Raw genomic sequence first — 72089 nt, 5'->3', positions numbered from 1 at the left:
CACCAATTTTTCCAAAAGGGTAGATAGCTCTGGGGAACCTTGATTTAAGCTACGCCTACCATTGTTCTCTTCATCCATTTATTTCACACAATATATATATATATATATATATATATATATATATATATATATATATATATATATATATATATATATTATATTATCATTGTGGACCTAACCCATTTTGAAAGCATGATTAAAAAGTGATTATTTGCCACTTTTATTCACGTTTTCATGTGAATTTTGAATTTTTGTGTATCATAAGAACAATTTTGAGGTTTTGAGAGACAAAAAACAGTAAAATTCATGAAAAGTGGACCTAACCCCTTTTGAAAACAAAACAGTATTTTTTCTTTGCAACTTTAGTTCACTGTTTAATGGGAGTTTCACCTTTGGTATCATCTTATATAGCTACTAAAAATCTATACATTGTGACCAAAAATAAATCAAATTCGATGAAATATGGTCATAACCCCCTTTGCAAGTTAGCTCTTCATATATATGTAATAATCTCATTAGCCCTATTTAAACAGTGCGAGTGCGAAGCGCAAGCTAATTCTTTTCTTCTAATGTTAAGCATTTTATCCAGAAAATTGAACATTCTGGGCAATGTTTGAGATCCTGAGCAAGATGGGAATGTTACTTGATAATTACTGCGAACGCAAAGCGCGAGCAGAAATTGTGAGAAGAAATACGACACGATATAGGCCTACCAAATATTGCAATTTTCTCAACTTTTAATTTCCGTTCAGGAATTGTTACCCAAATATTTCACATACTTGTGTATCACGGTAATATTAACCATTAATTATTACACCAATGCTTCACAAACATGTGTATCGCAGTAATATCAATAAATTTCAATGCCCGCAGAGGAAGGAGAGAGTAAGGCTAAGAATTAACCACATAGGAGGAAACCGGGTCACGAGTCATGTGACCAACTGGGAGGATGGTGGCTCCACCCAGTGTCCCAGTTTCCTGGGACGGGGATCCCCCTACCAAATATCCGATAAGCTTGGCCTTTCCCCGCCATTGGCTCACAGAGCTCTTGGTCATTCCTTCCCCTGCATGCTTCGAGAAATGATAATGAAATTGCCAAGTACTAAAAAAAACACCAAAACAACACCCATAATTGTTGCAACACTCATACCATGAAAAGAAACATTAGATAAGCACTGTTTCTGTATATATTGCCATTGAGCAGAAATAAGGCAGGAGGTTATCTGTTCATTAGCTAACCTCAAAGTTTACGTTCGTCATTAGCCATGTCCAATCAGGTGCGAGTGTCCGTCCATGCCAATATGACAGATGTGATTGCATTGTAAGGTATAACAAAACTGAATTCAAACTGGAACTTCCTAATATCAGTATGGCTTAATGCCAGTTGCTGACCCTCGAGCACTTCTTGCTATTTATTTAATTATGGAATTGATTTGTCAGTGATATTCATTCGTTCATTAAATGTTAATGTTTTTAACTTGTATTTTTCTTCCTTTATGAGGCGAAGGCACCGTCTGGTTAACCGGATAATGAACCAATATAATGAACCATGAGAAACCATTATAACAGTATGAAGAGTGCCAAATATCATGGGTTGTGCAATTAAACAACTTACTCTTCCTAGCCTGTCCTGTCTTTCGCTGTTCCCATATCAATTAAAGGAGTTGCACTCACCAAGCCTCGGGCTCTTAGAGCTCTCTTATTCATTTAAGACTTATCCAGTGAGGGCGAATTGACATGCCCTCTTGAAATCGCTAATCAGGATGTCACTTCCTTCGTCTGACAGGTTAATGCCATCTCTGTTGTAGTGTTCATGACAGTTGAAGATGTGGTTGATAAATGACGAATTGTGCAAGCGCCGAATCCTTCTCTTGGCATACTTGTTCACAGATTTCCTGATATTGTCAATAGTTGCCTGTGAGGTGATAGTTCGTTCTTGTGCATAATAGTAAAGGCGTGGCAAGATGCTCGAGAAGCATATGTGGCACCAAGGCAATAGAGCTCTGGTTGAGTTCAGTGCGTCGTCTACAGCTTGTCTACATTCTTTGGCACTACAGTGCGTCCCCAAAAAACTATACACTTTTGAAATGGCTGCCAAATAAGAAATGGTAGCACTTTGGGGAAAAAGACTTATAGATATGGAAAGCCAATAAAGTCAACTTTCAAATGACACCAAAAAGTCGGAAAACTATTCATGCTTGAGCGAGCACTGCGCACTGAAACAAAGGGTATGAAAATTAGGGTGGGTTGGAATTAGCCTTCCAATTTTATGCAGTTTTTGAGATAGTCAGGCAGCATATGTCATGATTTACCGGCTACTTCGACAAATTGGCTAAGTCTGATTTTTCACTTTTATGTGATTGGTGACATCACAAGGAACAACTTTCAACTTGGTGACAAATTTCTAATGGTCATATTGACCATGTTAGGGGTCAAAATAAGGTCAATAGGGGTCAATTTTTTTAATTGCCCCAATTCTGTCGAGTGACACATCAAATTGTTTGTCTTGTTATACTCAACAAAAAATGTGGAACAACTGCAGAATACCCGGACACTGCGTTACCTTATCGTTGGAGAGCCAACGCACAACGATGTACTAAAGCTATCAAATCAGAAAATCAGCTATAATAAATAATTGAATGATTTACAACTTACAAGTATTTTTTGAATAGATTCTAAGTGTTCAGACTGCACTGTAACGCTAACGATGCGAGCGCGCGCGATTAGTATGTAGACCAACAGTGTCCGCGATGCCAACGATGTGTATATTTTCGTAGTACGTGTAGGCCAACACAGTCCGCGATGCTAGCGGTGTGTTGGTGTCTGTAGTCGGTACAGGCCAACACTGCCCTCGATGCCAACGATCTATATCTGTGTTCTGTAGTATGTAGACCAACAGTGTCCGCGATGCCAACGATGTGTATATTTCCGTAGTATGTGTAGACCAACATTGCCCGCGATGCCAACGATGTGTTGGTGTCTGTAGTACAGGCCAACATTGCCCTCGATGCCAACGATGCGATCATATCTGTAGTTGCCTATGTAAACCAACATTGCCCGCCATGGCAACGATGTGTTGGTGTCTGTAGTACATGCCAACAGTGCCCGCGATGCCAACGATGCGATCATATCTGTAGTTTCCTATGTAGACCAACATTGCCCGCGATGCCAACGATGTGTTGGTGTCTGTACTGTAGAGTACAGGCTAACATTGCCCTCGATGCCAACGATGTGAATGTATCTTTAGTAGGTATAGGCCAACAGCGCCCGCGATGCCAACGATGTGTTGGTGCCTGTAGTAGATGCCAACAGTGCCAACGATGCCAACAATGTAAATGTATCTTTAGTACGTATAGGCCAACAGCGCCGGCCAGGATGCCAACGATGTGTTGGTGTCTGTAGTATAGGCCAACCTTGCCCGCGATGCCAACGATGTGAATGTATCTTTTGTATGTATAGGCCAACAGCGCCCGCGATGCCAACGATGTGTTGGTGCCTGTAGTAGATGCCAACAGTGCCAACGATGCCAACAATGTAAATGTATCTTTAGTACGTATAGGCCAACAGCGCCGGCCAGGATGCCAACGATGTGTTGGTGTCTGTAGTACAGGCCAACCTTGCCATCGATGCCAACGATGTAAATGTATCTTTAGTAAGTATAGGCCAACTTTGCCGGCGATGCCAACGATGTGAACGTATGTTTAGTATGTATATACCAACAGCGCCCGCGATGCCAACGATGTGTTGGTGCCTGTAGTAGATGCCAACAGTGCCAACGATGTGAATGTATCTTACATAGGCCAACATTGCCGGCGATGCCAACGATGTGAATATGCCTGTAGTAGAGGCCAACATTGCCGGCGATGCCAACGATGTGAATATGCCTGTAGTAGAGGCCAACATTGCCGGCGATGCCAACGATGTGAATGTATCTTTAGTAAGTATAGGCCAACTTTGCCGGCGATGACAACGATGTGAATGTATGTTTAGTATGTATATACCAACAGCGCCCGCGATGCCAACGATGTGTTGGTGCCTGTAGTAGATGCCAACAGTGCCAACGATGTGAATGTATCTTACATAGGCCAACATTGCCGGCGATGCCAACGATGTGAATATGCCTGTTGTAGAGGCCAACATTGCCGGCGATGCCAACGATGTGAATATAACCCTAACCCTAACCCTAACCCTAACCCTAACCCTAAACCCTAACCCTAACCCTAAACCCTAACCCTAACCCTAACCCTAACCCTAACCCTAACCCTAAACCCTAACCCTAACCCTAACCCTAACCCTAAACCCTAACCCTAACCCTAAACCCTAACCCTAACCCTAACCCTAACCCTAACCCTAACCCTAACCCTAATTGAATTCAATTCCCATTGAATTCAATTCCCATTGAATTCCTTCAATGGGAATTAAAACTTTATTTCATATTTTAATGAAGAAAAAATGAAAATATTTCATGTATAAAAAATACAAAAGAAATAGAGAGTGAATGACATCGATCACCTCACTAACCAGGATATGCATATATTAAACTGTTTTGTGAAACCATACTTTGAAACGCTTGCCAACGATGTTTTGAATGTTGCATTGCACGGTCACATCGTTGGTCGTTGGCTAGCGGCGCACCCAACGATGTATAGCAATACCTAGTAGTAGTAGGTAATTTAAAAGAGTGTATTAATCTTGTACTATTGCACCTTCACATCGTGGGTCGTTGGTTAGCCAACGATGTTTTAAATGTTACATGGCACCGTCACATCGTTGGTCGTTGGCTAGCGATGTTTTGAATATTATATTGCACCGTCCGTACCGTCACAACGTGGGTCGTTGGCTAGCAGCGCACCCAACGATGTTTAATTATAGCTCTAGTAGTAGTCAAAGGGCAAAGGTCATTACGTATGGCCTGGATGCATTGCTCGTACGTACCGTCATACGTACGTACGTACGTAGTATAGTAGTAGTAGTAGTACCAGTAATGCATGTACGTATATAATAGTATGGATATATCTAGGCTATATACCATTGAATTAGTATATAGCTATAGGTCTTGACATCGTTGTGTTGGCTGACCAACGATTGGGTAGTGAGCAGTGTCGGGGTATTCTGCAGTTAAGCCAAAAATGTGTACACAATTATATACCCTTGACCTTCCGTTAAAAATTTATGACCGGAAATGTCAAAGGTGAACGAACTTTCGTTATATGGGAAATTACACTGTAGGTGTTAAGGAAGCTCGTTTTTCCGTATTTTTATGCATATGTGTACTTCTTTATTTTCGATTTTGATATTAGTCCATCGTCAAAACTCCTTATCCAGAAGATATAAAGGGTCAAGACAAGGTCAGGGAAAGGTCAAAAGGTCAACAAACTTTCATTGAAAGCCAAAATACACGTCTAAAAGCGGTTAGAAGTTTAGAAGTCTGATTTTTCGTGGGTTCTTTATTTTGAAAAGTCTATATCTAAGAAAACATTATATATAAAAGGGTCAAATGTGCTTATTTAGGAACAAGATAGATAAACAGAGATAGACGTCGAATAAATAATAATAATAATAATTATAATAATAATAATAACAATAATAAATAATAATATCGATAATATATAACTACATTAACTACCACATTGTACTATTACTACGACTACCACCACGACGACTACTAATAATACTAATTGAATAATACTACTAAACAGTGGCGTACCTAGGATTTTCCACAGGGGGGGGGGGGCAAAACCGTCCGCCCAAAAATTTGACAAGCAAAAAAAAAAAAGAAAAAAAAAAAAGGTCTTCAAGCTCGTCAGGGGGGGGGGGGGGGCAGGTAAACATCCTTTACATGGGTTGTGGCTCGTCAGGGGAGGGGGGGGGAGCAGAAGGCCCCCCTGCCCCTCCCCCGTAGGTACGCTAGTGCTACTAAAATAATCACCACTACAACTAATTATAATTATAATATGAAAACAAAGTAAAAACTACCTGTAGCAATTTATAACCAACAAAATCATAAAAAGTGTTGTCCAGTTAGTTTCCCTGTAAGGACGTTCCACAGTTAAAGTGAAATCCATGTCATTTTCACCAAACTTTGCACATAGATACTTTAGAACCTTAATATTCGAAATATGCAAAAATTAACATACAGTGCCGGTCGCGGGAAACGTCACAGTGCCCCCTAGGGCGATCGCGGTAGCCCGTAGCGGACATTTGAGGGGAGCGGACGAGGTAAGACGCCCGTGTCCGCTCCCCTAGGACATTAGTGCCCTAGGGGAGCGCCCGCGTCTATCCTAGGGTGTTTCCCTAGGATCGTCGGCCGTGCATTCTTGGTCGAAAGAGGAGGTCTGATTTGACACATTCGTTCAAGACTGCATGTGATTTTTATCTCATATCAAGCATAAGTTTTCGATCATTTATCGTGGATAAAATCTGTTATGAAAATTACAAAGTTTCGGGTTGATAACTGGGATATTAGGCTTTTTCACCGGATGACTTATTGTGTTCGATTACACACTGGCACCAGCGTAAAGGGTCCTTTTACTATGAATATTCTTCCCGTGGTGTCCGTTATTTCATTCACTGACATGGTTATTCGTGATCGTAAATGAGTTTCTGACAAAGGAGCAGGTATTTGTCGATGTTGACCCTACATCCGGAGGTCGTCCTAGAACTATTTACTCTTCTTTCCCTGCATGGCCTCCTTTTTTTATATACCCTGACATGCCTTTCAGGCCCGGATCTACGAGATGCAGATACAAGGGAGACGAAGAAAGCAAAAAATGAAAGAAAATTCGAAAAGGAAGGGATGGATTGAAGACGAGAAGGAAAGAGATAAGAGAAACATAAAAAGTGAGAGAAGGGGAAAGGGGAGAAAGAGAAAATAGAGGGGAGGCGAAGAGAAGAAAAAGGGAGAGGGGGTAAAGAAAAGAAATAAGGAAAAGGTGAAATGGAGAAGAAAACAGAGAGGATGAAAAAGGGGAAGGTGAGACAGAAAGAAAAGAGAAAAAAGGAGAAAAGGAACAAATATTGAAAATCGAAGGGGAGAAGAAGAGACAAAGGAAGAAAAGGATGAAGGACAGAATGAGAAAGAGAGAAGGATAGGAGGGGAAAATTAAATAAAATGAAGAAGGGAGACATAATAAAATGGAGTAAAAAAGCGGAGGAGGGAAGAGAAGGAAGGGTGCAGGAAAAGGTAAGAAGTACAGGGGACAAAAGAAGTGGGACTTAAGAAAAAGTAGAGGAAAAGAGAGAAAGCGGGAAGAAAAATTTGGGAAATTGTAAAGTTTTTCATGTCAGAAAATACTTTAGTAACTCGCATCTGCCCATTTTTACGCTGATGACAAGTATTGAACATTCTTGCGCTCAATCTTGTAATTATTTTCTCTCACCATGCTCACAATTTCCTGCTCTCGTTGCATCAATTAAAAAACTTATCCCGAATTAACATCCGCTCAAGAAAGAAGAAAGAAAAATGAAAGAAAAAGGCAAAAAGGAAGGGAGGAAGGAAAATGAGAAGGAAAATAGAAAAAGTGAGAGAAGGAGAAGGGAGCGAAGAAAAGAAGGGGAAAGGGGAGAAAGAGAAAATAGAGGGGGCTTATTGTTTCATGGTAATATGGATACCCTATAGTTCTGCAGTACTTAGTTATGAAACTTGTTTTACTCAGTAATGCTCACGCGTGATGATTAAAAGGATTTTCGACTATTAGACAGGTCAATATATGGTTTGACCCGGAACAAATTGCAACAAATGACTTTTCAACGGTATTTTGTACTATTTGACCTCAGGAATAACATACTAAAATCTACCAAAATCCGCATCCGGGAAAGTGGTTATTTTCAAGATGGCGTCCAAGATGGCCGCCATTCACTAAAAATGGATATAACTCACTCATTATCCACCCTAGAATCCTATTTGGGTTCATATTCCATGGTCCAATGGGTAAAAGAATTTATTTATACAAGTTAGAGTGATTATAAGCACTCCAGGGTACCAGGAAAATCCAAGATGGCGCCCAAAATGACTACCGTAGTCTAACAATCCACATATTATCTATTACTTACTTAAGGGCTTTAATTTGGTTTCCATCCGATTGTTTAAATGGTGAAGTAGTACATCGGGACAAGTTACAAGGACAGCCAGTGGTCTGGTGTGTCCAAAAATTCAAGATGGCTTCCAGGAATTGAGTTTAAAATGGCTGTTAATCCTTAAAATGGACATAGCTCATATCACATCCACCTGAGAGATATGATTTTGGTGTCTAGACCATGGTTTCAATGGTCATATAATACATTGGGACAAGTTACAAGGACAATCAGTGGCCCGGTATGTTCAAAAATCCAAGATGGCTTCCAAAAATGGAGTAAAATTGCTGTTGCTACTTAAAAAAAAACCAACATAGTTTGTTCAATATCCGGGAATATGATTTTTTGTACCTATACCATGGTTAAATGGGTCAAATAATAAATTGGGATAAGTTACAAGGACGATTGGTGGTCAAGTATGTCCAAAAGTCCACGGTGGCTTAAAAATAGTTTCAATTAGCCGCGATGGTATTTAAAAATGGACATAGTTAATGTTTTATTCGTCAAGGGCATATGATTTTGTTGCCTATATCATGGTTTCAACAGGCAGAAAATTAGTTACAAGGACAGTCAGTGGTCCAGTATGTCGAAAATCTAAGAAAGCTTCCAGAAAATCGGAGTCTAAAATGACTGCTGTTACTTTAAAAATGGACATAGTTCATTTAAAATCCACCTCGGAGATATGATTTCGGTGTCCACACCATGGTTTCATGGTTAAAATAATACGTTTGGACTGGTTACATTGATATGCAGTTGTCCGGTTCGCCTAAAACACAAGAGGGTTTTTTAAAAAGGAATCTAAAACGACTCATATCATTCAATAGTGGTCAGAGTTCTACAATATTCATCTGCAAGAAATAATGTTGGTGTTCATATTGTGGTATGAAGGGTCAAATAAAACATTCGGACAAGTAACAAGAATGGTTAGTACTCCATTTTGTCATATAATCCATGATGGATTCTAAAATTTCATCAAAATGGGTGCTGTTACCAACTCATGAAACAATATAATTATTTGTCCCCATGCATTTAAGTGTAGGCACCAAGATTATTTCTAACAGGTAGATATTTTATGTAACAGTAGTCACTTTAGAACCCATTTTTTAAGCCAACTTGGATTTTAAGGCAAAATGGATAGCTGCATATCATGGTAACCAGTCCCAAAGTATTGTTTGGCCCTTGAAACCCTAGTGTAGACACCAAAATTATATTCCCAAGGTGTATTTATAATGTTCTCTATCCACTTTTAAGTAACAACAGTCATTTAAGACCCCCATTTTTTAAGCCATCTTTGATTTTTTGACATACCTGACACCTGACTGTCCTTTCAACTTAACCCAATGTAGTGCTTAACCCTGTAAACTCTAGTATAGACAGAAAAATCATACCTCCGAGTTGTATTTATAATAAACTATGCATACTTTTAAGTAGCAACAGTCAATTTACACCCCATTTTTTTGAAGGAATCTTGGATTTTTTAACATACAGACAACTGACTGGTCTTGTAATTTACCATAGTGTATTACTTGACCCTTTTAAACCATGCTTTTAACACCAAACTCATATTCCCCAGACAGATATTAAACAAACTATGTCCTTTTATAAGTAACATCAGACATATTTTTACTCCATTTTTGGAAGCCATCTTGTAATTTTGGACATACTAGACCACTGACTGCCATTGTCTTGTCCTAATTTATAATTTGACCCTTGAAACCATAGTTTAGACACCGAAATCATATCTCACAGCGGATTTGAAATATGCTATGCCACTTTTAAGTATCAACAGCCATTTTAGAATCAAGTTTTGGAAGCCATATTGGATTTTTGGTCATACCAGACCACTGACTGGCCTTAAAACCTGTCCTAATGTATTTTTTTGGCCCTTAAGCCAGTGGTTTAGACACCAAAATCGCATCCCCCATTCCGATATGAAATAAGCTATGTCCGCTTTAAGTAGCAGCAGTCAATTTAGAATCAATTTTTGGAAGCCAACTTAGATTTTTTGACCGACCAGGCCACTGACTGTCCTTGTAACTTGCCCTAATGTATTAATTGATCCTTGAAACTAGTGGTTTAGACACCAAAATCACATTTCCAGGCCGATATGAAAGGAACTTTGTCCGCTTTAAGTATCAGCAGCAAATTTTTAAGACCAATTTTTGGACGCCATCTTCGATTTTTGGACATACCAGACCATTGACTGTCCTTGTAACTTATCCTTATATATTATTTGACCCTTGAAACCAGTGGTTTAGACATCAAAATCACATATCCCAGGCCAAAATGAAATGGGCTTTGTCCGCTTTAAGTATTAGCAGCCATTTCAGAATCAATTTTTAGAATCCATCGAGGATTTTTGCACATACCAGACCACTGATTTTTCTTGTAACTTATCCCAGTGTCTTATTTGACCATTGAAATCATGGTCTAGACACCAAAATCATTATGTCCCAGGCGGATATGAAATGAACTATGTCCATTTTACTTATCAACAGCCATTTTAAACTCCATTTTTGGAAGCCATCTTGGATTTTTGGACACACAGACCACTGGCTGTCCTTGTAAATTGTTTCAATGTACTATTTCACCCTTAAAACCACTGAATAAAAAACAAATTTAGATGAATTGTGGATTTTCAGCATACGGCAGCCATTTTGGGCGCCATCTTGGATTTGTCTGGTACACTGGAGGGCTTATAATGCATTCTAGCCTAAATCAATTTTTGTACCCCCAGACCATGGAATATGAACCGAAATAGTATTCTAGGGTGGATAATGTGTCAGTTGTATCCATTTTCAGTGAATGGCGGCCATCTTGGACGCCATCTTGAATATAACCACTTTCCCGGATGCGGATTTTGGTAGATTTTTAGTATGTTATCCCTGAGGTCAAATAGTACAAAATACCGTTGAAAAATCATTTGTTGCAATTTGTTCCGGGTAAGGCTATTTTTGGTCGTATATTGACCCGTCTATATATAGAGGTGAACCGGGACGGGACTTTCATTCTTTAAAGGAAACCAAAACCCAAGAAGAGATGTAATCTTATTGGAAAGAGTAAAATAAGAGGAACAATTTTTTAAAAAAGTTTCATTAAAATAGGTTATGAAATAAGCAAGTTATGGGAGTTTGAAAACTCTTGTTGTACTTTCTATGAGCATCCTCAAATTGGCAAACATGCTTCAAAATGGCTGATTTTGTGGAAAACTCTCCATTTGTTTTGTACACAAATTTTCAGATTTTCCTCATTATCTTTCAAATTGCATCTTGCCTCCTTCTGAGCACAACATATGTCATGGGAAAATATAATCCACACCATATATGTCAAGGTCAGGAGGAGATAATGTGAAATATGTAAAATAAAGGGGAAAATCTGAAAATATGTGTACAAAACAAATGGAGAGTTGTCCACAAAATCAGTCATTTTGAAGCATGTTTGCCAATCTGAGGATCCACATAGTAAGTACAACAAGACTTTTTAATCGTCCATAACTTGCTTATTTCATAACCGATTTTGACGAAACTTTTTTATAAATTTTTCCTCTCATTTTACTCTTTCCAATAAGATTGCTTCTCTTTTGGGGTTTTGGTTTCCTTTAACTTGGCTTGACTAACTCCTTTGTTCCCCGAAAAGAATTCTAAGGTTTGATACTTAGCGTTTGCGTGAGCACCCACCAAAACTCTTAACAAAAGAAAATAATGGTTTGTATAGCTCCATTCTTGCTTTGTCGGCAAGTGATAATTAATTCGTTAAGTACCCATTCCACACACTGCGTCATAGTAGCTTTCGAAAACATACTTTTACTTGGGTATGTGTTTAAACATTGAAGCTAAATATGCAAAAAAAAAATTTAAATAGTTACATTATGTAAATAGCTTTTGTTGCTTTGCTCTGAAGCGCATTGAGCATCAAATCAAGATGGAAAGTGCGCTTTACAAATATCATGTATTATTATTTTTAGCTGCCATATAACACTGAATTCTGTATTATGCTAAATTGTGACTTGGTTTTATCATTTCCAATTCATATAACAAAATATATTTCGAAGGAAAATCTTGCTTTACTGAAAAAAAAATGTTTATAACTTTAATTGATGTCCGACTAATCTATCAATATAAAACCGCAGTTTGTAAATATGATAGTTTGATATTTACTTCGACGTCAATTATTCGTGTTATTATCATCATGTAGGTGTATGAGGGATATTAATATTCGTTTTAATCCCATCTATAATTTTGTATAAATTTCCACCACTTTCATCTCTTCCCAATTCGAATATCTACCAATGTAACTTAAAAACCGCAATAGAGAGCAGGTAATGTGATCAGATGTTTTATCAAAAAAATAGATCTGTTCCATCTGTTACATTGAGGTAAATTTATACTTTTATAGGGTGAGGGTTTTAGAGACCCGATTTGAACCGAAATGAAAAGAACATCCTCATTTATTGTTGCTAACGCATCAACAAATTACCCCCCCCCCCATTTCTATGAACATCCTGTCATAAATTGGGAAGCGGATGTGATCAAAGGATATCAAAGGTGTGGGTTGGGAGCAAGACTCTACCAGACTGTTGACAATAACAAAAGAACCAAATAACAAATCGATGAGCACAACCAGTTTTGCTGGTGTTCGCTTTTTGCACGTCTACTTTGTATGATCTTGGTTATACTAGTATTCGTTTTCAACGTACCTTTCATTCCCTTTATTAGGGTTTTATCAACCATGTCAACGAATTGACGATCCCAATATTGACCGCACGTTTGTTTTAACATAATGAGAATTCGGAAATGCCCTTGATATTCATAATTCTTTTTGTCATTAATGTTTGTTAACATTCACTCTGTTAATAACTTGCCAATTTTGATTTACCAAAACAAATCAAGTCTGCTTATTAATGTTTTTTTAATCTATTTTAATACTTTTTTTGTTGTTGTTGTTGATATGCCTTTCTTTCTTCTTTCCTACTTCCACCCTGTGCACTCCGTTAAAACTCAAAGAAGAATGTTTCAAATGTTTTCTAGTTCTTACACTGTTCATAAGGAGATGGGATTATGTGTATAGTTCACGCTGAAGGGAGAGGAATGGGTACGTATGGAAAAAAAAACTTATCCCAAAAGATAGGGAATTGATCTCCATGACATTAAATCACAATTGTGTCCTATTTTTTTTAAAAACAAGTTTGTATGATACATGTATGTTTCCCACGTAAGGCGTAAGGAAAAATTTTACCTAATGCATCAGATTAATTGATTAGATTCATTGCGGTAAATGAAAAATAATAAATTCGATGTTTCAGCCAGGGTAACCAGATTTCACAAAATTAAATACGGGACAATCGACAAAGCACTATGTACCATCGGATCGACCGAGCCAGGCCAAAAAAAAAAAAAAAAAAAGGCTACACAATGTTAGACTTGTTAACGTAATATATTAAGAAAAGGGAAGGGAAGGTGAGCGGAAGAAAGAAAAGAGAAAAAAATGAGGAAACAAGAAATGAATTGAGAGGAAAGAAAAAATAAGGAAAAATGAAAAGGAAAAAAGTTTGAATAAAAGGATGAAAGAAAGAAAGAATAAAATACAAATAACGGTTTCCGTCATTACTTGAAATGAATAAAGAAAGAAAGAATTAAAATAAAGGAAGGGAAGATGAATAAATGTGTGAAAGAAAAAAACATAAGGAGAGAAAAGAGAAAAGTAAGAAAAATGGAGGAAAAGAGAAAGAAAGAAAATATAATTCCTTCATTATTTGAAAGAAACAAAGACAGAAGAAAACAGGAAGGAAGCAAAGAAGTAAGAAGGGGAAAGAAGGAATAAGGGAAAAGAATTAAAAAGGGAAAACGTAACTTGAAAGAAAATGAAAACAAATAACATCTAAAATAAAAAAAATAATAATCTACAATAGATTCCGATCACGCTAGTTTAAAAACGTAATGGTCTATCACAAGATAACCAAAGTACATGCACATGTAAACATAATGCATGGTACGTATCCTAGGGTTCCCTAGGATAAGTACGGGCACGGCCAATATTATAGAGCACGCAGGAAACTGCGGGCGCGGCTAAACGCCCTAGTCTGCTCCCCTTGAATACCCTCGGTTATACGCGAAAGCACCCTAGGGCGTTTGCGTGCTCGGGCATGACGTTTCCTGCGGCCGGCACTGTAGGTCCATGTGCTTGATTTTTTGCTATAGAGCTTTAAAGTTCACCCAAATTGATGTTCTTAATAATTGCGCAATCAAAAGAATTTGGCATTTTTAGACCACCCAAGATTACTTCATTGAGTTTAAACATCTATTACTCAGTCAAAATACATGAAAAAGTCATCAAATTTTGCAAGAGAGTTAAAAATTGTATCATTAGAATGGAGAATCTATGTATAGAGCTATTTGTTTGCAATTTTAAATTTAACAGCACTGTCAGTTCTTAAAAATGGCGTAAAAGATAACAAAATCCCAATCTAAAAAATGTGAAATTTCAGTAACAAACTACAAAGTACAATAAATGCTGCACTTTATTAAAAATCCATGTCATTTTCACCAAATGCAGAGTTTTAGAGGAAGGTATACCTAAGAGGTACAAACATTAAAAAATAGAGGTTCATGTGCTTGTTTTTAAACTATCAGCATTTTTATTAGAGCAAATGTGCTTTTTAAAACACCAAAAATGCGCCGAATGCTTTGTATCTGTGTGAAGAAAAAATCAAACCCACTTTACCATTTATTCAAACTCGGGGTAATATTAGTGATTCTTGACAACACTGCAGAGTAAAGTATTTTGAAATTGTAGGGATTTTTATTGAATGGTCCATGGAATAATTTCATTTTTAGCTTCATGAAATAACGCATCGGATCTGCAGTCAAAAGTGCAGAAGATGAGAAAAATCAGCTCATACCCGCAGCTAATTAATCACCTGTTCATCCATTGTGACGTCAGAGCGCAGAGTGTAAACTACACTCTAAAAAAAGTTTGCCCAATATGGGTAAATTGGGAACATGCATGTTGGTTGGGTAAAGAGATACCAAATATTTAGCAAATTTTATGCAATGTTGCGTTGAAAGATACCCTTAAAACATGCATTTAGCCCAATATGGGGTAAAAGAATATCCAGCAACCATGCATGTTCCCTTTCTACCCAATTTAGGGTAAATTTTTACTCAGGATTTCTAGAGTGTATGCGCAGATCATAATGCGCACAAACATAACTGTGGAACGTCCTTAAAGGGATCGTCCAGGCTGAAAATATTTCTATTTTAATAAATAGAGTAAAATTCATAGAGCAAAATGCTGAAAATTTTATCAAAATCGGATAACAAATAATGAAGTTCCAGTTTCATCAATATCTGATAGCTGTTCTATGTTGTCGCGATAATGAGAACTGGTAACATATGGACAGACAAACGGTGCACAAACAAATGGAAAAAATGATGCTTCCAGCAACTTCACTGTGGTAAAAAAAAATCCAATCACTGTTATTGCAGTAACATTTACGGTAAGACAGACAGACATTATTATGGAACACCTGATACCATGGTTATCAGGTGTTCCTGATAAAAAGCACTGCTGGGTCATTCTCAAAAAAACGTTACAATTCACAAAAAACGTGTCCCGACTATCTTATGTCCGCTAGCTTCACACCCCTGAACATTTTCTACAAAAATATTATCAAGACAATGACATTAATAGATAAGCTCCACAAAGCATTTGCGACCAGTGGCTAGTAAAGCACTAATTTTGTTACAAAAGCCTTTTATTTTTGCATTTAGTCAGAATCGACACTGTCTCCGGTCAGTTTTAGATTTTACTATCATTCCCCTTTCTAAGTAGTCTGTATTTCTTAATTCCATTAATGTCTGGTGAGGACAGCTTGGTGTAACTGTCTGACATATTGCGCTAATCCCATTATTTGATGATCACTTTGTGATTATTTTCACTTTTAACTTTGTCCCGAATTCATTTTAACCTCCGTAACGAATACTGCCACAAGTTTTTTCTCCCTTTCAAACTGACCGATTTTATATGATGATGTGTCTGCACGTAGAGTGATATTCATTAATGAATAATTGATAGGGAATTATCATATGTGTTTCCTGTATTATATGGAAATGAAGGACTATTCTAAAAAAATGAAATGTATGACAAAACAGCTTTAACATCCGTAACACACCTTTAAAAAAATATGCACTTTGTCAGTTCTGTTAACGATTCAGTATTATATAGGATAAGAGACACATTTCATAATAAATACAGTTTTCAAAGGTAAGGCTTCTAAATAAGGACTGCGTTGGGCCATAAAGCATAAAGACATTAACTTCCGTAACGCATTAACTTCCGTAACATTTTTTCTTGAATATGCTACAAATTTGTGCTTTACTGAATCACTCCGGATCATACAGATATAAATCATATAAGATACCCTCCACCTAGGTACCCATGAAAATCATAGCTTTTCATCCATGTCAAATTATTATTACACAACTTATTTTCAACATCACTTTGAACAGAGGGAAAATTACCAACGAAAACAATTTCCCGAGAATTATATACGATATTAAATGCTTTTAGAGTTTTAAATAATTCATACTACAAATGTTACTTATAGGCATCTTATTTTGAACTTAAAATTGATAATTTCCTTTGCTATATAAGTTCTTTCAGTAATTGTTACGGAAGTTAATACACTTCTCTGCTGTAATTTGCTGAGATTGATAGTACGAATCTAGTTTCAGAACAGGTGTCATGGCTTTTTCTAATGCTTAATTCGGCAGAAACGATGGAGAGAAAGGGGAAGGGGGAGAAACAAGAAAGCTTTCATGGCCAAAGAAAGAGAAATAAAACGCCGCTCACATAACACTGGTCTGCATGCTTTCAAAGAAAGAACTAAAATTCAAGAGAAGGGATAAGTGCCGTTTTGAAGAGAGAAAAGAATTGGCATTAAAAGCATAAAAAGGAATAGATCGAAACTAAACCCATCACAACAAAATGAAGAAGATAAATGAATTTTGACAAAGCCCTTGTAGTCGCCACTACAACCTGATCATTTAAACATGGAGTAGTGTGTGTGTACAGCGCTTTGTAACCTAAAGTAATAGGTGCTATATCAAAATAATGTCTAATGGATTGAATAGGAAAATTAAATGACTGTGACATAACGGAATTAAATGCGAGCTGAAACTCGTAATATACTTACCTGAAAACATTAAAAAGTACCTCTTTTCGGACTATTTGCGCAATGACTCATGAGGAGGATTAATATCTCAGCAATCAAAAATGCGAGCGCGAAGCGCGAGCTAAAACTTTTGTATACTGTAACCTGAAAACTTGACATTCTCAGCATTTTTGTTGTTGTCTGAATAAACTATTATTGCGAGTGCAAAGTGCGAGCTGATTTTTTTTGTATTTTGACTGAAAGCTTAATGTTCAAAACACTCTTTTTACCAATTATAGGCCTTAAGGATGGTTATCTTAATTGATAAAACTGATTTTTTTATATTTGATCTGAAAAAATAATTTATGGACGTTTTAATTTGAGAACAAGATATATATCCAATAAACAATTATTGCAAATGTGAACGCGCGCTTATGAAGGTTTATACCCCAAAACGGTTCATTCTATTAACTTTTTGTAATCATAAAAAAGGATGGATGTCTTGCTAGGGAAATGATCCGAGCGCGAAGCGCGAGCTGAAAATATGTTTAATTCCAATATGAAAACCAAACATTTTAAAGAGGGTGGATAGTTTTGGTAATTCCTCGAAATTGGCCTGTCACCATTCTAATTAATTTGTATATTATATGAATGTGTATGTCCTAAAACAGTCGTGATGTGGATGATATGAAATGAAAAGGTGTTTTTCATGATAAATTATGCTCTTATATGTGTGAATTTTACCTTCTCGGATATCCCGACAAAGTAATTTCAAAACTGTAACATACCCCCTCTATCACCCAAATCCAGTTATCCACCCCTCTGCAGACACACCACCACCGCTGCCGTGAGTGTGCTACGCAAGAACGATAATGTAGTCCGCTACATTGCCTTGTCACTCGGTGAACGGCAGAGCAGAAAAAGCCTTGATCGCGTATCGACATTAGGATCATCGATCAGTACGTTCCTCACATGCACAACACACAACACCATTCTGTTTTCCTACCTTCCTTGCTCTTGCCTTGGCTGGCGGGGGCTGGGGCTTGCGAGTCCCTGCGAGTACATCCCCTATTGTCTAAGTCTAACTTCCAATATAACACGGGAACAATTTAGAAAAGTGATTTCAGAATGAACACTACGTACAGCACAGAGTTGGGAAAAAAAAACATTCTTTTTCGGTCATATTCTCCGACTTCCCGCGTTTTAGTCTCGGCTCATATGTTGTTTCAGATTGATGAAAAAAGTTTTATTATGATTCTAATGAATCAAGAGAAAAAAAGGGCAGTGAAACCAACAGAAAGAAACCCTTACATACAAAGGAAATTCCAAGATCATACATCCTGTTTATGTTTTGGAAATGCACTGTACTCTCACTAAAATGTTATGTAAACCGTCATTGGGTAAATTGTGTCTGAATTCATAGACTAGTACAGTACATTATCCACGTTGGTTGCACTGTCCTTTCTATGTATGCAGTAGGCCTGGCGGAATTGTATTTACTTGTGTGTGTGTGTGAGGCCGGAGTGTGTGTAAGCATAGAGCTATATGGTGTAAGGTCAACAGCATTGTATGACACCATGAACTGTATAGGCCTACTATATCGATATACTCGTGTGTGTAGCCAGTGTAGGCATACTAGTAAAAGGCCATGAAGAGTTCAGTCCACTGGTCATGTACAGGGAGATGTAATTACAACCCATTGCTCCTGACCAGTGGTTCATAATACATTGGTCACATTTGTCATACGGCGGCCGTACGACGAGTCGATCGAAAACAGTCGTTTTATTCATTTTTATTCAAACCATCTATATACATGTATATGTAGCTGGTACAAAAAAAATGTTAAAACTCGCCGTACGGCCGCCGTAGAACAAATGTGACCAAGGTATAAATGAGTACGTGTCCTGAGATAATTAAATCGAGCTCTAACTAAACCATGCATGGACCTATAACTAGCATGTCAGTGTCAAGTTGCGGAAAACTGGCAATCCTATGGAATTAGTAATGAACTTCATTTTTTTGTAATTAATTATTGGATAAAGTTCTGTACATAGTTCAGTTCGATCGTATACTTTTCGATAATTGGATGAAGACCATTTCGGGGTAATAACCACTATATCACTAATAAATAGACCTACCAAAAAATAACAATGTGCAATATATAGAAGTCATGTCAGATGTAACGTCGATACCAAGGCCGCGATCATCATTTTCGCCCATATTTCAAATACCTTTCTCTTTCGAAAACTGGCAATGGGGAAACACTGACGCCATAATTTGTTTTGTGGGACGCCAAAGTGTTACTGTCATGCAGAGCTGTCTCACTAAGTCTCAGGTCTCTATTATTTAGTGATCGATGTGCAGGATTTTTCCTTCTCTATTTTAGACTGAAATAAATTTATGATTTTTATAAAGTTTTTTTTTTTTTTTTTTTTTTTTTTTTTGGGGGGGGGGAGGGGGGCAGGGGAGTAGGGGGTCATTTTCACGTGAAAAATATGGCGAAAGCTGAGTCATTTGATCTGCTACTATATAACTTCTAGTTTTGTATCTAAATGAAACATGAATTAGGAAGCACAGCGATGAAACGATCAGTCCATATCCCAACAAAAAGTTTATTTGATTAAAAAGGAAAATCCAACAAGCACTGGAAATTTCATCAAAATCGGATGTAAAAAAAGAAAGTTGGACATTTTTTATGATCAAATTTCACAGACCAGTTATATGCACATCCTGGTCTGTATGACTGCATGATGACGTCACACACTTAATTGTATTCTTTGTCAAATATAAATAAATATTCTAATTTTCTCCTAATTGTATGTGACATTTTCATTAATATATTATCGCTGTGGATTATATTTCAATGGTTCAGTCAAGTAATTGGTCCTTATTATTTTGAAATCTCTAAAAATTGAAATATAATTCAAACAATAAAAAAAATTAAAGAAAAAGTGATCGATCGGACATCATCAACTCTCATTTTCATATGATTGAGTTGTGCATAACTATTCTGTGAAAAATGTGCGCTATGCGAAATTTTGAAATGTCATAATTTTCTCATATTTTACATCCGATTTTGTTGAAATCTTCAAAATTATGCTTGTTGGATATTTCTATTGATTCAAATTAACATTCTTTTCTGGGGTGGACTTGACCTTTAAACATTGAACTATGGTCGAGGTGCAGCGGCGTACCCAGGATTTTCCAAAAGAGGAGCAAATTTTTTGGAGGATATTTCGTGCGCGAAAAGAATTGACAAGCAAAAAAAGGAAAGGTCTTCAACCACAAATAAAGGATTTCGTACCACAAAAAATTGACAAGCCAAAAAAAAAGAAAAATAAGGTCTTTAAGTTCAAAAGAGGGTCCACACGTCTGTTTTCATTGCATTTTTACATTCCAAATTATTAATTTTGCTTCTCAAAAGGGGGGCATGTCCCCTGGATCAGTTATGACTCGTCAGGGGGGGGGGGCACCTGTCCCCTGGATCAGTTGTGACTCGTCAGGGGGGGGGCATATCCCCTGGATCAGTTGTGACTCGTCAGGGGGACAGGGGCATGTCCCCTGGATCAGTTGTGACTCATCAGGGGGCAGTCTGCCCCCTTAGGTATACGCTAGTGGCGAGGTGCAAAAAAAAAACAGGGACAATGATTTACAAGTCATTATATAAGCACTGATTTTCAAGTCATAAGCACAAGGAGGTGAAATTGAGAACGGTGCGAAGAGAAAAAATGCAATGAAAGAAAGAAATTAGTATAAAGAAAGAAAAAAAATGGAGAAGGGATGGGGGCTGCATGGGATTGCGTCGTTGGGAATTTCTTTAGTCTGACAAACTTTATTGCATTTTTTTTTCGTTTCTAACTTGACAAACAAGCCATGTACACGCCCCTCATTATAAAAGGGAGAAATATCCGGATATTGTCAATCGGACTGTTATGAGAGAAAAGCAAAAAAAAAAAAATGTTGTGATATCGGCATCATAATTGATAGTGCATTGAAATAATGTTATTTCTTCATTAAAAAAATAACACACTTTCTTGTGAATAGGAACATGGCTTACCGCTCCCCCAACCTCACCTTCGCAGAGGGTGGACAAAATTATACTGAGCAAGTAGTTGACCTTCCTGTAAAATATCCTATATCCTATATTAAACGTGTAATTTTTGTTTGTCAACGAAACATAGCACGAATCTCTTGTAATGAAAAAATCTCTGAGCTGACTTTATAATTTTATAAATTACAACATATTTTATTAATTGAGAAAGAGCAGAGGTCAAAAATACAGTATATAATTGAGGGATCCAGGCTGGGGGCACCCCAGGAATATTTTGAAATTTGCTCATGGACTTCCATTTTTTATTTATTTACTTTAATGCATTTTTTAATCTATTAATTAATTCATTCATTTATCATGTATTCTGTTTCATTTACCCAAGGTAAGAGAGTCTTGCACAAGAGAGCTAAATGTTCGAAAATGGCCATTATGGGCCCGTCTGTTTGCTATTTCCACCACTTTTTATTTCTTTCTTCACAACGTTAATTTTGTATAAGAATCTTCTACTATAATTGGCGTGCTTGCCTGACACACTTTCATTCCAATTTGATATTGACCGAACATTGCCATAAACATTACCGATAAATCGTTCTTGTACCATGATTGTTAAGAAAAAAAAAGAAGATGTTCACCTATACCCTGGCAAAATGGCATTTAATGCATGCTTAGTTTCAGGTTTCCAATTTGCACCTTTCTAATGAGTCTAAGTAGAAACACAAGTAAAGAACTATATAGATCTTGAGGCCTGTTCAGAAATAATATGTTGGATACAGGGGCAGCCTTCGCTGATGGGGGGGGGGGGGGGGGGGCGAATTTTGTCAGCCCAAAATTTTCCCTGATCGGCCTCTCGAAGTTGATTTGTTTATGTTTATTTGAAGGGGTAGTCCTAACAGTGCATCTCTTAGCTTTATTTTAATAAATCATCATAAACATAATCTCATAAGCCTTAGTTCGTGCGCAAAGTGCGAACTATTTTTTTTTTTTAATGTATTTTGTCCTAAAACTTGAACATTCTGGGCAATGTTTGTGAGCCTGAACGTCATGTAACTGATTAATATTACTGCGTATAGCGTGAACAGAAATTATAATACGTTTTGATCTGATCGAAAAGGGACCACCTGTCAAAAACTATACTTGCAGTTGGCCATGAATGCGTTGCATATTTCAACAATCAAATAGTGCATGCAAGCGCGAGCTGATTTTTTTTTACATTTCTACCTAAAGAAGGGAAAATCTAAGCTCTTTTTGTCAATTTGTGAACATGATAGGTATATCACTGAACAATTGATGCGTGAGCGTAAAAAATCGAGATTTAGCCTAAAACGGGACACATTTTTCATGTTTTGTAAATCATGAAAAGGATGAATAATTGGGAATCTTTCTACATGAATAATGCGAGCGCGCCAAACGCGAGCAGAAAACTTTTGGAAATCTGAAATGAAAATAAGGGTCCATCTAAGCTCTGTGTTTCAAGTATTTTGGTGGAAAATTGCTAGGTGGATATTGATCGCACTTAATAAAAAGCTGATTTATTTTCAAAGTCGTCCACTCATCTTATTTTATTCTTTCGCCTCCTTTTATTTCTTTTTCTTCTCTCCTTTCCCCCTTATTTTTCAACTTTCTTTCTTTCAACCTTTTTCTTCAGTTTTTTTTTGCTCCGCCAAGGGGGGCAAGCACCTCGCCCCCCCTTCCTGGATCCGCCTATGTAAATATTCAAAGTAAAAATGTTCTGTAATGAAGACAGGATCATTCAGAATTGTGCTAAAAGATGTACATGCATAGGCAAGGCATGCAGATCCATGGGGTCGAAGCGGCCGCGGGCAACCCCCTACCTCTGTTGGCGGCGGAAAAGGAGGTAAAGGGGTAAAAGAGAAAAGAACGAGGAATGAAAAAAGGAGTAAGGGAAGAAAATGATAAAAGAAGGAAGAAAGTGTAATAAAACTGGGGAGGGGATGATAAGAAAATAAAGAAGGAAATCAGGCCATAATGTAAAAAAAAAAAAACGTTTAAAGACGTTGCTTACATGCACTTCGCGCTCGCATTGACTTGAGCGGGATAATAATATGTTCAACATGTTTAAGAGGATATCAACTGCCCTAAAATATTAATTTTCAAGTCTAGTCAATATGCACAAATTATTCTCGCCGCTCGAATATTAATTATCTTCTTTTTATTCAGCGATACACATTCTCTTCATGATTACAAGAAAAGTTCTAAATTCATATTGCAAAAATATTAGCTCGCGCTTTGCGTTCACAAATTTAGTAAGTAAGTGCGATCAATATCCGCTTCACATTATTTTTCTAAAGTGGTTGAAGGTAGCTGAAGGTTGAAAGGTAATCTGAAAAATAAAAATATTGCACTAACTTTTTTTGTGAGAATGAAATTAAGCAAGCGAAGCGAGAATGCCGATGGTACTGAATAAAAATATAGCACCGCAGAATAGAAAAAAGGAGCTCGAGTTAGAATCTGTTATAACAATGGCAATATATACAAAACATACACAACACAATATATTTAAATTTCATTTTTCATAATAACATATTTTATGAATTTCCATATACATCTGTTCACACTAAAATTACACTACTGTACGAAAAAAAAAACACCTAGAACGAACTATGAATAACCCATTTTCCCCCCTTTCAAATAAATTGAGATCCATTTACGCACATGCACACGCCTTACTCCCCCTTTCCCCATTTTCTTTCTCCTGCTCCTTCAATACCCTCCAGGAATTGCTCAGGGTACGGGGAGGGGGGGGGGTGTCGATCTCCCTTTGATCATCATACTTTTTAATGAATCATAATGGCAATCTAATGGTAGCATCTAAACTCGCTCGTCGCGCTTGCATAAACTTATGCAGTCCTTGTGAGCATAGCTCACCCCCCCCCTCCTGGTGACTTGGAACCCCCTCCCCATTGAAGAGAAAAGAATGATAAAGAGATATGTATCACGTCAAAATCTATTACAACGTTAGATTTTTGTATTGAAGGGTGATAAAAAATTGCTCGCCTGCAGCTTTTCTAGTAATAATTTTATCCTTTATGCAATTCTGCCCCCCTTTGAAATTTTAGACTGGTAGTGCTACTGACCACCCCCTCAAAAAAAGTAATGATAATAATAATAATAAATTACAAGTAAAAATAGGCCTAAATGTAACAAAATAAAACTTTCAGGGACCAAACTTAATTGTGTCAGTTATCCAATCTACTCCAACCCCGTAAAGACCGACCCTGGACACCCATGTTATTTTACATACACCGCGATGAAAGCGAAAATGGGGGGGGGGGGGGGGAGGCGTGCCCCCAAATTCTTTGGCTAGGATTTAACATTATCTAGGATATGTTAATGCTTGTATGGTATCTCCGCGAAACCTCTTCGAAATTCAGCAGGGTTTTACGATCGTTATTACATTAAAAATTAGCAAGCTGATTTAGACTTCGTGGCACATACATGTACGGCATCACATTTTTCCCTCCCGTTCGTTTTTTTTTGTAATCCTCGATCGTCAACCTGGACGTGTTCTTATATGCCTAATTCCACTTTTCCTTAATCCCTTCTCTTCCTTTTTTTAAATTCAGCTTTATCGCTATCTCATAGGCGGATCCAGGGGGCGAAGTTCCCGGGTCCCCGTAGTGGCGGAGCAAAAAAAAAAGGAAAGTAAAAAAAAAAAGGAAAAGGGAAAAGAGAGGAGAAAATGGGGAAGAAGACAAGTGAATAAAACAAGGCGAGCTGTCATTATTGTTTGATTTATAAATTGATTTTTATTATGTGCAGCCATAGTCCGTTTTATGGTCCAAGTATCAATGCAGCTCCCGCTACGCGCTCGCATTATTTGTCAAGTACCCTAGTCTTCGTATATTCAATGAATTCTCAAAAATATTCATATTCAGGTCTGATTGTCAAAACCTATCACATGATTGTCAAAAGACAATTAAAATAAAATCGGTTCGTGATTTGCGCTCGCATTAATTGTTAAAGATTATATCAACCAATGTCTTCTATTCATAAATACAATGCTTACAATATCCAGTTGTCAGAACTTGATATTAACAAATTTCTCGCTTTCATCGGGCTTATTAGTTATTAGAGTAACAAATAAGGTAAGAACATTTTCATGAATTGCTAATTACTATATTGTATTTTTTTCAGAATAGAATGTCGACAAGTTTCATCTCGCGCTTTAATAGGTAGATAATTACCATTTTCATTATGATGACAAAATGTCCTTAGAATATCCCCGTGCTAGGTCAAAATAATTTTACAAAAATATCAGCTCGCGCTCACAGGCTCGAATCATTTTATTAAATGCAATCCACATCCAATTTTCATTTTTAGTGATTGAAATAGTGCTTATAGTAATGCCTAGCTTAGCCGGGTAATGTAGGAGCGCCTTGAGCACCTAACAAGGTGGATATGTGCGCAATATAAATACCCTATATTATTATTATATTAATTGAGATTATAATATAAACAATATTCTGCTCGCACTTCGCGCACGAATTACAAAACATGAATAGTGTCCAGTCCCGTTTTTAGCTCTAAATCTCAAAATTTTCCCCATCTCGCTTCGCGCTCGTATTTTTTTAGTGTTTAGTAGTTCAGGATTACAAAAATTGCTTAGAATATCAATTTTCTTGGTTGGAATTTCAAAAGCTCAGCTCGCACTTCGTGCTCACATTATTCGATTGTTGAAATAGGCCAACAAGAATGTATCGTCGTCATGAAAACTACAAGCAGGTCCCTTGTTTATCAGGCCAGGGGCCCGTTGCAGAAAGAGTTGCAATCAATCGCAAAGCAAGGTTTCCACTTTGGCGAGTTAACATCGCGAGTTATGGCGAGTTATAGCGAGTTGCCAAAATGAGGCACTCGCGATAACTCGCATAAAGCTCACCATGAAACTCGGGATAACTCGCGACAACTCGGCATGGCTCGGCGGAGCTCGTTCAAGCTCGGGACAACTCTCCTTGAAGTCGTGAGCAGTTTCAAAATTTTTGAACATGTTCAAAAATTTTGCTAACTCGCTGTAACTCGTGCTGAACTCACCTAAACTCGTTATATACTCGCAGTACTCGCAATAACTCGTAAGAAGCTCGAGATAAACTCACAATAACTCGTAATAACTCGCCACATCTGAGTATACGCGAGTGCGTTCCGAGTTTTCAAGAGCGAGATACGAGCATTGCGATCGTTTTACGAGTCAAGTGGAGGTGCCCACGAGATTAGCGCGACTTTAGATCGAGCACCCCGAATTACAGCGAGTTTCGTATGAGTTTATTCCGAGTGCGTGGCAAGTGCTCAGAGGCATGCCAGCTGAATAATAAATGTCCAGCGTTCTATATGTTCCCCACATATAAACCCCTCAAAAAAAGTTTGGAAATCTGAGTTTGGCCATTAATTTCTCCCAACTCCAAAATTTTCACATTGCATATTTGACATCATTTAAAAGGTAATTCAATTCTCTTTACAATGATACCATGCTTGTTATGATCATGCCATCACAAAAAGAGCAGGATTCAAAAATGTTGGATGAAGTCTGAATTGAAAAGCTGCAAAACGAGCAAAAAAGTTTGGACATCTGAGTTTGGCCATTAATTTCTCCCGACACCAAATTTTACACAATGCATATTTGATATCTTTCAAAAGATAATTTGATTCTCTTTAAAATGGTCCCATGCTTGTTATGATCATGACATCAAAAAAGAGCAAAATTGAAAAGTGTTGGATGAGGTCTGAAGTAAAAAGCTGCAAAACGAGCAGAAATAATCATGAAGGGTCAATACAGAACATGATTCTTTTGTCTGCGTCAATAAAGATGAAAATCCATTCAAATCACACCCCTGCTTTTTCATTTCATAATGTTTTGTTGTGGTTTATGTTTGTTTGTTGTGTTTTTGTCTGTGCAGAGGTGTGTTTGATTCCATTTGAATGTTGATGTTAAGGCGCATGAAAACAATTGCTGAGAATCTCACTCATCATCATGGAAGAAAAGAACAGTGACTTTCAATATTGTGTCATTTTGCAAATTTTGAATTTTGACCTTGCCCCACATTTCAAGGCACTGCACCTCCATGTGAGCCAAAATCATATCATGAAAAGTATCATTTTAAGGAAAATTAAATGATCTATTCATTGATATTAATTCAAAATTGGTATTTACTAAAACCGAGGCGGGATTACCGATCAAACTCAAAAGAAACCGCTTAAAAAATTCACTCATCACTACGGAAAAGGGAACTGTGACTTTCAATATTGTGTCACTTTGCAACTTAATTTTGAATTTTGACCTTGCCCCACATTTCAAGGCACTGCACTTCCATGTGAACCATAATCATATCAGGTAGGGTATCATTTTAAAGAAAATTAAATTATATATTCATTGATATTAATAACAATTAATATTTACTAAACCGAGGAGGGAGTTTTGATTAAAGTCGGATTTCCAAACTTTTTTTAGGAGTTTATTTTAAAGTGAGAGCACATTTTAACTGACCCAAGCAATGTACACGTACTTTTAAAAAGGCTGTTGCCACTGCATTATTACAACTTTCAACAAATAAGGAGAGAAATATGCCTCGATCCAAGTTGTGGCCATTCAGGTAGGGAAACAGCGAAAGAAGATGACATTCAACAAGGGTAGAAGAAGTGCAGGAAGAGACAATTGAAACTGAAGAGGAAGTCAATGACGAGCAGAGCCAAGGTAAAAGAACAAGACATCAAACTAGACAAGGTCCAAGTGGAGCGCCTCCTGCAGTCTCACCTGCATCACACTATCCAATATAGTAGCAGTGCTGACTTTGAAAACTACTATAAAATAATTATTCACAAAAACACCATTCATACAATGATACAATACTACGTTCATTGACAATAAATGACATTTGACCTTGATCATGTGACCTAAGACTTGTCAGTGATACTTGATTACCCCTATATCGACATTTTATAAACTGTATCTAAACTTTGAAAGTTATGTCAGCAATATAGTATTAATCTCCAAAATGGCCAAAGTTCAATAACCTTAAATGACCTTTGACTCTAGTCATGTGACCTGAAACTGGTATGAGATGTTCGGTGATACTTGACTACTCTAATATCCAAGTTGATGAATCATATCCATAAGTTTTCAAAGTAATGGCAATTCAACAAATACCCCCAACATGGCCAAAGTTCATTGACCTTAAATGACCTTTGACCTTCGTCATGTGACCTGAAACTTGCACAGGATGTTCAGGAATACTTGATTACTCTTATATCCAAGATTCATGAATCAGATCTATAAACTTTCCAAGTTATGATGGTAATTCAGCAGATCACCCGAACATCACTAAAGGTCATTGACCTTTGACCTTGGACATGTGACCTGATATCCGCACATGATATTTAGTGATTCCTGATTACTCTTATGTTCAAGTTTCATGAATCAGATTCATAAACTTTCAAAGTTATAATGTTAATTTAACAAATACCCCCAATTGGCCAAAGTCCATTGACCCTAATTGACCTTTGACCTTAGTCATGTGACTAGAAACTCAAGCAGGATGTTTATATACTTTAATAACCTTATGTCCACGTTTCATGAACTAGGTTCATATGATGACATTTCAAAAACTTAACCGTAGGTTAAGATTTTGATGTTGATTCCCTAAACATGGTCTAAGTTCATTGACCATAAATGACCTCTGACCTTGGTCTTGTGACCTGAAACTCGAGAAGGATGTTTAGTAATGCTTGATAAACCTTATGGTCAAGTTTCATGAACTAGGTCCATATACTTTCTAAGTTATGATGCCATTTCAAAAACTTAACCTTCGGTTAAGATTTGGTGTTGACGCCGCCGCCGCCGGCATCCATCTTTGAGTGCCAAAAATGTGCATATCCCGCCCCTTGGTCGTATGAAACTCTTATCACTCGTAACAAAATCTTTATAACTCGTTCAGAGCTCGCTTTAAGTCGTATAAAGGTCACCGCAACTCATACTAAGCTCGGCCTGACTCGTTTCGCGCTCGGTTCACTCGTACAGCGAGCGTAGTGAACTCGATGTTGAGTCGTTTGTCACTCAAGCAAATTCCAGGAAAAAATGTAAATTTCACGCGAGCTTGTGCGAGCTAAGGCGAGTTAGAGCTCGCGCAGCTCGCGTATGACTCGCAACTCCAACTCGCCAAAGTGGAAACCTTGCTTAAAAATCATGCGCAAGTCCCAAATGCGCGTTGTTGATTGGTCGAAAATCAAATTGCGCGTGATTTTTTTTTGAGTTGCGATTGATTGCAACTCTTTCTGTAACGGGCCCCAGAATAGTGGCTTACCTGGGATTTTCCCAGGGGGGGGGGGGCAAATTCGTCCGCCCAAAAATTTGACGAGCAAAGAAAAGGACTTCAAACACAAATAAAGGAATTTGTACCAGAAAAAAAAATTGACAAGCATAAAAGAAAGAAGAAAAAAAAAGGTCTTCAAGTTCACAGGAACAGGCCACTTGCGGGGGGGGGGGGGGGGGGGGAGGATACGTTCCTTGCATGGGTTGTGACTCGTCAGGGGGGGGGCAGTCTGCCCCCCTCTTGGCCTCTGCCCCGGCCCCCCGTAGGTATACGCTAATGGGCCAAACATATATTTAGAAAATTCTACTCGTGCTTCGCATTTGCAGTAGCAATTAGATATACGAATCTTGCCCATGATCAAAACATTACTCTTTTTCTTTATCTTTCCCTCTCTTTCTTTTCTCCCTTTTCCCCACTTCCAAATTTCCCTTCCCCAATGCATGCGCTGAAATATGACGTGAAAGACATGAACACAATCGTTGTACACGCAAAAAATGTGTATGATGGGAATGTCAGGAGGCCGAGCTGAGCGAGCGTGGCCACTGTCCATCGCATCGCGCAGTGCATGCAGCATGAATACCGTTATTTCAATCAATCCTCTCCATAGTTCAGCCAATGAACTAATCTTGTCGCACGTGGAAATTTGTAGCCAAAATTTTGACAGAAACATCTCCAGTACGTTTTCGTGAACCTAAAAAAAAACTACAGTAACATGTGAACTACAGGTTAGAGGGACAGCATAAGGGTAAGTCAGTCCCCATGTTTTTTTTTTAACTCTCTAACCAATCTAACGCAACGTTATGGTCGCCTGCGCTCCTCGCAGAACTCGCCGCCGGGGGAGAAACTCGACGGAAGTCATGCTATAACAATAACCGACGAGCATATACGGAATTAGCAGACTACGCTCGCAGGGATATTTCGGTTTGCTAAAAGTGGAACGGAATAGCGATCGACGAACAGGGGGAAAAAAAATCAGTCGTGGACGAAAGTGGGCGCTATATCGGTGCGCATAAATTCAGCTAATTGTCAGTGAATTCAGCCGAGGAAATTGATTTTATTTCTCAGAGTTTATTTAAAATTTTGATATTTCCAAGATGAAATTTTGTCACTTTCACATTGATTTATTATCAGCAATTGTTATTCAACAAAAAAGATTCATTCAACTGGAATTTTTGTATCCTTTACCAACACTATCCACGAGCTTTAAGCACGCTTTTAAATAAAGAGGATATAATTAATTTGAATAAAAAACTAATTCACGCAATTAAATACAAAAGAACAAGTGGGGATTATGTAAACCATCAATTAGCTCTTTTAATATTCATGAAGATATGCATAGAACTATATTTCACTAAAACGATGCAAATCTTTAAAATGGCATAACTTCGTTATTCCTTGTCCGATTTTTATCATATTTGCATTATTTCGTTTGTCTGATAATCTGTTCAGATCAAATTTTTTAGCCTTGATGACCCCTTTAATGATCATGAAAAGCGCTGAAATAATTGAAATAGGCCTACTGACATGGAAAGGGATATTTCAAACACTCATGGTTTGTTGGAATTAGGAATGAAATACGTATCTCACAGATCAAACATTTTGTCTATTCATCATTTTTTTAATCACAAACAGGATGGGTAATTGCCTATCTCGATAAAAAATTAAATGAAAACAAAATCGCGATTAGATCATATAGATTCTAGTGATAATTTGTGCATATTAACGTATACAAGGATGAATTCTAAGCCTCAGGTTCCATTCACCTTCCCTTTTTTTTATTATTCATTTCCCCATGTCCTTTCCCCCCTTTTTTTTCTCTCTCTATCTTTTTGGCTATTGGCAAGCGGCGGGGTTCCTCTTAAGCCAGAGAACTCATCCTGGTTATGGGCCTGTGATTGTTATATTTTGTTTAGGGCCAGAAAATTTTAAGATGAACTACAAATTCTTTGGCCGGGTTATTCGATTTTCTCATTCCGACTATGAACAACAACGACAACAAAAATTTCAGTTGTGTGACTTGTCTGTTTCCTGATCTATTAATTTTTTTTCTGGGGGGGGGGGGGGGGTTGTTGCACCCACAAATGTAATAACGCCCACAAATGTAATAACGCCCACAAATGTAATAACACTTTACCCACAAATGTAATAACGCCCACAAATGTAATAACACTTTGCCCACAAATGTAATAATTTCACCCACAAATGTAATAATGCACTTTACCCACAAATGTAATAATTTTTGATCGCCCACAAATGTAATAATGACTTACCCACAAATGTAATAAATTTGAAGGGATTTTTGGCGAATCCGTTCTAAACTAAAATCCTATAGTAATGCGTTCATAACGCACAAAAGGGCAGTCTTTTTTCCAGACCCGGTTAATAAAAAAATTATATTGCAAGTCCAAAGTCTTTTTCCAGACCCGGTTGTTTCAAAATGATTATATACGTCCAAAGTCTTTTTTCCAGACCTGGTTAATTCAAAATTATAATATAAGTCCAAAGTCTTTTTTCAGACCCGGTTGTTTCAAAAATTATAATATACGTCCAAAGTCTTTTTTCCAGACCCGGTTGTTTCAAAAATTATAATATAAGTCCAAAGTCTTTTTTCCAGACCCGGTTGTTTCAAAAATTATAATATAAGTCCAAAGTCTTTTTTTCAGACCTGGTTGTTTCAAAAATTATAATCTAAGTCCAAAGTCTTTTTTCCAGACCCGGTTGTTTCAAAAATTGTAATCTAAGTCCAAAGTCTTTTTTCCAGACCCGGTTGTTTCAAAACTTATAATATACGTCCAAAGTCTTTTTTCAGACCCAGTTAATTAAAAAATTATAATATATGTCCCAAATCTTTTTTTTCAGACCCGGTTGTTTCAAAAATTATAATATACGTCCAAAGTCTTTTTTCCAGACCTGGTTAATTCAAAAATTATAATGCAAGTCCAAAGTCTTTTTTTCAGACCCGGATGTTTCAAAAATTATAATATAAGTCCAAAGTCTTTTTCCAGACCCGTTTATTTCAAAAATTATAATATAAGTCCAAACTAAGATACAATAATGATATTCCAGTGGAAAAAAAATGAGAGTCGAGCTTAGACTTTTCTCCAGACCCAGTTAATTAAAACTGGTAAAATTAATGTCTTTGTTGTTGTTTCAACTTATACGGCGTATATCGTGAATATATGCACTAAGAGTAAATTGAGAATCAAGCATAGTCTTTTCTCCAGACCCAGTTACTTTAAACTAAAAACTAAACCATATAGAAATGCGTTCATATAGCACAAAAGTCCAAAGTCTTTTTTCCAGACCCGGTTGTTAAAAAATTATAAGATGTGTCCAACGTCTTTTTTTTCAGACCCGGTTGTTTTAAGAAATTATAATATAAGTCCAAAGTCTTTTTTCCAGACCTGGTTGTTGCAAAAAATTTAATATAAGTCCAAAGTCTTTTTCCAGACCCAGTTGTTTCAAAAATTATATTATAAGTCCAAACTAAGATACGATAATGATATTCCAGTGGGAAAAAAAATGAGAATCGAGCTTAGTCTTTTCTCCAGACCCAGTTAATTAAAACTGGTGAAATTAATGTCTTTGTTGTTTTAACTTATACGGCGTATATTGTGAATATATGCGCTAAGAGTAAATTGAGAATCAAGCACACTCTTTCCTCCAGACCCGGCTATTAAAAAATGAATTAAGAAACTTCAAATCTAAAACCAATTTTCCAAAGTTTCACCCAGTAAAAAAATATGTCTTTACCCCACACCCAGTTTTTTTAATAATACTACGACCAGGGGCGGAAATCTGTCCTAAAAGGTAGGGGGGACAAGGGTCTGGAAAATTTGACAAGAAAAAAAAAAAGGTTATCACCCGAAAGTAAGGTCATCTCGTCCTAGAATACATGTTTTATTTCGATTTTGAATGATGAATTTCTTACCATCATAAAAGACCAGAAATAGTAGGAGGACATTTGATAGTGTGTCCCCCTACTATTTTGAGTAGGGGGGACACGTCCCCCTGTCCCCCCTGGGATTTGCGCCCATGACTACGACCCCCTACAAAACATTGTAATAATGCATGGGTAAAGCAAACATCCTTTCTCCAGACTTGTTTATTATTAAAAAAAAATAAATAGTTTTTACAAATATTCTAAAACGAATACCCAATAATCTAATAACTGTGGAATAACATGAAGACCGATTGTCGAAGATCGACTTTCCTCCAGACACAATTATTTCAAGAATAAAAACCCAACCCCCAACAACGAATCTGAGAACCAACAATCCTCCAAATTAAGACCATGCACATGTTTAGAGCGTTGTCTTTATTCCAGATCCAGTAATTTAAAAATGATTTAAGCAATCTTAAAAACAAAAGACTTTGTCATATTCTTATTATTGTGGAATAACACGAGTATTATGCTTAGTCTTTCGTCTAGACCCGGTTATTTAAAAGATAAACAAATATTGGAAAAAATCACAGCTAAGACCAATCTTCAAAATTAAACCCACTTAAAATGCTTGGGCTTAGAGTGTTGTCTTTACCCCTCACGCAGTTCTCTTAAAAATACAAATTAAGCGAAACATTAATCTTAAAACTTAGACCCCAGCATCTTCCAAATTATAAAACCCTTGCGATAACGCATACTTAATTTGACCAGACCAGTTTATAAAAAATAAAAAAACATCCTAACATCCTGTAATAAATGATGTAATTAAACATTCACTTTTTCTTCCAGGCAAAGAAATTTATAATAAAAAAAAAACAACATCAAAACTTAGAGCCCGGGGAACATTTCATGAAAGGAGTTGTCTGACGTTTTATCCGACACTTACCATGGTAGCACTGCTTCTTAACCAATCAACATCAAGGACAGTTGTCAGATCTGACAACTTGTCGGACATAAATGTTGATGAAATACTCCCCAAATCATCTAATTCATGTTGAACAGGCACAAGAATATGATTGAGTCTTAGTTATGAGGATTTCATTTATCGTATTTTTGAAAATGACAAGGTCTGGAATAAAGAAAACTCTCTAAACTTTTATTTATTGAAGGTTCTTAGTTTGAAGGATAGTTGGGCGGCTTGGGCCTTAGATTATGTTATTCTTTTTTAATGATTTTGGTTATTTTGAAATAATTGGGTCTGGAGGAAAGACTACACCACATTTCCATGTTATTTAATGTTGATAAGATTGCAGGGTCTTTGTTTTGTTGTTGTTGTTGTTGTGCTTTAAATGACTTTTATAACTGGGTCTGGAGGAGAGACTACGCTATATTTCCATGTTTTTCAACATAAAGAGGATCGTGGGTCTTTGTTTGCTTTTTTATTAATGCTAATTTATTATTATTATTATTCATTTGGTATTTGAAAAATGTGGGTCTTGAGGAAAGACTACGCTATATTTCCATGTTATTCAACATTAATAGGATCGTGGGTCTTTTTTTTTTTTTTATTAGTACTAATTTATTATTATTATTCATTTGTTATTTGAAAGATCTGGGTCTGGATGAAAGACTACGCTATATTTCCATGTTATTTAACATTAATAAGAGAGTTGGGGTCTTTGTTACTTTTCCACCAGTTTTAATGAACTGGAAAAGAGTAAGCTCGATTCTCATTTTTATTCCACTAAAATATCATTATCGTATCTTAGTTTGGACTTATATAATAATTTTTTAAACAACTGGGTCTGGAAAAAGACTTTGGACTTATATAATAATTTTTGAAAGACCGGGTCTGAAAAAAAGACTTTGGACTTACATTATAATTTTTGAATTAACCGGGTCTCGAAAAAAGACTTTGGACTTACATTATAATTTTTGAATTAACTGGGTCTGGAAAAAAGACTTTGGACTTGCATTATAATTTTTGAATTAACCGGGTCTGGAAAAAAGACTTTGGATGTATATTGTAATTTTTTTAAACAACCGGGTCTGGAAAAAAGACTTTGGACTTATATTACAATTTTTGAATTAACCAGGTCTGGAAAAAAGACTTTGGACGTATATTATAGTTTTGAAACAACCGGGTCTGGAAAAAGACTTTGGACTTGTACTATAATGTTTTATTAACCGGTTCTGGAAAAAAAGACTTTGCACTTTTGTGCTATATGAACGCATTACTATTGGATTTTAGTTTAGAACGGATTCGCCAAAAATCCCTTCAAATTTATTACATTTGTGGGTAAAGTCATTATTACATTTGTGGGCGATCAAAAATTATTACATTTGTGGGTAAAGTGCATTATTACATTTGTGGGTGAAATTATTACATTTGTGGGTAAAGTGTTATTACATTTGAGGGCGTTATTACATTTGTGGGTAAAGTGTTATTACATTTGTGGGCGTTATTACATTTGTGGTCGATTATTACATTTGTGGGTGTAACAGGGGTAGGTAGCAAAATTAAGCAATGCATTCCACAGTTAACTTTAATTAATAAAAACTGCCATATGAATACCTAAATGTGGATTTTTCTAAGCTAGCAAAATAAATATTGCAATTTGTAACTTGATTTAACTTCCGTAACGAAGATTGACAAGGGTATATGCCACTCGAGGATTTGATGGTAAAGTATCTTAGGATTACCTGAATTGGCCATGCATTGCTTAGGATCTTGCTTAGGATTACTATGGGCCAGAAAGTTTTAAGATGAACTACATTTCTGTGGCCCGGTTATTTGGTTTTCTCATTCCAACTATGAACAACAACGACAGCAAAAATACAGTTGTCCGACTTGTCCGTTTCCTGTTTTGTCTTTAACCCTTTTTTTTTTTTGGGGGGGGGGTGGCAAAATTAAGCAATGCGTTCTACATTTATCTTTAATTATAAAAAATATATATACGAATACCTAAATATGGATGTTCCTAAGCTAACAAAATATGCATTGCAATTTTCAAACTTGATTTAACTTCCGTAACGAAGATTGACAAAGGTAAATGCCACTCGAGGATTTGATGGTAAAGCATCTTGGGATTCCCAAACGTGGACATGCATTGCTTAGGATCTCGGGTTAAAGATAAACAATTATTTTGAGGTTGCCTCATTCAAATTATGAACATTAAACTAAACGAAAGATATGCAATGATTTTTGGGGTACTTTTTGTCATATGTTATTTGGTAACATACTGCTTCTGAAAAACGATATTGAATATTTTTTCTATCTTGCAAACATTTTGCCTTCAGTAAATTAATTTGTTGATACCACACTTTAACTGAATTGTGTGCATTTCTATTTTATTCATTTTAAAAGTGATATTTTTGAGTAAAATAAGTGGACAGTTTTAACGATTAACATCCGTAACGTTGATATACAGTGCTTGAGTTAATCCGGTCAGTACTTCAAACTGACGCAACAGCAACTTTCCCCTTTTCTGTTGCCACTTTCTCATCGATGGTACTTTCACATTGTGCATCTTTCAACCCATTCTGTAGACTTCATTTTTACGATTTTTTCCCCCAATCAATTGGTGCATTTTTCTGAGAATGACCCTGCTTTTTAGTGGATCCCTCCATTTTCTCAGAATTTTGTTTTATAATGGTTATGATATTTTGCTTATATATAATACTCTGTTTTGTTTTACTTTTACTTATAGATAAATATCATATATTGTACATGCCTCAATTTATTTTGCCTGTATGATAAGTTCATTGTAACTATTTTGACCACATGCATTACTTTATTCTGTTGAAAATGAAATAACATAAATTAAATTGAATTGAATTGAATTAATGGTGTAGACTGGAGGCATAAAGAAAGAAAATAGATTCTTAAATTTATATTTTTTCATATTCACTGTTTTGATATGTTGTCATCATGATTTTTTTATGACTATCACTAGTGACCTGCAGGTATAGTGATAGTCCATGGACCCGAATATACCATCTTCAAACTACAGTACTCAACATCAAACAAAGTTAAAAAAAAAATAAAAATGAATTCATAAGAATTGCTTGCTAACAACTGAAAAAATAAATTTTATTTGAACACATATTCATTAAACTTGTAAGAATCTTAATCTTATATTATTAATGCTTTAACAAACATTGTCTTACTTATACCCTATAATAATGTAAGTTTTTTTCTTTCATCTAAAAATAAACAAAGGTCGATTTTACATCCTACTCGTATAATAATGCAGTGTCATACCAACAATGGTGACGGAATATGTTATTCTTCTTCTTCCATGACAGTGAGAGGGCAAATGATCAAGGCAAACGTTCGTGTTGAACATGCATTTGTACATGTTCTGCATATTTCTTCGGTGCGGACTTCTACATCGCGCGCACAGACGGAAATTAGAAAGTGAATGAGTCGATTTCATCCCCGCTGATCGCGCATTCACAATATTAGCACGTTTCGGATGTGTGAAAGTGATACAATCCTTCCAGGTGCGCGTATTGACCGACTTCCCCCAACAGAAGTGAACTTGATCTCCTTCTGAAGGGCAGTTAACTGGTTGACAGTCAGTATTTCTTTACATTCTCTCTGTATTCTCTCCCAATCATATATTGCGAGCGCAAAGCGCGAGCTGAAAACTTTTAACAATCCGACTTAAAAAATAGACATTCTAAGCGCTTTTTGTAATCATGAACGAGAAAGGTATTTAACTAAAAAAAAATTCAGACCTAAAACGGTACACTCTATTCATGTTTTGTGAATCATAAAGAGAATATGCAATTTGGTATCTTCCTTCATTAATAATGCGAGTGCGAAGTGCGAGCAGAAATATTCTGATCTGAAACTTGATAATTTAAGCACGTTTTAAATAAGAACAAGCTGCGTATCTCAATAAACATGCGTGCGTGTGTTTTAGATTTAGATGTATGGAATCTGGGCATTCTAAAAACGGTGATACTGTTATCAGTTTCCCGGGTGAATGCAAGTTAATTCCAGTCGGCAAGTCGAGAATCGAGTAAGGAGTATAATTTGTTTATAGGGTATTCTCTAAAATCACTAATACGCGAGCGCGAGCTTAAAACTGATAATCTGATATGAAGAAGGATCAATTTAAGCATTATTTCAAGCAATGTGTAGGAAACCTGTGAAGTGGATGTGGATCGCACTGAATAAATGATGCGAGCACGAAGCGTGAGCTGATTTTTTTAATCATTATTTTGACCTAGCACCGGGACATTTTAAGGACATTTTGTCATCATATGAAAATTATGAATATCTTCTTATTTCTCTTTCTAAGCTCGAGATTAAACTTGTCGACATTCCATTCTGAAAAAGGAAAATTCAAATATTAGGAATTCATGAATATGTTATTATCTATTAATCTAATAAGCCTAATGAGAGCGTGAAATTTGTTGAAATTAAGGCCTGAAGACTGGACATTTTAAGCACTTTTGTAATTATAAATATGATGTAAGGAATAATATATTTTAAACAGCTACTGCGAGCGCACAAATCACTAGCATAAATTTTTAATAAAATGTCCTGAACTTTAAGTGTTAATATAGAGGTATTATAACTAACCTGGATCCGTCTGCATCCGCCTATGAACAAATGATTTGCCATTTTCTTGTTTATTCATGGGCAAAAAATTGCTTATGCTTATACACATTGAAATTCTCTTTTAAAATACAAAGGGTCCAATGATCAATGGAATCATTTCCCGCGATGTGCGCGAGGAGTAATCATAATTTTGTACTTTACTTTAGATTGAGAAACCAAATTTTATATTGTAATGGGTTAATTTGCCGATTTGTGTGAAAGATTGCAATTTTATTTTATTTTTGCACTCCAGGATTTCCGGGGGGGGGGGGAGCTAAGCAGGGATATGGGAAGCCAAAGGGCCAAATATCATCTAAAAAATAAAGAAACTCTCAGAAATAAATGTATCTGAAACATACATGTTGTCTTTCAGAAATAAATGCTGTCTCGCAGAAAAAAAAATCGCCGTTTCTTAGAAATAAATTAACTTCCTCAGAAATAACAGTAGTATCTCAGAAATAAAACATTCAGAAATGAATACATTACTTTGGACGAATATTACATAAGTCAGAAATAAAAGTATTCATCCAGAAATGGATATAATTGAGAAATAAAAGACAACTTAGAAATACATCCTGTCAATCATAGATAAAATAATTTTAGAAATATAACACTCATTCAGAAAAAATAATGGTAATTGAAATAGCAGTATATTTTACAAATGAATGTCATCTTTCAGAAATCGTTAACAAATAAAACAATTAAAAAAAATAAGAAAACTCTAGAAACAAAGATATCTACAGAAATAAAAGCAACCCCAGAAATAAAGACATCCACTGAAAACCACACGCGGAAATAAAACAATTCTTGAAAATAAATAAATATATAAATGAATATATGTTATCACAATTTTTTTTTCTGAGAGTTTCTTTATTTTTGAGATTGTTAATTTTGGCCCTTTTGGCTGCAGCCAAAAGGGCCAAAATTAACAACCAAATTGAGAAACTCTCAGAAATAAATGTAGTATCTCAGAAATAAATGTAGTCTTTCAGAAATAGATACAGTCTCTCAGCGTATCAGGGCAATTACCCCCTGGAAAATCACCCCCGGACAAGTACCCCCGGAAAATCACCCCGAGGACAATTAATTTGCTTTTACTATACAAAATTTGTATTAATCATTGTAAATGTGGTCATTTTTATACGCATATTCATTCTTGTAAATATGTTCATGTTGAGGCTTTCATACTCACCATCGGGGTTTGAAAGAGCGTAATAAAATCTTATCTTATCTTACCATCGACGGGAAGCCCAAATACACACACTAGATAAATAGATATAACATATAAATAAAAATACAGGAACAATAAAGAACGTAAATGTATCCTGACAGAATCGTGACCATGCACAAGTAATTACCGACGCATGCAGCCATGCATCGGTATACAAATGATGCATGGGTTAGAGTGGGTCAGTAGGAACTGTGTGCACAAGGTAACTTTGGCATGGTTTAACCCACGAGGCGCAGCCGAGTGGGTTTAGACCATAATGCCAAAGTTACCGCGTGCACACAGTTCCACTGACCCACGAAAGAAACCCATGCATCATCTGTTTTATAGAATGGAAAAATTTTATTGAATAAACCACAAAAATTAATGATTTACCGGATGCATGATAATTTCATGCGTCCAGTAAATTCAATTTACTGGACGCATGAAAATATTTACTGGACGCATGATATTTTTTACTGGACGCATGATTTTTTACCGGATGCATGAAAATTCCAAAATGTAATGCAGACCCTTTGATAACCCTGGAAAACATAAATATGTATGCCTAACTTGATAATATGTTGGCACAAAGGCATCATTATACCCAAAATGCCAGATACAGCTTTGCATTGACTAGATGTGGAGTGAGCGGGGAATCGGAAGGACGTGTCTCGGGGAGCTCCGCGTTTTTTGCTAGTTTTAGCCGAATGCTTTTGGTTTTAATTTATAAATTTGATATCGGCTTTTAGAGATTTTTGTGGGGCATCGAACGGGGCATTTTATTCAATTCGATTTATAGGATTTTTGCAGTAAATTGCATTTTACAAAGTTTTTTTCGGGGTTTTTGCAAAGATTTAAATTTTAAAAGTAAACCCATAAGCGTATGGATGCTTTATCTGCGCTTGTTTTATTTTGTACGTGCGCCTGTGGTTTGTATGATGTCACAATTGGACAATAATGAGTGGACAAGTTAAAGGAATATATCAGGAATATTTCAGAACCAAGTTGTGTGCAAGTTATTTATCTTTTCTGTGAGTATGTTCCAATTTCATTTATAGTTTACTTAGGCCAAATTTTCTTTTTGTTCACATTTTGTCATGTTATATGGTTACAGATCATTTCAAATGATCTGCTAACAAGTCTAAGTTTAAGTTAGCTTAGACTCTAGAGTAAATTTAGGACTTTGATTTAACTTGCTGAGTGCTGAGTTTTCACATACTTATTTGTATTTATTTGTTTGTATATATATATTTATCTGTATCTATTTATTTGCTGATATCCATTTTCTTTTTGTTATGTTCATGCGTGGATGTTAATTGTGGTCACAATCAACCCATTGGCTACCTCGGTCTTCTTGGTGACTTATTATGCTAGAGCATCTGTGAATAGTGTGCCGACAGGGAGAATAACATCCCTTAAACTGTGGGCGAACGGTGCAGCAAACAGTCACCGAGCATTACTGAGGTGGAGCTGGGATAAATGTGACATAAAATTGTTGTAATTTCATCCCAGAAAACCACATTTTCAAACCCAAATAAACTATTTAGAGTCTACTTGGGTCTTTTGTTTTTTCTTTTCTTTCCTTTCCTTTTTGACTCTTTAAGTCTATAGAGTCTATTCCTGTTAAAGCATATTTGATTATGATGAGGTATAATAGTGGATCTGCTATTTGGTATTATTCAATTATAGTAGGCCTATTATGTTGACTTTATTGATGTTTTAATTTACGTCAGCTTTGAGTATAAAATACATAGAATACCTTTGATTTTCTTTTTTCTGCTGATTAGATTGCAAATATATTCTTTAAGATGCAGAATAACTATGTTAGTTAAAATGGAAACTCTAAGTTTTAGCAGTCGTTGACAACCATCTTTTATGATTAGCCCTAACCAATATAGTTACTTGTCTGTTAGAGAAAGTAATCATCATGATGAACAGGAATTCACTTTACTTGTTAATTCTTTCAACTACGTTTTTCAGTTGTTTTATTAGACGAGTAGAGACACAAAGACGGGAATCTTTATTTTGTCATGAGTCTCTAAACTTCAAGGCAGTTGACTGTCTTGAAAAGAGCATTATAAACAAATATCAACAAGTAAAGCAAGGCATTGCGATCAAGGTTGTTACACGAAGTAGGCGTTCATTATCAGTCCTTAAAGAGGTGAAATCTCACTCCTTACTTTACATCACTCTACTACTTCTATCATTATCATCGGATGTGGAGCTAAATCCGGGCCCTTACCAACCCAAGTATCCTTGCCAAATCTGTCACAAGGGAGTGACATGGGCCCAGAGAGGTGTTGCCTGCGATGTTTGTGATCATTGGTTCCACGTCAGTTGTATGCACATGTCAACCCCAGTCTACATCGCTCTCAATGGAAGCAACGCTACATGGGAATGTACCAACTGCGGTATGCCACAGTTTTCTTCCAGTCTTTTCTCATCGTCTAGGAGTATTGATTTATCAAATTCATTCTCAAGTCTTGACCATTCATCACTCAGCAATGCTAGCGATTTACAATCAAGCATTGTACCAGGCAACATCGGATCTCCATTGATAAGCTCTTCTCCAAGACGGTCTTTAAATCATCGGAGAAATCGTAACAACATACCCAATCCCTCGAGTATTAAAGTTCTTACCATCAACTTCCAAAGTTTGAAGAACAAGAAGGAGGAATTGAATGCCCTCATCGATTGTGAGAAACCTGATGTTATTATTGGAACAGAGACCTGGCTGAACAGTACAATTTTTAGTTCAGAGTTCTTCCCACCCTTCTTTGATGTTATCAGGAAAGACCGACAAGATGGCTACGGGGGAGTGTTATTAGCAATAAGAAATGATCTAATATACAAACAGATCCTGAAAGCCGAGGATGTAGAGCAAGTGTTCATAAAGGTTCATATTGGTCAGAAAAAAGATGTTGTGATTGGATCTCTTTATCGACCCCCAAACAGCGACCATCACTACTTGGATGAAATGTGTTCCTCAATCGAATCACTGTGTAGAGAAGAGAGGAAAGCTGTTATCTGGATTGGAGGGGACTTTAATCTGCCTGACATAGACTGGTCTTTACAGACAGTTTGTGGTAATAGGAATCCTGCTCAAATGAAAAACAGGTTCTTGGATATGGTTCAAAATTGTACTCTCCAACAGATGGTATTATTCAAGACTAGAGAGGTCAATACCCTTGATCTTTTTCTCACCAATCGTCCATCCTTTGTTACGAAGTGTTCACCTCTTCCAGGCTTAGGGGATCATGACATTGTCCTGACAGTGTCCGACATATCTGTCCGAAGAAAAAAACCGGTGAGGCGTAAGATTCATCTTTGGAAGAAGGCCAGTCTAGATGAAATGAAGAAGCGAGGAAAACTTTTCCAGCAAGAGTTCCTTGGGAAGTACCCTTCAACGGCAGACTCTGTTTCTGATATGTGGTATGACATCAAGACATCATTGTTAAATATCCTTGATCAGTGTGTACCCTCCAAAATGTCTTCGACCAGATACAGCCAACCCTGGATTAACTCAAATATCAAGAGGTTGTCAAGAAGGAAGAAACGGAGTTACAAGAAAGCGAGAATGACAAAGAACAACCATGATTTTTTGCGATACAAGCAACTCCAAAAAGAGTGCAAGCAGGCTTGTAAAGTAGCATACAGTGACTACATTACCAACATTGTCAGCCCAGAATCCTCCTCAAATCCAAAAAGATTTTGGAGTTTCATCAACAGCAAGAAGTGCGACAACAATGGCGTCTCCACTTTATTTTCTCCAAACAACGGAATGGTGTCTGACAGTTCTACTAAAGCTAGTCTTCTCAATAAACAATTTTCTTCAGTTTTCAATGGAAACGAAGACATCACCAGCATACCACAGAAAGGTCCCAGTCCTTACAAGAGTATGGAACCCATTGATGTGTCACCAGCAGGGGTTTACAAGCTCCTACACGAATTGAACCCACACAAAGCTTCTGGACCTGACATGATTCCAGCGCGGCTCTTGAAAGAACTTGCACTTGAGTTAACACCAATCTTTGTTCACTTCTATCAGGCGTCCCTTAATCAAGGTACCATTCCTGAAGATTGGAAGAAAGGAAACATTGTCCCAGTCTTTAAGAAGGGTGATAGATCGCTGCCAGAGAACTACAGACCTGTATCACTCACTTCGATAGTATGCAAAACCTTAGAACATATTGTGTGTAGCAGCATCATGAAACACCTGGACTTGCATCATACACTATCTGATGCCCAACATGGCTTCCGGAAAAGGAGATCCTGTGTAACACAGTTAGTTAAATTTATTGATGATCTTGCTTCAACAATCGACAGGAGAGGACAAACTGATGCAATCTTGTTAGATTTTTCCAAGGCGTTTGACAAAGTTCCACATCAAAGACTGCTGTACAAGGTTGGGTACTATGGTATAAGGGATGAAGTACATCTTTGGCTTGCTGACTTTTTGTCTCAACGCAGTCAACGAGTTGTTATTGATGGAGCAACATCAGAACCAGCAACTGTCCTCTCAGGAGTACCGCAGGGGAGTGTCGTCGGTCCTCTGCTCTTTCTCCTGTACATAAATGACTTGCCAGAGTATGTGACCAATGGCTCTTCAGTTCGTCTTTTTGCTGACGACTGTGCCCTATACCATCCCATCAGTTCACGAGAAGACGCCGAAGATCTGCAGCATGATCTTGATGCTCTGCAGCAATGGGAGAGGGACTGGGGTATGACATTCCATCCCGGAAAGTGCCAGGTTTTACACATTACAAGGAAGAAAAATTTTCCACACAACAGGTACTTCATCCACGGCCAAGGTCTGGAAGAAAAAGGTAATGCCAAATACCTCGGCATAACCTTTAGCAATAATCTAAGTTGGAACGCCCATGTAGACTCCATTACCAAGAAAGCAAATAATACCAGATGTTTTCTGCAAAGAAATCTCACAAGCTGTCCAAGAAACACTAAGGTCATTTGTTACAAGATGCTCCTGAGGCCAATAATGGAGTATGCATCTGAGATCTGGGACCCATTCACACAGTCAAAAATCAGAAATCTGGAAATGATACAACACAGGTACGCACGCTATGTTTGTCACGACTACCGAACTACAAGCAGCATTTCTGCTATGCTTCGACAACTACAGTGGCAAACCCTTCAAGAGCGTAGGGCCCAAGCCAAGACTCTACTAATGTATCGCATCATTAATAATCTTGTAGACGTCAAGCAACAACTGAAACACTCATCCTTCAAATCCCGAGGTCATTCTCAAAAACTCATGATTCCATTTGCAAATACGGAATGTTACAAAAATTCCTTCTTTCCTGCCACTGCCAGGTTATGGAATTCCCTACCTCAGGACGTCGTAGACAGCACCTCAGCAAACATATTCAAGAGTGAGGTGCAACATGTCAGACTATGTTAGTCTGCATTTGTTTGTAAATATGTAAATATTATATATATGTTGGCTTTTTTTTACCACAACTTCAACGGTGGATACTCAGCACTCAGCATTCAAGTCCACAATACAGTACGACAATACACCACAGGTGGTATGTACTTATATAGGAAGAAGAAGAAGAAGAAGATCTAGTAGTATGAGGCAGCCATAGCTGTGTGTGTATGCCCGGGCCGCTCCGGTGGCCAGTGCCTACGGCTGCCTGGGGCTGGGCCCGCACTGGAGATTTGGCTGTGCACAGCCAGCCCAGGGCAGTGCCAGTAGATCTATAAACGTTAGATCGTATGTCTGGACTTCTCAACTAACGAGTATGCAGGCAGTTTTAATCCCTATGACAATTACGGTAACGTATTTGTACTTACAGATCATTTTGCATCCTTTATTTGATTCATTCTGCCTTGATCGAAAATTCAAAATTTTGACGTAAACAAGCGTAACAGTACATGCGCGATGACATCACAATGACCTTTTCGGACGATAGCTTGTTTACAGTGGATATCGTTTTGATTATCGGGATATCGTTCATGCAGCCCAGTAAAAATTCTTGCATTGCTCTCAACCAATCAGATTGCAGGGATTTTCCCATCCATTCTATAATAAATACTTATGCATGGTTAAAAAAAAAGTAGTTCGAGTCTCGCCTTGAACGATTTTTCAAAAGTTCAAGATTTTTAGCCTAATTCGAGCCCCAAAACCGAGTTGTCCTTATTGTAAGTGGGAGGTAAAAACACTGCCGGTATCTTTATGATTTAGTCTGATACGAAAACTGAATTATGACCAAATGTTGTTTGGCCAGAATTTTATCTGTAGTCTATATTGTTAAGATTTTTTCAATAACATGTATTTATTATTTAATTTTCAGGTCAAAGAGCAGACAGAAGTAAAGCTGCGAGGCGAGTCACCGATAAAATTCAAGTTTGTACGTTTGATATTAGTGATACTTGATTACATTTCCTTTTATTCAAACCATGAAAACGCATTAACACATTCGGAGTTCAAAATATCTGCTTTATAAAAAATAAAATCTTAATTCATTTTCTCAAAAGAAGTTTAAGTATTAGTTCCTAAATAAATTATACATGTAGTTTCATTTACATGAACCAATCATTACAATATGGATGTTTCTCCTAGACCTGTACCAAAGTTGTCGTAATGGTTAGAACAATATTTATATAAAATCAACGATGCATATCTGAACATTTTTTTTTATACGTGCATAAAAAATACCATCAATACTGGATAAGTTCAGACCAGTAATTTGTCCCTGGTAGATTTTATGCGAATTTTATTAGTGGCGCAAGAAACCCAATGAACACTGTGACTGCAACCAACTTTGCATGTAGTCCGGGTTTCAGCCCACGAAGCGCGAAAATATGCATAAACACACCAAGTAATATTCTTAGCATTTGAAGGATATTAGGTGAGCCGGGTAGGTGAGCTACAAACCCGGGGGGCCACTTACATTGACGAGTGGATACCATGCGCGACCAAAAAAACACGTAAAAAGGATGTCTTTTTCAAGATAGGGCACGTTACGTACGTAACGTGATAAGGGTGTCAAAAACACAAAAATATTGAAAAAAGGGTATCTATTTCGCTCGGAAAAATATACGTGTTTAGGGTCAAATATGCGGGGATGATAAAACAAAATCAAAATGTTTTATAAAGGATGTCCTTTTTGCCCCAACACTACGTGTTTAGAGTCCGATTTGCGTGAGGTGTGGAAGGTGGGGCCGTACTAAACCAAAATAATGGTGTCTATAAAGGTAAAACCGACGACCGACGGACGCGTGACATAACAATAAAATACCTCTGTACTTATTTCAGGGAATACTTGCTAAGAGTATCGTTTTGTTTCCAATACTTGTTAAGGGGTGCATTTTCAGAATATGGAAAATACATCGCTGTACTTGTTTAGGGGCTCAGTTCTGGGAATACTTGCCAATAGTATTTGTTTTCAATACTTGTTAATGGTAGGGTTTCACATGCCAATACTTGTTAAGGGGTGCATTTTCAGAATATGGAAAATACGTGTTTAGGGTGCTTTTCAAGACCCCGTGGTCGCGCATGGTATCCCCTTTGTGCTTGGCGCTCAGAATTTAAAGTGCAGCATAATGATCATAACAGTATGTCAGGCAAAGTCCAATGGTAGAAAAGTTTTAAAAATTAGGTGGTTACCGATGTAAAATCTAAAGCTATTATCAGGTTAAACAAATCTAAGTCAAATAACGCGGTAGATGGGTTTGTTGTCTGTTGCTGCTAGCTTTGTATATCTACTTGATATCGCTGGTATTAGGAACAAAGAGAGTGGATTTATTTATTATTATTTTTTTTTTAGATTCCTTTTGGGCCATATGTTTGTGCCAGTAATAGTTTCAATAGTAAGAATTTCCTTTTCTAGTGATTTAAATTGATTTCTATATACACTATATACAGCCAAGAGCGTTAAACAGCACCCTTCTCGGCACACGGACACTGTATTTAATTGATAGGCATAAGTTGCCTCCGTATCAATTTATCGGACTAAACCTTGAAGAAAATACTGGTAAGTGGATTAATATTAGATTGGATTCAAAGTAAGAGAAAATCATGCAACATGTTATACAGCCCAACCATGTACCACTGATGTACGTCTAACTTCATTGTGTAAATCAAGAGTTGTCCTCTGTACTCTTCGTGTCCTGACGGATACTCCCTATCTTTAGTGACGTCATGTCAGTCTGCTTTGGTGTACAGTGCTTAGTTCCTGGTGACTTAGTCGTTAGGTTACCGGTGACTTATACCTTGGTCACATTTGCTACGGCCGCCGTAGATTCTAAAATTTCTACGGCGAGTAGCAATTCTACGGTTGCCGCAGAATTCCCACGGCCACTTACTCTAGCGGTCACATATGTTACGGTCGCCGCACGGCGTATTTTTTAATTTATGGAGAGAAAAAAAAATCTGCGGCTGACGTATGTCTTTGAAATCATGACGTACGGTCGCCCTAGGGCGACCCTGCGCTGACCGTAGGTTTTCGAAAAATACTACGGCAAACGCGAGGTGGCCGCAAGGCGCCCTCACGGCGGTCGCAGGGGGACTATACAGTGAGTATACCATGAATTGCTTGTCACATGATATTTTACATTAGACATTTAATTTTAGAAAGTTTTCAAAGTGTCGCACCATGCCCATGCGCGTATTCTGGGCGGGAGGGAGGGGTGGGTTTTCTGGGTCCGGGCCCCCGGGTAGGCGAAAAGGGGGCGCCAAAAAGAGGGAGGAAAGAAAGGGAAAGAAAAAGGAGATAAAAAAAGAGGGGGAAAGAAGTGAAAGAGAAAAGGGAGAAAAGAAAGAGAGAAGGAAAGAAGAAAAAGGGAAAGGAGAGAAGAGAAAAGAAAAGGACAAAGGGGGGAAGTATTAAAGTGCAGGGGGCGCCAATTGTTCGACCTAGGAAGGGGGGCCGCCAAATTAATGTTCGACACTGATTTGAATATCATACGATTAGTAATGTTCGACCTAGGAAGGGGGGGGGGGCAAATTCGACCTTTGGGGTGATTCGCGCTTCGCGCTCGCATCGAATGATTAGTTAGATGGACATCCTGTTAATGATTACCTAAATTGCTTGGAATGTCTGGTTTTGGAACGGAATATAAAAAAGTTCAGCTCGCGCTTCGCGCTGGCATCAAATGATTTTTAAGTGCCCATCCTGTTCATGATTACCAATAATGCTTAGAATTTCCAAACTTTGTGTCATTTTGGAATATAAACAATTTTCAGCTGACAGATAGATAGATACTCATCCTGCTCATGCTTACAAAACTTCTCAGAATTTTCAGGTCTATACACAAGCTATCAAAAATCGCGTTCGCAATTTTTGTTTGGACTTATGAAATAAATCTAACTTAACCATGTTAACTTGTTTGTATGAATAAAGTTAAGATGTTAATAAATGCGTTAGTCTTAAGTAAGAACTACACCCTAGGAAACAACAACAAAAATCAGCATTTAACTCCTCATAATAATAATAAATAATAATAATAATAATAGTGATAATAAGGTCATATTTTACTCAGGTTAGCCGCTTTAGATATAAAAAATGTTCTCCCAGCATTTTATCATGTTTAACATGATAATGTTATTATTACCCCGGCTTTAGCACGGCTATACCTTGATCGAGCGCTCAAGCATTCGAGGAATTTCTTCCTACTGGGTACCCATTCACCTGACCTGGGTCGAGTGCAGCACAATGTGAGTAAATTTCTTGCTGAAGGAAAACACGCAATGGCTTGGATTCGAATCACTCTGATTGAAAGACGAGAGTCGTAACCACTATACCATGACGCCCGATCGGGAAAATATATTGGATGAAAATACCCCCTCCTCCCTATTTGCGAAAGCAAAATCCACCCTTGGTAAAGAAATAAAAAGCGCCCATCCACATAATTCTAGTAGGGCTTACTCCGATGAAAGGGCAATATCTGTGCTCCCTGGTCACATTTGTTCTTTAAAAAAGTGGTATTGCATCATATTCATGGATAGTTTGCTTTTTATCAAGTCATCATTAAAAAAGTGGTCTGCAGTTGCCCTTTTTCATGTGATTATGAAATAAGATAATTCAACATGCATTCAAGGCACCTGTTTGCCTAACGAGGAGGTGTCGCTATTTTTTACACAAGTACACAGGGGCCCAAAATTATAGGTCGGGCCCCCGAGGTGCAAAATTCTAGATACGCGCCTGGTGCCTCCAGAGCAGATAACACAAAGGAGAAGGGGAAAGGAGGGAAGAAAAACACAAGGGCAGCCGCACGGCCACCGTACGCTCGACGTACGGCCGCCGTAGACCGTCTACGCCATGCCTACGGCTAGTCTAATTTCTACGGCGAGCGTAGAAAAGAAAAAAATGTTATAACTCCGCGTTAAAATTCTACGGCCACCCCTACGGCGTGTAAAAAATAGGAATCCGCCGTACTTCGACCCTGCGGCCACCGGAGATTTTCTGCGGCCGCCGCAGAAATCTCTCGAATTCAGGTATCTACGGCCGCCGTACGCCCGCCGTAGAGCAAATGTGACCAAGGTATTACACAATACATCATTGCGCTGTTGCAACATGCACGGTTGTACTCTGTATCTCTTGATTATTGATTGCCAATAAAATCCCTGTGGAGGGGAAAAAGATTATAAAAAGAGTTGTCCTATTAATGGATTTTCTTTTCTTAAATGTATGTATGATCATCAGTGGCGTAACTACGGGGGGGGGGGGGCATGGGGGGGGGCACGTGCCCCCCCCCCCCAATCGTCTGGCAAAAAAAAAAAAAAAAAAAAAAAAAACGGGAAAAGGGAGAAAAAGAGGGAGAAAGGAAGAGAAACGTAGTGGGAAAGAAGAAATTATTGTTCATTATAATGTTATATTATATTATGTTCTGTTATATTACATAAGAAGTTTTTTTCATAACTTTATGAAACATTATTTGCTCAGGGCATGCGTCTTCATTGTTCCTGGTGCTCGCATAGACAGTTTAACGAGACATATAATCCTGTTGTACTAAAACCTCCCGTTTTCAAGTCAATATACACCAAATATGTTTCCTCGCAATTCGAGTTATTATTGTTATAGTGATAATACTATGCTTCTTTTTCATGACTACTAAAAGGTCTTAGTATAAAACATTTCCTGTTCGTGCTTACGTTCGCATTAGTTGAATGGTGAGGTGTCTGCTCTTCATGAATTCCTAAAATCAGTCCTTAAAATGTCAATTTTTCTGATCTGAATAATAAACATTTTCAGCTCGCACTTCGCGCTCGCATCATTTGGTTAGTGAAATACTTACGGTCTTAGAGAATTCCTACAAACAAGTCTTAGAATGCCCCTCTTCAGGTCTTAATTTCCTAAATTTTCATCTCGCATTTGGCGCTCGCAATAATTGATTAGTGAGATGCGTGTGTTAATCATGATTACAATGACTTCATGTGTTGAGATGTAATTCTAATAAAATCAGCAAAGCATGGCACTAGCATTAGATGACTATGGTGAGATATTTATGCTTTAAATGGATTCCAAAAAAAATAGTCCTTAAAATGTCCCTGTTTGGTGTCAATATAATTATACAAAAATTTCAGCTCGCGCTTCGCGCTCGCATTGTTTGTTTAGGGATCCGGTACGTATCATGATTACAAAAAAATTGCTTATAATGTCCCTTTTTAGGTCTAAAAATTTTCAGCTCGCGCTTCGCGCTCGCATTATTTAATTAGTGAGATACATATCCGTTTAATGGCACTGCATGTCCTTAAATGTTTCTATTAGGTCAGTATACCTGGCAACTGAGCGAGCTTCGCGCGCTCACTAAGTGACTCGAAATTTTTGCTGGTGCCCCCCCAATGCCGTGACCCACGGTACGCCACTGATGATCATCATAGAAGGTCATGTGGTTAAAATATACATAAGCCTAAAAAATGAAAATTCTCCCATGGATTATCATATTAGCCGTGTATTGAATTGAAACCCTGAGCAGAATGCAAATGAATATACCATTCCACTATTTTAGTGGAACATTCTAGAGTGACTGTGTATTTTGACCATGCGGGTCTAAAATATAGTAAAGATAGAATAAGAGATTCTTTCAAGAGAAATTAATTAGGGGTCGTTTGCTTAATGATGTATCCCTTTGTAGATGATTTAGCCCCACAAGAACATGGTCCAGTCCTGCGTAAAGAGTTACATGATTTAAGCGAACGGCTTAATAAAATACACGGCTGGAATGGAAATTAAATCTAATTGTGTCGCAGGGTTGTTACATATTATCTTAGTAACATGTTTCAGTGTATTCTAAATAGTACCCTGTCTACCCGTCTGTGGGTTGATATCAATACCATAAACTAACGCATTATATTAGTGTAATTATTAATTTATTACTTCTTCATTAAATCCTAGCTCAAATGAGTGTTCCTGATAAATAATATGTTATGAATTTCTTTTCAGCCGAGTTCTCTGTTATAAGATATGGAGAGGAAGTACCTGTGTCTATGTCTTGGACTATCCGTGGCGATGAAACCTGTTTAAGATTTGAAGACGAATTACCACTTAATTTCCAAGAAGTTATCTCTGCACTGGTTCCATTGTGCCAAACAGTGCAACATATTATCATTGACTGTGATATGTTAGATTGGTGTATTCCTGCACATGACACCAGACCTTTCATTCCAATGAGATCAGTCCTCGCCGTTTGCATTGACGGCTTCATGTATGGATACCCGATTGCACAAATCCTATCGAATCTCAGTGATTGGTTTCCAAATGCAAAGAGTCTTGAGCTATCTTGTTACAGTCAATATTTTACAAACACTCGAAAATACCATTCCGACCCCCCACTGTCTTCCTGGAGACAGGTAAAATTAGACTTGTATAACGGAAAATCAAGAGACTTCGTCTCTCTGGAGACCATCTTCCTCTCCCTTTCTTCTGCCTGTCAAAACATAGAATCACTCTTCATCAAAAGCAGTCAAACTCTCCAATGGGACAAGTCAAGCAAAGACGTTAAAGAATGTACATTACCTAATCTGACTGATATCCATCTTGAATCTCGTTGGTCTGACGAGCACTATGCACTTCAATTCACAACAGAATTACTCCACGTAAGTCGTAGGGTGAGTCGTAGTTTGAAGTTTGTCGAAGTAGAAAGTGTACAGCTAGGAGATGTAGTAATGAAGAGTGTTGAATGGTCCAGAACATCTTCAGATTCTTCGTTGCAAATTAAAGGTGCATCAGCGGCTGTACCCATAATTGACTTAATTGATCTTACAACTAGTGACCTTAAAGAGGTTACCGTCCTTACCTTTTGCAGTTGCAAGATTGATTTCGGTCAGTCTGAAAGTAAGTCCCCGCAAAGTCCGAAGGAACTTGGTACACTGCGGGAAATCAGGTTCGTTGGTTCAGAAAACCCACTTTCCGAATCTGACAGGAACAAGCTGTCGGAGTTGTATCCTAATGTCAAAGTGACAGAAAATCAGACGAGTCAGGAGTCATCTGAAGAATCCCAGGAGGGTGCAGGGATACCTTTCAAGTTGGATAAGGCCTCCTCTCAACCACTCAAAACCTCTCCAATAGGTGAGTTGATAGAGATTGTTCTTCAATATGATTACCACATAATTGTGACTTATTCAAACTTACCTTTATGGAAAATAATTATATTTACAAGGCTTTATATTATGGAAAGAAAAAAGTTAGTAATCATAATAATAGTAATAAAGGTGTATTTACCCAGGGTAGCCACTTCAGCTCCGAAACCTGTTCCCCAGGCGGGCCCTGCTATTATCATTACCCCGGCTAAGATAGGCTACCTATTCATGTGCACACAGCTCTTTGAGGAATTAGTTCCTGCCGGTACCCCTTTAGCTCACCTGGGTCGAGTGCAGCACACTGTGGATGAACTTTCCTTGCTGAAGGAAACTACGCCATGGTTGGGATTTGAACCCACGACCTTCTGTTTCAAAGTCCGGAGACTAATCAACTTGGCCGCGGCGCTAAAAGTTAAATCTCACAATAGACATAATGGGGTTATTTACTTCTGCAGACATGGACATTTTGGGAAAAATTTACTCATGCAAATTACGCATATTTAATGAGATGGCTAAACTATCTCCCGTACACTTTCTGATGCTTCCTCATTAGTACCATGATTCCGATGTTTCGTTTATATCTTCCCATGCGTGAATAGACGATTCATTGTTAAAATACATATAGATATAATGATTTATGAATATCACCTGTACTTAACGAATATCGGAAATAACGAAATTTATAAATAATATGTAACAAGTTGTAATGAAAGAAGTGTTCCTTTTACTACTCACCGTTTTTTTTAATATACAGATGAACTTGCTGAGGAAAAGGTTGAATTTCATGAATATACAGGCTCACAGAACCCTGAAGGCAGAGAAGAAGAAACATCATGGCAAGAAAAAGAAGAGGAATATGACGTCAACCAAGGAAGCCTGCCCCATGAATCAGGTTCTGTACGAGTAGTAATTAGGAAAAATCTTTCTTGTGGTACGCTACAAGGATTTGTTTGGTATTGAAACATGCTTACTAGTTTGCATGTTATTGAGGATTTCCGGACGAACATAATTTTGTAATGTTTACAGCACGAAAGATTAGGGGGGGGGGAAGATAGTAGGTAATTGTGGGGTTTTCAGTGTAATGCTAGCATGTTACTCCACTAGAGCGTTTTTTATAGTTTGATTTTTTTTAATTGCACCAATTGGGAAAAAAATGTTTGAAAAAATTACCAAAGTTGGAAATATTCTTGTTCAAATACTATATTCCTCTTATCATTTCCAATGGATATTTCTGAATGTCCCTCAATCAAAGCAATCAATCAAGCAGTGTTAAGCGACAATGATTTAGTGCAATAAAGAAGTGCAATAGAATTATATCTAATAATTTTCAGTACCTGATGAAGGAGATGTCGAAACCATCAAGAAGGAGTGCTGCAAAAGAGTTGGAGCTGAAGGTGGCAAACTGCAACTAGAGTCCTTTGGGATTGAACTTGAGATACCTCCTGGTGCAATCGACAGCAAAGAGCCACAAGAAATCTCTCTTCATGTCCTGACCGATACTCCTAATCTTGGTGACACCAAATACGAGATGTCAGTCTGCTTCGGTGTACAGTGTCTAGCTCCTGATGACTTAGTCCTTAGGTTACCGGTGACTTACACAATACCTCATTGCGCTGTTGCAACACGGTACTCTGGTTTAAAGGCAGTCTTGTACTCAGGAGAGGGGGAATACTCACCGCGTAAGAACTTTAACGTGCACGGCTTAACTTATTATTTTATATGTGTATTATGGAGGGTTAAAGGTGTCATCTAGATGTTCAGATAATTACCTACATCCTTCGGAAAAATTGTCAGATGACGAGATCTCGTCTGATCTACATCCTGTAAAAGGGACAAAACGTGATCTTAGATCTCGTCATGTCGACATCCTTTATGAGAGATGTTAAAACGCTATGATCTTATATCTTGTCATGTGTACATCCCTGAAAACGAATGATCAGATGACAAGATTTCGGGTCTTGAGATACCTCCTGGTGCAAGTGACATGTCCACATCTTTTAAAAGAGATGATCAGATGCCATCATCTTAGATATCGTCTTCAAATTTTCGTTGGAATAATAACATGCCAAGTTAATGGATAGAATATTTTCTTATCTGATCATCTATTCTCCCCAGTATGTAGACATGACGAGTTGCAAGATCATGGCATGTGACCATATCTTCTACAGGATATAGACACGAGTGGATACGAGATCATGGCATACGATCATTTCTCCCGCTGGATGTTGACATGACGAGATCCAAGATCGTGTCATGGGATGGTGTAGACATGATAAGATGATTACCCAAATATCTTTGTGGCAGTTTCAAGCTTCCGGATACAATTAAATAAAACGTTACAATACTTCATGCGAAAAAACAGGAAAAATATCAGTATCGACGGTGACCATATTGAGTGAAACGTAAAATTAATTTCTTGAAGGGGTACTCCGGGCTGAAAATATTTATACCTACATAAATAGACTACAATTCACAGAGCAAAATGCTGGAAAAAAAATGCAAAATGCATCAAAATCAGATCACAAATAACAAAGTTATTGAGTTTTAAAGTCTAGCATTAATTGGTGAAAATGGTTATTTGCACGTCATCATGAATATTCATTCGGAAAGCTGATGATGTCACATCCCCACTTTCCATTTTCTTATTATATTATTACATGAAATTATAATTGTTTCATGTTTGTCATACATGTGTGAATAATGTATCTCCTCTATAATGAAGTAAGTTGCAGCAATGAATATCTAATGCACTAAATCAGTTTTCAATCCAAATTGTTAATTTCTTGGTAGAACAAATTTGAATAAACCTTATTTCATATGATGAAATACAAAAGAAAAAGTGGGGATAAGACATTATCAATTTGCTCATTAAATATTCATGAAGACATGTCTAGAAGTTTTTTACCGGAATAATGCAAATCTTTAAAATGCCATAACTTTTTTTTCCGATTTTGATCAAATTTTCAGTGCTCTGTTTGTATGATTTTTCTTTATCTGCTAAAATCATATCATTTTCAGCCCCGCAGCCCGGAGCATCCTGTAGTGTCTTGAGATAAGACTATGGATTATTGTATTAGGCTGGACGGAGGCTGGCAAATATGGACGTCGTGGGGTAGTCATCACAGTTGTGAACAATCTAATATCTGGCAAATATCTTTTTGAATAAAGACATGAGAACCCACAAACATTGGACTCGATCCTGATTACTTGTTGTATGGAGTGTCAACGCTACATTTGGCGACGAGATAGTGGAAGCCAGGTCAGAAAAGACGTCGATTGTGAGTATGGCTCATGAAATTGCTCCAGTGTCGCAATTCGACCCGCATGGGACGGCAGCGAGTACGCAGTGGCGTAAATGGATCCGTGGGTTTGAGCTGTACGTTGCGGGGAAAGGAATTACTGATGTGGGGCAAAAAAGGGCTCTGTTGTTGCACAGTGCAGGGCCAGCAGTGCAAGACATTTTCTTCACGCTAGAACTACAACAGGGAGCTGATGAGTATGAGCAAACAAAGAAAACGCTTGATAATCATTTTAAGAGACAGGTGAATGTGCCTTATGAGAGATATTGCTTTCGGCAACTGAAGCAAGATGCCAATGAAACTGTAGATGAGTTTGTTGTGAGGTTGAGGCAGCAGGCAATGTTGTGCGAGTTCCATGATTCGGACGAACAAATCAGGGATCAAGTGGTGGAAAAATGCAGTTCACATAAACTCAGAACAAAATTATTGGAGAGAGGTGCTGGTTTATCTCTACGAGAGTTAAGAGTGATTGCATCTACATTTGAAGCAACCCAGACGCAAAGCCAACACATGATGGATCGCAGTACCAGTAGAGCATCAGCTGAGGTCCGGGCTGTTCAGGCTGGAGGTCTAGGTCGGGCGCGACATGCTGCAAGTGATCGTCCATCGAGTAAGACGGGGAAGTCATGTTACCGATGCGGGAAAACAGGACACTTCGCGAAAGACGACAATTGCCCAGCGAGGAAACAGCAATGCAATAAATGTGGTAAAACTGGACATTTCGCTATTTGCTGTAAGTCAGTTGCAGATACGGAAGCACAAGATAGAAGGAAGAATGATGGGAAAACTGGACATTTCAAGAAGAAATCAAAGAAATCTAAAGGACACATTCGTAATGTTGAAAAGAAACAGTGTTCCTGTAATCATGGTACATGTAACAATACTGGTAGGTCAAGGAATGAGGAAGATTCTGATGATGTTTATGCATTTTATGTCAATAGTATCAATGCAAGTAAATGTGCAAAGGTAGATGTAAATATTGGAGGTGTTGTGGTCAAGAATATGATTATTGACAGTGGGACAGAGGTGAATATCATTGATTCTGGTACATGGGAGAATATGAAAAAAAATAATGTTGAATGTAGATCGGAATTAACCTCTCAAAAGTTATATGCCTATGGTTCAGAGGTGCCCTTGAAGTTAAAAGGGAAGTTCGTAGCTAATGTCGCTGTTACAGGTATGGAGGTGCATGACACAAACTTCTATGTGTTAGATGGTACAGGTCATTGTTTGCTTAGCAAGCAAACAGCAGAAAAGCTGGGTATTCTCAAATTTCAGATACCAAGTCAGAATGTTGGTATGGTAGAACTTGATAATTATGGTAACCTGTTTGAGGGAATAGGTAAGTTGAAGGAATACAAGCTGCACCTACACATAGATACAGAAGTAGAACCTGTGACACAGAACATGTATCGTATTCCCTACAGTCTTAGAGACAAAGTGAGTGAGAAGTTAGACGAGTTAGAGTCTCTTGATATTATTGAGAGAGTAGAGAGCCCGAGTGAGTGGGTGAGTCCGGTCATAGTAGTACCCAAGCCAAATGGAGATATTCGTCTCTGCGTGGATATGCGGCAGGCGAATCGCGCAATCCAGAGGGAACGTCACCCGATTCCTACAGTAGATGAGGTTCTTTATCAGATGAATGGTAGTACAGTCTTTTCGAAGTTAGATCTGAAATATGGGTATCACCAGATAGAGCTTGATAGTCAGTCACGTGAGATAACTACATTTGTCACACATAAAGGGCTATATAGATACAAGAGGTTGATGTTTGGCATCAATGCTGCTCCTGAGAAGTATCAGAATGTTATGAGTCATGTGCTGAGCGGTTGTGATGGCGTGGCCAATATTTCAGATGATATAGTCGTGTATGGTCGCACCAGAGAAGAGCATGATTTGAGGCTTCATCAGGTATTGTCACGGCTGAGAGAGAAGAATTTGACCTTGAATAAGGAAAAGTGTACATTTGGGTCGGAGAGGATTACCTTCATGGGTCACACTCTGAGTGCTAAGGGAGTCCAGCCAACCCATGACAGAGTTGACGCATTGAGGAATGCCGGAAAGCCGAAGACGTCTGCTGAGGTTCGAAGTTTTCTTGGGCTAGTGAACTTTTCTGCTAGATACATTGCTAGCTTGGCAACAATTGCTGAGCCTTTGCGCAGATTAGTCAGGAAGAATGAGCCTTTTGTTTGGGGACCAGAACAAGATGAGAGCTTCACTCAGTTGACCATGGCCTTGACTGAGGGAGAGGCATTAGGCTATTTCCGACTTGATGCGGACAATACTCAGTTGGTGACGGATGCCAGTAACGTTGGTCTTGGGGCCGTGTTGTTGCAAACCTATCAAAATGAAACTCGAGTCATCAGTTACGCAAGTAGATCCCTCACGGATGCTGAGAAACGGTATTCTACTACCGAGAAGGAGGCTCTTGGAGTTGTCTGGGCATGCCAGAAATTTCATAACTACCTGTATGGAGTACACTTTGAGCTGTTAACGGATCACAAACCTTTGGAAGTTCTGTATGGACCGAAGTCTCGACCTAACGCTAGGATTGAACGTTGGGTTACGAAGTTGATGTCTTACACGTTCTCTGTGAAGTATTTGCCTGGTAGACAGAATATTGCTGACATTTTGTCGCGGCAACCTGTGATGTCACAGGGTGACGAATCTAGAATTTCTAGTCTTCAAAGAGATGCAGACATGTACGTCAGATGGCTGGCAGAGGAAGCTACACCCAATGCTTTGTCAACTCGGGAAGTTGAAGAAGCCTCCAAGGACGATGAGGAACTGAAGTTGGTCCGAGAAAGCTTGGAGAACAATGAGTGGGGAAAAGAAGTGGTTCCATTTGCTGCGTTCAGGAATGAATTCAGTTGCATAGGATACCTCTTGCTCAGAGGAACCAGGATTGTCATTCCGAAGAAGTTACGTAAGCAGTGCGTAGCTTTAGCACACCAAGGTCACTTAGGCGTGGTAGGGACGAAGCAAAGGCTTCGTACAAAGGTTTGGTGGCCACAGATGGAGAAGGAAGTAGAACGCTATGTCAAGGCATGCCATGGATGCCAAATAACAGCAGCGATGCCTTCTCCAGAGCCACTTTGCCCTACGCCATTGCCAACGGGACCTTGGCAAGCTGTTGCTATTGATCTGTTGGGTCCGTTGCCATCGAAGGATTATATCTTTGTTGTGGTGGACTATTATAGTCGCTATTATGAGATTGATATCATGAAAGATACCTCAAGTGATAGGATCATTGAGTCGTTAGAGAAGATGTTCTTACAGCATGGTCTCCCTATCAGTATCACTTCTGACAATGGACCTCAGTTCATTTCCCAGAAGTTCGAAGAATTTCTCTGCAAGAATGGAGTAGAGCATAGGAAGGTTACGCCTCTACATCCAGCAGCTAACGGAGAAGTTGAGAGGCAGAATAGGTCAATCATGAAGAGAGTTCGCATTGCACAAGCTGAGAAAAAGGACTGGAAAAGAGAGGTCAGACAGTACATGTTCGCGTACCGCACTACACCACATAGTGTAACTGGAGTTACACCAGCGGAAATGATGTTTCAGCGTAAATTGAGAACCAGACTACCTGAAATGGAAGAGAAAGTGAGGTTGGATGAAGAAGTCAGAGACAGGGATGCAACAGGAAAGCAAAAGAATAAAGTGTACATTGACCAGAAGAGAGGTGCAAAAGAGAGAGAATTTCATGTGGGAGAAGAAGTGTTGTTGAAACAGACAAAGATTGACAAAACTAGTACACCATTCCACACAGAACCGTACAAACTGATAGAGAAAAGTGGGAACAGTGTAGTGGTAGAATCCTCAGAGGGGGTAAGGTACAAAAGGAACAGCACGCACATTCAAAAATACAACAGACCTGATTCAGAGAAAGATGAACATGAAGACAACTCAAAAACACCAACAGAAATGACACAAGACAAAGAAGTAGGTAATGCTTCTGTAGCTATCAGTAGGCCAGTGCGAGAGAAAAGGTGCCCCAAAAGGCTAGATGATTTTGTGTTATACCGTTAATGTCTTTAATGCAGATTCATGCATTGTCATGATTTGTTTAGCTTTATAGTTGTCAATTCAAGCAAAAGAAATCAAACAAAGGAGAAATTGCAAATTTTGAAGAGTTGAAGTTTGGGTATGTATCTTCATCACCTGTGTACAATTATGTATGGTTATGTAATGTTATACTGCTAAGTAACAGTTTGACATAAAAAGGTTTTATTATGTTATAATAGATACATACAATCTTCTGTTGAAAGAAACATGAAGTTGAGGCATAAATGTTTCAGTCATTTAAGTGTTAATTGAGTTATAAATGGGTATATGTATGAGTTTCTAAACAAAACTCACGAGCAAAAACAGTATTTTCAATGATTACTCAAAAAACCTGGAAGTTTTTACACATTTACATTAAGGTGAAAGTAAATTAGTACTGGATATTACTATTCATTCACTATTACATTCTTCAAACAAAAGCAGTAAATTCGTTTCATTCAAAACATATTCCTAGACTCTTGTACTATGTTTTGGTATTGGTCGCAGTTGCAAACAGGTTTCTAATGACAGAGGCCTTGGATATTATGTTGTATATAGATGTACATAAACTGATATGTAGTTGATAACACTTTGCTTACAAACAGGTGTTTAGTTAGTTCAAAGTTAAAATAGTGTTTGTCTTTAAAAAAAAAATGTATATACAGTTGGGTTGGAATACTATATGACATTGTGAACAACTTCAAAATAAGTTTTCACTTCGTGGATGTTTAGATCTTAGAAAGGGAGGAGATGTAGTGTCTTGAGATAAGACTATGGATTATTGTATTAGGCTGGACGGAGGCTGGCAAATATGGACGTCGTGGGGTAGTCATCACAGTTGTGAACAATCTAATATCTGGCAAATATCTTTTTGAATAAAGACATGAGAACCCACAAACATTGGACTCGATCCTGATTACTTGTTGTATGGAGTGTCAACGCTACACATCCCTTTAACTTAAACAGAAAATTCACCCTTACAAGGTAGTCTTAATAAAATCGAAAATACAGATTAATATTGATAAAGGTTTAATAAAAATCCATCAAAGAATAATATAATTGAGTAGAAGAAGTAACCAGTTGTCTCACGATGTAGCAAACGTAGTCATTTTTATTTTGTATTTCATCATATGAAATTAGGTTTATTCAAATTTGCTCTACCAAGAAATTAACAATTTGGATTGAAAACTGATTTAGTGCATTAGATATTCATTGCTGCACCTTACTTCATTATAGAGGAGATACATTATTCACACATGTATGACAAAATAATAGAATTATTAATCTTTAGAACGTTAACTTTATGACGTCATATGCATGCAGTTCACCCATTTATCATGTACTAGTAATATAAATCCCATAGCTCATGAATTCAATGAGAATGAATAGGCCTACACATATTTGAAGAGAAATATGACGAATAAATATATTTGTCATTCAGAGGAGGTATGAAATGATTTCTGATAAAGTAGCCACCGCAAAAAAAAATATTTTTAATTTTTTGTTGGAAAATGGCTTTTGGGAATCTGTATCACACGACATATATGGAGGACCTGTTCGTCTGTGACGTCACAAAAAGGAAAGGTTTTATGTTATTCTTTGACGGATTTTCATCGAACCCACACTCAATCAACATTTTTTCCATATTTTTTGTTCTACTTTTATCAAAATCAACTTACTATCAGGATAAACTTACCCTTTAAGCGATTTCTTGTCGGTAATTCGCTTTCGCAAATCTTATTTCCTTTCATCGTATGAAGAGTTTTGTTCCAAAAGGAGCTAGATCCACATTTGGTGTTTCTCTGTAAATCAAGGCTTTTTTTATTCACCACTTTCCTCTAGCCACTGCTGTTCTTTATATATATATATATGATAGTACTATCATCTTAGATTAATTAAATCGTGATTTCAAAAATCTACCAGTCATCAATTTTTAAAGAATTTTTTGAATTTTATTTTTCATGGATTTAGCTCCTTTTGTAACAAAACCTTAGTAAAATGTCAATTTTTGCCAATTTAAACATGTTTGATTTTGAAAATTAAACACGAAGCACATATATATGGGTAAGCAGAGTACATTTAACATATTTTCTGATGTTTATCCACTGAAAATTACAAAAATAAAACAAAAATGAAATTTGTTCATCTTTTCTAAGGACGGTGACTTTTCGATATCTAATTTGAAAAGGAGCTAAATCAAAAAAATATTCATGAAAATTATAATATTCTGTTATCTTCATCAAAATTTGCCATGATGGTGTGAACTTTAATCCACAATATGTACCTAAAATACTGAATTCATAATTTAATGTAAAATAGGAAAAATAACAAATTTTAAATAACTGTATAGTGGACATAGCTCCTTTTGGAACAAAACTCAAACTTGCAATCAAGTTTTACCAACCTTTCCATTTTTTTTTCAAATGTGATATGTTGCATGTTGCATACGACACATATATTTCTATCAGAAAATCAATTTTGGTCAAAATTGGATTTAGCACATTTTGGAATCAAGCTCTTCATGTTCCTCTAACCATTTAATTATTTTCCAATGCAGACGCAGTTGTTAAAGAACGGAAAGTAGTGTCAAGGTCTGGAATACCCAGCTGCAACATCATGAAGGACGTACTTGAACTCAAGATGGATCATTTTTCGTGGGCGAAGATTACGATATGGGTCAAGAGCTTCTTCTTCCGCGGAAAGAGGATGTGCTGTTGGCCGTTTAAACAGATGAACCTGCCCCTAGCTAAGACACCCGTCATCTTACATGCACACCTTTATGACGATTTAAAAGGGAACAAAAAGGTTCATCATTTTCACCTTCTTCTTAGACGGTTTAGATGATCACTGTCTTCGATTCTCTATAAGAAACCAGTTTCGGTCTGGTGAAGACCTTCGTGTACTTATTTCTTTTTATGCATTTTTCTTCATAAAGATTGCAAAAGAAAGGCAAATTCTGTCACACGTGCCCTCTAATTTCTAGTTTTAGACAATATATTCTAATTCAAACTATATTGCGTTGATTTAGTGGAACATTCATTTTTATCATTCGATAATCATTCGATAATTATATCAGGGTGATCACTTATTGATTGAATTAAGTGCAATAACGTTAACATATCTCGGATAGGGGAGCACGCATTCTATTTTTTTTCTAATGACACTTGGTACTGCACAATATACGTATATATATGTTCATCATTCCATTAGAATTCCTGCTAATTTGTGTAGTGCTCAGGCATTTGAAACGGAATCCAGATAACATTCACTAAATACAAGTTAGACGATTTGCTTGCTATATTTTTGTGCCACTATTTCATAAATGTATGGATAATGGGTCCCCTTAAATTAGTTTATTAGTAACCATATGGCAAGATTACCGCAAATCACACTAATGCATGGTGCCTGTTATCAGATTATAGGTTGGTCTTATTGGTATTTTTTTACTATTTGTTTAATCTAGATTTTTAGAAGAAAAAATGGAATCCAAACTCTTGATTAATTTCCTGATAAAAATGCCATAACACCAGGATGGTTCCAAGGGGACGGGTGGGGGGGGGGGGGGGGGGGCAGGGATCATTTTGGGGTGGGCTTCTCTCTTTGGCGGAAACATTTATTTTTTCTTTCTTTCTTGGCTCGGTTTAAAGTTTATGTATACCACTGCCCACTTCGGGAACAATCCTGGACCTGCCTTTGCACAAAACCGTTTTAAGTTTTATTTACTTAATAATATTAATCATGGGAGTAAGTTATTTTCATGGGTCGTTTTCGTGGTAGATCTGGCAAAAATAGGTTTCTGTGCAAGCGTCAGTTCTTTCTGGGCGGTTTGATAACAAAAGTGTAAAAATTAATAGGAAGTAAATATTCGTGAGATAAGTTAGTTCGAAGAGTACTTGAAGACAAAAAAAAATTACGCGTGGCGTACGTAATGTACATCTGTTGCATCACACATTTTCACTCTACCACATATTGTCACCCCGCGACAGTTTGTGCAAAACCTGACATCACAAATTGTCACCCCTGCACACATTGTCGCCTCGCGACAATTTGTGCTGCACGTGCCGGTCTCAATTTTTAAGCATATTATGCCAATTTGTGTCGGCAAAAAATAAACCTAGAACCACATATTGTCGCCCATTACGCAAATTGTCTTCGACCAACAGTCTGTTGTGTAGTGTATGTGCGTCCTGATGTGTGTCGTTGTTTGTGGTAAGGTTGTGTGCATTGTGTTAGCGGTGAGTGTTTTGTTGTTATATGTGTTTGCGGGTGTGCGTGTGTGTGTATGTGCGTATCTTATTATTAGTCATTTATTAATTTATTCTATTAATTAATTTATTATTATTAATTTTTTTTTTTTTTTTGGGGGGGGGTTACATGTATATCCACTTGGTCTGGCAGTAGCACTTGGTCGAACTCTCTGATCATCTAATACCATATGAGCTAAACCCATTTGCTCTAGCAACAGTTTGGTCTAACTTCCACTTAGTCTAATGTATAGGACTTTGTCGAATTCTTCCTTGGTCTCATGACCATTCGGTATAATTGCCGAATCGTCGAATAGCCAAATAAATATTTCTAGTCTGTTACAGGAATTGACCAAGTGGTGTTAGATCAATAAAATATTAGACCAAATAGAAATTAGACCAAATGGAAATTAGACGGAATGGTAAATAGGCAAAATAACAATTAAACCAAAGGTAAACTGGTTGTAGACGAAATGGAATTCGACCATGTATAGGATGAGGCTAACGGCCATTAGTCAAATCGGGTTTAGACCAACTGGCAATTCACCTTTGGGGGAGGCTAATATAGAGAACAGAACAGATTTCCGAGATGATAATAATGATAATAATAATTCAATATTTACATAGCGCCTAACAAAATTTCTGTAAGCGCTTTACATCGCAAAAACCTAACTACTTAACTTAATAAACTAAACTCACTTATCAACTTAACTACCTTACATAACTAAACATCCAACGTAACTACCTTACATATCTAAAATACTATCTTAACTACGGACATATTAACTGTAAAAAAAAGTGGGAAAAAAGATGAATGAAACTTCGTGGGGCCTCAGAAGACGTCTTTGCAACAAGTTTCGAATTCGTTTCAAAACCGTTTAAAAGAAGTCCAAAGTCCGTCCCAAACGTGAGATACCACCATAAGTTTCACTCAGTGTTGTTCATCAACACACATACACACACCCTCACACCCAGAGAAACATATACAGTTTCTTAAGAACTCGACCTATTTTGTATGCTTTTGTTGTGTGTGTGTGTTCATAGAGACAAGCAAGTTCAGTGAAATGGGGCGTCGGACAATTTGTTGGTTCCCCTCCTTCTCAAATTGTCGCCTAAATTAGCCAGACATTTGTGCAGGGGTGACAATGTGGTGTCAGTTTTTGCACAAATTTGTCACGGGTTGATTATGAAACGTACTGCCTTTGTCAGCTTCATGTTTATAAGTTATTGAAATATAAGCTTTATTATCATATTTGGATTACCTTGTTATAGGAATAATCTATGCCTTAATCGAAGTCTTTGATATCCAAACCAATTTTTTCTTTGACTTTTTTTTTAAATACAGAACTTTAAAAAACCGTTTTTACTCCTAAATTTTTAAATTAATTTCAATATATTACAAATCATTGCCATGAGTTATTATGCACAAATCTGATCAAGTTGAACAAGGTCTCTTTATTCACGTCATATCACTGATATATATACTGTATGTATGTATATATATATAAATGAAGGTCCTGCGTCGGTTGTGGTAATATAAAGCAAAATACAAGGTGAATAAAACAACCGTAGATAGAAAAGTTGATCAAATTTTCGCCCATAGGGCTTCATCAGGAAATGATGAATTTATTAGTCAACAGCACCAAGAAACGCAGTGCGCAAAACGCAAAGCGTAAAAAACAACGCGCTAAGAGGTAAGACGCGAAGCGCAACAGTACAAAAGAAAAGAGAGAGAAAAAGAGAGAAAAAAGACAAAAGAAAGAAAGGGGAAGGGAAAAAGAAGAAGAAAGCCGGGGAGACAAAAGGAAGAGAGAAAATGGAAAAGGAAAACGACTAGAAAAAAAGGAGAGAGGGAGAGAAGGGGGCAGAAATAGAGGACAGCTGGGGAGAAAGAAGTAAGAGAAGAAAAAAGAGAAGAAAAAAAAAAGAAAAAAAAGGGAAGGACAACAGAAAGAAAGGAAGAAAACAAGAAAGGGAAGCAAAGAGAGAGAGAGAGAGAGGGGGGAGAAAAGAAATCAAACCACGGGAAAGGAGTGGAAAGACACATTCATTCCATCAGGTTGGAGAGAGCCGAGAGAGTGGATGAGGCGTTCCTCCTTCTCTTTCCTTATCCCATCTGAACGAAAACCAGTCAGAAGAACGCACACCTTGAAGTACCCGATGTTATGGTCAGGTTGGGTAAAATGATGGGCTACCGGCAACCCTGCTGACTTGATCCTGATGGAGCGAAGATGTTCGGTCACTCTGTCAGCAAGCCTCCTCTTCGTTTCTCCGATGTAGATCTCCTTGCACTTGGAGCAGTATATGCAATATATGCAATCCTTGGTGACACATGTGAAAGAGCCGTGGATATGCCAAGTACCCTTTGGTCCGGATATCTCTGACACTGATGAAATGACCCCACACGTTGCAGCGAGGTCTACTACATGGTTTGCTTCCGACACCACATGTAGCATTGATCGGAGTGAGCTCGGATTTCACGAGGAGCTGGCGTAGGTTCTTGTCCTTCTGGAACGAAGTCAGAGGGGGTTCGGAGAAAATTTCCGTAGTGGCAGGATGCTCGGTTAAGATGTGAGAGTTATCCCTCACGGACTCACGGATGCTCGGTTAAGATGTGAATGTTATCCCTCACGCTTTGCGTTTTGCGCACAACGTTTCTTGGTGCTGTTGACTAATAAATTCATCATTTCCTGATGAAGCCCTATGGGCGAAAATTTGATCAACTTTTCTATCTACGGTTGTTTTTAATATTCACCTTGTATTTTGCTATATATATATATATATATATATATATAAATATATATATGATGTATATATATATATATATATGATGTATATATATATGCAGCAATGGAGATACACACCTGAAAGTTGACCCTGAAGTCAACCGACTTGAAGTCAATTTACTCAGAGTCATGTTCAGGACTTAGAATTTTTTCGAGCTCAGAGAGTGTACTGCGGGCGGCAACGGAGTGCTATATCACGATTGCAGTTTCTTTCAGTTTATTTTTCTAACATGTTGTCTGTTTTCTTGATAACTGTTCAACTGGTTTGAGTTATTGCTTGGTTATTCATCTCTATTTGCGTTTCTTGTATTAACTATAATGCCTTAATAACAAAATAATGAGTCTAGATTTGTCATTGTAATGTTCCACGCAGAGCGATTAATGTGGGGTTGTGGTCGCTTATTAGAACAGCCACTATACGTACGTGCATAGACCTACTGCGTACTCTGCGGAGCGAGAGCCGATTTTGAGTAATTGTGTAGTCTTATTCCAGGAATAAATAAATAAGTAAAATAATAATTATAACAATGCTCTAAAATTGTTTGGTTTTGTTTTTGTTGTTCAAACTGTGGCGTGATATTATGGTTCGACGCTTATTTTCCAAGATTCGTCAATTTTGACATCCAATAAAGTGTACTGACAGTAGGCCTACTTCTGGTAGGGTTTGTGTCTTTGTGGGGCGCGCTGCTGTAAAGTTAATACTACCCACAAAACCCTCAAGTCATCTAATAAAAAAACTTGTCATCACCTTTAATCAGTTACATGAAGGAATATAATCACACGACTGAGGTTGTTTTATTAACAGTTTTATGCAAAATCATCATATCAATTCCCCCCACCCCCCCCCCCCCCCGCTGGAAAAAAAAGTTATAGACAGGGTATGGGATGAGGTAATGTTATCTCAACATGAAAATCCATGAAGTGAGGCATAACAACATCAAGTTAAGTGAATACTACAGACAGTGACCTCCAGTCACCGTACAAAAACATTCCATCACTTTTAGTCCATTATATCAAGAAATATAATCATAATACTGAGTATTATGCTATATTAATATATCAACTGCACCCCTCCCCCCAAAAAAAAAATTGAGACATGGACAGGATCTATGATATGTTATGTATACATCGAAATCAAGTCGATCTACCTTTGTTTTAATTTTTATTGTTAATTCAAATATCATCTGCCCCCCCCCCAAACTGCAGCCCTGGAAACCCTACTAATCTAGGCCTCAGTACACTTAATTGGATGTAATCCAAATTGAATTGAATGAACAAATATTTTGGTGATTAATCTTGGAACCATATTATTCAACTACAAAAAAAATCAAATTTTTACTCTTTTTTTTATAGTTATTTATTCGTTCCTGGAATAAGACTACACTATTTCACAAAATCAGCTCTCGCTCCGCAGAATACACAGCAGGTCTATGAATGTACGAAGTGGCTGTTCTAATAAACGATCACACCCCCAACTGTCTTTCCCATCATCGTGAAAGCACTCCATTGCCGCCCGTAGTACACTCTCCGAGCTCAAAAAATTCTAAGTCCTGAACATGACTCTGAGTAAATTGACTTCAAGTTGGTTGACTCAGGGTCAACTTTCAGGTGTGTATCTCCATTGCTGCATATATATATATATATAATGTATGTATATATATATATATTTATTATCTAATATTGTTTTTAATCGGGTATTATCCTGTTTTGTTTTCTTTGGTAACAGGTAGTGAGAGAGGATGAAGAGGAATTGGGATTTACTCCTGCTCATATCGAACAAAATGTCTTTATCAAGAAGGTAGAAGTTGATCTTGAAATGGGATGTTATGTCGAGAAGAAGAAAATTGGAGATATTGCTGTAAGTTCAGCTGTGGGATATTAGACAGTGAGTGACAGCGTGTTGAATCGAGAAACAGTTGAATAATTTTGGTTGGGGTGGACCATTTCTTGTAAAGCTTGAGTAATGTTTTTTTTTTCTTTTTGTATCATTTTATTAAATTTCAATAGATGTTTAAAGTCAGATTGTCGAGTTGTGCCCTATTCAAGTTTCAATTCACAAAATAAAGTTAGCCATTTTATATTTCAGTTTTATCAGTTTTCAGGGCGTAGTTATATGTATTTAAGTATAATATCACTGTTTTCCTTCATTTTTCTGAAGCAAATGATCATCCTCTGTAAATTAAAAATCTGATTTTGTGTTTGGTTTTCACATAGTATTAGATAACTATATAATATATCTTGATTGTTTAGTCATAAATGTATACATTTGCACTAGTAAACACACCCTCCTACCTACACTGTTAAAAACCTTGATTTTACAGAAAAAAACGATTTTGCAGAAAGCAATAACAGAATAATTCTGTAAATTCATAAAACCGGAATTTTTCTGCAATTTAACAGAACAGAACTGTTTAAAAAGGGGAAAAAGATGTTTTATTTAAAGAAATTTGTAAGATTCCATACACCAAATACAAATTTCCTGTAAGATTACGTAATCTGGTAAGATTACAGGTGTTCTCGAGACTCTGCTGCAGGAACTTCTTTTATTTTTAAGGATAAATTTTCTAACAGTGTAAGTATTACAATAATTTTTTGAGCAGTGAAGGCGAACGAGGAAAAAAATATTTTTAATGCACTAGCCTGACCAGAAAACGAATAATAACATCATTAATTATAATGGTAATGGTAATAGTAACGATGGTGATAATAATTATAAGTTTATATTGTATGATAGAGATTATCAACACATTCTGAAAACCTCTCTACTTTGAAATCAAGGGGGGGGGGGTGATTCAACACCATGTCCCATTTGGGGTTGCATCTCCCCATCCCCGTCGTCTTCTATTTCCACCCCCAAAATTGTGTGCGCGTGTTACTCTATTACGAAAAGTGCCTCTTTTTTTTCGCTCGCTGAGATCTCTTGCAAAATTTGGAGAAAATTTTTTTTTCAGAATATGGTAACAGGTTATACATCCCGATGATAGGTCTCTCTATTTCTACGTTTGCGATCGACGTTCTAAAACGACGTTTGAAAACGCTGATTTCTTATCTCTGCAATGGAAGCATAAAACCACGTTTCATGCCAGAATCAGCTTTTTCATACGTGATTAGTCCAAAATACGATTGCGTCCTTGCTCACTTCCATTCAAACGACGTTTCCGAACGCCGATCGTAAACTTAAGGCGACCGCACACCTTACGATTGGTTTGCGACCCGATTTCAGAATAAAATGTACCAACATTGAGACTTGGAATATCTTACTGTGTAATGTTCTAAATCATCGCACGAATACCTGTGTTAACATCAATGAATATGCTATCATCCTTAGAATAAAGCGAATTTAATATCTAGTCGTAATGACGTCATAGCAGTCGTACGATTAGCTACGATTTGAAACTAATTTGGCCTTTACTCCGAAATAAAGGCTTGCAATCTTTCAAAATTGTTATATTAGTATTCTTTAAATTAATTTAAACCTCAAATAAAATGATACGTTCCATTCACATTTTCAGAAAATAAGCAAAATGCGAGTTTGTTCCTAAATTGGATCGCAAGCAGTCGTAAGGTGTGCGGTGGCCTTTACAAAAAAGGTGCGTTTGACCAGTTTCTGGGAAGTATAAGCGATCGTAATGTGTTTATTCTTCCGGCAATATTAAATCCGAGGCAAATACAGTCCCATGATTCTAACAGGGGTTACCTCTCAACTCCCTGTTTCTAATAACCAATTTTCATATGCACGTGCGATTTGTCATTACGATGAATGCTGAGGGATTAAAAGAAAACGGAACGTGAGTTATGAGGAGGAGACATCGCTGAGCCAGAAGTCACAGTTGCATAAAACAAATTCATTTCTTGTTGTTTGCTTATGTATAC

General features: G+C 37.4%; 1 protein-coding gene across 1 annotated transcript; it reads left to right on the top strand.

Annotated features, from left to right (window-relative positions):
* Nucleotides 1-46638: 46638 nt before the first annotated feature.
* LOC135155206 (uncharacterized) lies at nucleotides 46639-65322 on the top strand. The gene is made up of 6 exons (XM_064104099.1): nucleotides 46639-46671; nucleotides 48189-48297; nucleotides 52708-53832; nucleotides 54598-54735; nucleotides 55175-55522; nucleotides 63744-65322. The coding sequence occupies exons 3-6, from the start codon at nucleotides 52752-52754 to the stop codon at nucleotides 64028-64030; spliced, it is 1854 nt and encodes a 617-aa protein (XP_063960169.1). The 5' UTR covers nucleotides 46639-46671; nucleotides 48189-48297; nucleotides 52708-52751; the 3' UTR covers nucleotides 64031-65322.
* The last annotated feature ends 6767 nt before the right edge of the window (nucleotides 65323-72089 follow it).

Source organism: Lytechinus pictus, chromosome 8, assembly GCF_037042905.1.
Source record: "Lytechinus pictus isolate F3 Inbred chromosome 8, Lp3.0, whole genome shotgun sequence".
NCBI lineage: Eukaryota > Metazoa > Echinodermata > Echinoidea > Temnopleuroida > Toxopneustidae > Lytechinus > Lytechinus pictus.
The sequence above is the reverse complement of the archived record's forward strand: the minus strand, read 5'-3'. Positions and strand labels throughout refer to the sequence as shown.

Bases quoted from the DNA above. Each gene is read 5' to 3' on its own strand.
- LOC135155206 (XM_064104099.1), top strand. From the start codon at position 52,752: ATGTCTTGGACTATCCGTGGCGATGAAACCTGTTTAAGATTTGAAGAC. The intron at 53,833-54,597 runs GTGAGTTGATAG...TTTAATATACAG, and splicing joins ACTCAAAACCTCTCCAATAG to ATGAACTTGCTGAGGAAAAG. The intron at 54,736-55,174 runs GTTCTGTACGAG...AATAATTTTCAG, and splicing joins AAGCCTGCCCCATGAATCAG to TACCTGATGAAGGAGATGTC.